The sequence below is a fragment of the Ambystoma mexicanum genome, chromosome 2q (assembly GCF_040938575.1).
Source record: "Ambystoma mexicanum isolate Mex_15411 chromosome 2q, UKY_AmexF1_1, whole genome shotgun sequence".
In the NCBI taxonomy this organism is placed as follows: domain Eukaryota; kingdom Metazoa; phylum Chordata; class Amphibia; order Caudata; family Ambystomatidae; genus Ambystoma; species Ambystoma mexicanum.
In genome coordinates, this window is record NC_090924.1 from 1,396,878,241 (window position 1) to 1,396,950,329 (window position 72,089).

Sequence of the window (72,089 nt, forward strand, 5' to 3'; positions counted from 1 at the left end):
GTTGGTTTATCCTTATTGTAGACCTTTTTCCAATTTTTAGAGATCACATTCTTGACTTTATACGAAATATCAGTAAAGTTGTTTACAAACACTGAGTTACTTTGTTTTTTATTCTCTCTTGATAGTTGTTCAAGAAGAGCCTCCCGATTATTGTTGTATGCTCGTTTGGCTGTCTGCTTCACTAATTTCCCTCGGTATCCTTGTGCCACAAGTTTGTTGTGCAGCACATTAGCACTGTCTACAAGATGTTCTTTAAGGCTACTATTTCATTTGAGCCTTAAAAACGGACCAAAAGGTTAGTTACATTTAATATGTTGTGCATGGTGACTGGAGAAATGTAAGAGGCCATTACAATCAGTACTTTTCCTGTAAGGTTTTACTTGTAGTTCGCCTGCTTGATGAAAAATGGTAATATTAAGAAAATTAATTTCACAATCCTGAATTTCTTGGATGAACCTTAGGAACCTATTTGGTTGGTTCAACTAACTCACACATTTTTCAGCTGAGACTTTATCACCTTCTCATACTATAAAAATATTGTCAATGTACCAAGACCATTGACGTAGCTGGTGTTTGTATGGGTTGGTATCAGCATAGATTGTCACATTCTCAAACATTTCAAAATAGAGGTTGGTCACATTGGGGCCATTGCGGCCCCCATTGTGGTACCTTCAATCTCTTGGAAAAAAAAACCTTCAAACTGAAAAAAGTTCATAGTGAGGGCATATCTGGTACACCAAAGTATAAAGCTGTTGTTAACAGGGTGATTGTCGGAATGTCCCAAAAGGACTTCTTCAATGATTTCTAGCGAGGCATTTTGCGGAATAACAGTATATAAAGACTGAATATCCAGGCAAATCAGGAGATGGACTCTGGGGATGAACGCGACACCTTTGATCTTATTAATGGCATCCATAGTGTCCTTAAGATAACTTTTCATTAAACGTACAAAAGGTCTAAGGTAAACATCAGCAAATTTGGATACTGGCTCCAGGATTGAGTTGACCCCAGAGACTATGGGGCGTCCTGGAGGCTTAGACAAGTTTTTATGAATCTTAGGCAGAATATAAAAAACAGGTACTCTTCCGTTTGATCTTTTAAAATATTCTGCCTCTTGTTTTCCAATCATGTTGTTTTCCAGAGCCAAATCCAACTTTTCCCGAACAGTGTTAACCATTTCCTCCGGCAGATCTCTAAGAAGAACCTTATAACTGTTTTTGTCTAATAGCAGCCTCTTGCATTTTTCTATATAGTCAGATCTATTGAGCAATACAATGGTTCTGCCCTTGTCAGCCTGATGCACTGTAATCTGGTTATCTTTTACTAGATTATGCGTCAATGGTTTGTGTTCCTTGCTAAAATTCAAATTTGTTCCTTTGTATCCCTTTTCCAATTTGGAGATCGCTTCCATGACATTTTCTCAAAAACAATGGATTCATGTGAAAAACTGGATACCAGGGCACAAAAAGTGAAAAGATTGTGTAAACCACTATGATTGGTGCTATCAGGAACATCCTGATCTTCAAAAAAGTCTTTAAGATGAAGTTTTCACTTGAACTGCTGAAACTCCATCCTAAACTCAAAAGGGTCATGATGTTTAGTGAAGACATATTTGAGACCTCTATTTAGAGTATACTCTTCCACAGTACTCAAAATATGGTTGGATAAATTCACTACCATTGTTTCTGCAATTTGTTTTGAGTTCTTATTGGAGCGTAATTCCAATCGTTCCTCTGTTGGCCTTGATCTAAAAAAGGTGGTCTACCTTGTCTCTTACGGTTTTGTCCCCGATGACTCCTACCTCTTGGAGCACCGCGATTGTTATCATCATTAGCATTTACACTGTTGTTGCCATCATCGCTTGAACTATAAGATGTGTCATGGAAACAAACTCTTCTCTGGCTATTGCCAGGGTTAAAGTTGTTCCCAAATTTAGAGTTCTCTGTGGTATAAGGAAAAAATCTTTTCATGACTGAAATTTTGTAGATCCCCTTTCAATATTTTTATCCTCTCTAAGGTATTGTCTTTTTTGAAGTCTATCATTTTTTTTCAAAAGTGAGTTCAATTTATTTTTGAAAACATCTAAAGACAATTAATTCTTAAGACTGTCTTGAATTTTGTTTAGGTCGATTTCAATTTGTTTGGACATTTCCTGTGCAGCATCAATGATTAGTATTAACCAATCTCGCCCTCACTTATTTGCGATGTAGCTCCACTTTATTATAAAATCCTTATTAACAAGGAAGAGCAGTGGTTCATTTTTGACCACCAAACCCTGAGGGAGGGCCTGGTTCTTTAGGTACTCCATCATAATAATACCATGCAGCTCTATTCTGAGGCTTGTTTTTTTAACTGTGATAACTCATCCCATTGATCGCTATTTTTGAAGATTTCATTGTCCACTGATGGCCCTAGGGACATTACTAAATCTACCAGTTTTTGAACATAGTCCTCACTATAGGCAAGGCACTTATCTGAGCCTGACGCCATCCTTGATGCCACAAACCAAGCAAATCACATAAACAATTTAACATACACGTGGTTCCCACGCATAATTACCTCTCATGAACAATTCATCAACACCTCAGAGACCCTAAAACGCCTCTAATAATATCAAATAGAGAAATAGTGTATCTTTAGAATATCTGACCCCTCAAAAACAGGTCTATTGCGAAACCCTACTATTCTCTACTGATTAGGGCCACCAGGACAAAATCTTATAATATGTAAAGAGAACAGAACAAAATAAACATTTAGTAAAAAACCTGCATGCATAGTGTTTCCCTCTCAAGAAAAATTCATGTATACCTCATTAGTTAACCATAGACCACATATTTTATTGACAAAATACACATATAGGGTTAAAAAGGCTATACTTAAGACAAACCTAAAACCAGGTCATACACAGTGATTACAGAAAACATACAAATATCAGAATTCAATCAATTGTACATATGACATAACCTAATCCAACAAACAACACATATTAGACATAACAAATCAATACAAATTGATTTGTTGTGGTTTAAACACGACCCAACATGTTTCTGTCCAGTGACTCATATTATATGACTCATGATATATTCTTCCAATTCTGAACGTAAACGTTCATGTCAGTCCTGGTCAGGATAAATCTTTATGGAAATCTATAAAGAACATTCACACTTTAGTACCACAAACACTCAATGCAACACCTATCCAAAAACATTTAATTGGACTATGCAGAACCACAAACGTCAATATAGCATAAAACAGTGTCTTCAAAAAGTAAAACATCCCTATAGCAAGTCCCAATATTGACTTAGTTGCACATAAAAATATGTTACCCATTACCTTGTAATGCACACGTTTTCCAGTTCCAAAAATGGAATAAGTAATCGATGCCTTCAATTTGGATCGCGTAAGAATGGAAAAAACCCTTCACTGGGCACAAGGTAGGTATACTGTATGGGAAAAACCACAAGTGTACACACCACAGAACACATCAATTAAAATTCCAAACCAACAATGTATGAAAGCATCCAAGAAACATATTTGTGGCGTGAGAAGTACCTTCTGCTATGTAGCACCCATGAATGAGTAAAGTAGCATAAGGCACCAAAACATCACATCCGCCGTCCTCTTAGTTCAACACATGCAGATTCTACCGCTTTCTCTAGCTTTGCGCCAAAACAACCTATACACGAGGAATTAGGAGAAAGATGGTATAAATACCGCCTCCCACAACACAGGGTACCTAATACATTGCCCCTAAAGTGTGCACAATATCAGAAATCGGGTATCATGGCCCCCATTTGATGACTCCAAACGTTTTTTCAAGATTTAAACCAAAAGGCAAAAGGCAGTATATGGTCCATATATTTCCAAACGCCCAACATGTAGTATCAAGTCCCTTCTTTTAGGACATATACATTTACCAGCACCACGCTGCAGAAACGAAGTCTCACACTCTAGTCCGGACCAAAAACCAATCAGTAAACGGAGCCGTGATAACACTCCATTCAAACCAACAAACTCCAGGGCGTCCCCAGAAATCGAAAAATGACTCTAAAAAAGACCTGGAAGTGAAATGACGGCAGTACCCAATTGCGGCAGGTGTCTAAGCCAGGACACAAACAACAGACAAACTTGTTCAGAGAAGAAATACCATAGCATTCTGCGCTGGACTGCCCATGTGGGCGGGACAAAGGCTGATATGCAAATAGATATTTCCCATCTGTGAAAGGTACAGTGAGCAAAAAGCGTGTACTGCAAACTCTCATCTCAGAACAGGTTATCATGTCATGTTCTTTCTGGAGAGGAGCGCCTGCTACCTTTTTTGAAACAGACAAACTTGTGCCCATTGAAGGGCTTTTCCCATTCTTGCGCAATCCGAATTGAATGGTTTGATTACTTATTCCATTTTTGGATTTGGAAAACTTGTGCATTACAAGGTAATGGGTAACATATTTTTATGTGCTACTAAGTCGATATTGGGACTTGCTATAGGAGTGGTTTACTTTTTGAAGATACAGGGCCTCATTACGAGTATGGAGGTAGCCATGCCGCTCCTAGCGGCATGGCTATCCCCATACCGGGTACCGGGTCCGGGTTCCTGGAATGGGGAAATACCGGGCCATTCTGACCTTGGAGGGCCCGGTAATTCCCTTTTACCGGACCCGGTACATCCCCATTCCCATTTGAGCCACTATAGGGCTCAATGGGAATGGGGAGGATGCTAACAACGGGTCCGTTAATGACGGGCCCATTGTTAGCATCCTGGTTTTACCAGACGTCCTTAGCGGGACCTGCAAGCAGACCTCGTAATGAGGCGGTAGAGGGTTAGCGGTGCTGGCAGCTCTACCGGCGCCGTTAACCTCTACCGCCTGGGTCGTAATGAGGCCCACTCTTTTATGCTATATTGACATTTGTGGTTCTGCATAATCCAATTAAATGTTTTTGTATAGGTGTTGCATTGAGTGTTGGTGGCACTAAAGTGTGAATGTTCTTCATAGATTTCCACAAAGATTTATCCTGACCAGGACTGACATGAACGTTTATGGTCGGAATTGGAAGAATATATTACCCCTGATGAATGTCAGACATCAATGAGTCACTGGACAGAAACATGTTGGGTTGTGTTTAAAACACAACAAATCAATTTTTATTGATTTTTATGTCCAATATTTGTTGTTTGTTGGATTAGGTTATGTCATATGTACAATTGATTGAATTCGGACATTTGTATGTTTTACATAATCGCTGTGTATGACCTGGTTTTAAGTTTGTCTTAAGTAGAGACTTTTGTAAATTTATATGTGTATTTTTTCAATAAAATATGTACTCTATGGTTAACTAATTATATATGCATGACAATTTTCTTGAGGCGGCAACACTATGCATGCCGGTTTTTTACTAAATGTTTATATTGTTCTGTTCTCTTTATATATTATAAAATAGGTTACTTAGTATAACACGAGCAGGTAGAAATCATATTATAAGTCTAAGGAAAATTACAGAAGGCCTCAAGCAGAACAGAAGATAAGAGGAGGTGACTTGGGCTACATGGAGAGCAAAGCAGGCTGACAGCCATGGTCAGAGATAAACACGTAGTATTCCAAACTCTAGACAACAAGGGACCAGCTGCAGAAAAGTTGAATAAATACTCATAAATGCAGACCCAAGAGCTCGATTGTGTGGTCTATAAGCATGTGGTGCAGCCGAGACAGACAATGGGCATTCACCCGTGGTGGGAAAGCAAGCCGATCCCAGACGGCCAAATGAAACAAGTGTTGCAACGTAGGAGCACACTCTCATAAGAAAAGGTGGTACACTACCAGTTACAATTCAGATACATAGGGCCTCATTACGAGTCTGGTGGTAACCGTGCCGGAAATTCTGGCAGGTTACCGCCGGACTCGTATTACCATTCCGCCTCCGTGATTGCCGGATTACCGGGGCATTACAACCCCGGTGACCCGGTAATTCCGGAGGCGGAATTCTGTTAGTCCCCATTCCCATGGCGTCCCATAGGACTCCATGGGAATGGGGAAGTGGAAACACTGGCACCATGCTGTAATGGTGCCGGTGTTTCCATGTCCACCCGCAGGCGGGTGGTGTTAAACCTGCCAGGTCAGACCTGGCGGGAGTGACACTCCCGCCTGCAGGACTCTTAATCAGCCGGTCCGGAAAGAACGGTGGTGGCGGATTTACCACCACCGTTCTTTCCGGATCGGCAGGGTCGTAATGAGGCCCATAGACCTTTCACATCACCTTAAAGAGGTACACAGAGAGCTGAGAACGAACTTGAGTCCCAGACCTGGGGAGATCAGCTCTAGCCAATCATGACATAGAACATCAGGGGTGGATGGCGAAGGGCAAGAACCAATGATAAGCCCTCTACTCTGCAACAATGCAATAGATAGTAATAGATAGTTTCTTGGGGATGGGACAAGCAATCCACCTGACATGCAAGGATCAGTAGACTAACCTCCATGATATGATATGATATGATATGATATTGTATTTGTATCGCGCTCGTACACACGAGTTTCAGAGCACGACGAGGCAAGGGAGGGGAACAGGGCAGCACACAACAATGATCATACCAGGCCCAGTAACATTGAGAACGCGCAAGTGCATGGAAAAGGGAAAGGGGTAACTGCATGGAAGGGGAGAGTGGAGAGTGCAGAGCAGAGGAGAATAGATAAATAATAATACATAAAAATAAATAAATAGATAATAAAAACAATAAACAGTGGTAGTGCAGCCAGCAGTGGCAAGTGCTGTGTTTACGGCAGCAGACTGGGTAAGTCTGATAAGGGCATAAAAAGAAGAAAATGAGGTGTGTTGGGGCCTGTATGGGGACAGATACAGACCCCAGAGCAAGGGGTGGCCAGGAGGCAATGCAGGAGGGTGGCAGGGTGAGCAGGTACCTGGGCCCAGGGTACAGAGGGTGGCCAGGTGCACAGTGCCAAGAGAGAGCATATCAGCAGGGTTAGGGGGGTGGAGGAAGAAGCAAATAGGAAGGTCTAGAGGTGCTTCCAGAACCAGAGATGGTTCTCCTCAAGTTTTAGAGTTGCAGTGAGGCTTTTCCAGAGGGAGGCCCCAGCCAAAGACAGAGATCTACCCCCAGCTCGACTGACCCTGAGGGAGTTAGAGGTAGAGAAGCGAGGAGCTTGAGAGGGGAGGTATTTGCGGAGGGATAGCTGAAGGTATTTTGGACTCAGGCCCCAGAAAGCCTTTGTGGACATTGCAGAGGGTTTTGAATTTAATCCCTGCATCCACTGGGAACCAATGGAGAGATTTCAGAGCTGGAGAGATACGATCCCAGGGCTTGAGGCCAAGGACAAGTCTTGCAGTCCTGTTCTGGATTAGTTGCAGAGGGCAGAGAGTAGAGGCAGGTAGATTTAGAAAGAGGCTGGAACAATAGTCAAACCTGGTACTTCGATAATGGATACCTCTCTCAGTACCCAATCTGAACTAGGGATAGGTTTTTGGGAAGGGCCCAGGTGATGACGTAATATCACTACAAAAATTAGGAGCATGCATTGAAAATTTGAGATGTACGGGAGAATCTTGATTGTCTTGTATAATCTCTGTTGGTTTTTGCAATAAACCGCAGTTCTAATTTGCCGTTGGATGAGTCCTGTTTATTTTGGGGAAGGGTGTTGGGCCCTTGGGAGTTGGATGGGATATGAGGGAACCATCCCAACTGTTTGTGCTGAACGGGAGCTCAAGGTTTTCGTGGAGATGGTGGAGGGGGGAGAAGCATATTTTATATTCATTATTTTTATTTTTTATTTGTTATGTTTGGTTTATTTCAAACCTTTTATAACAATTCCATGCAATACAAGAGATAAAAGAAGATAATCACAAAATCACAGTATCATCCAATAATTCATCCATCAATTCCCCATCGAACTGGCAATACAAAAAGAAAATCATAAGATAAAAATAAATTAAGAATTCATGCTTTACAATTAGCACGTGACAGTACCCCCATTCAGATTCAAGGCATTGTCCACAAATTTAATTACCCCTATTTTGGCCAGTTGATTATCACCTATTAGAAATGTAGACCTCCATTCTTTTGTGGATAAGGAGTTACAACCGTCTGTTATATCCTCCATATGCTTCAACCTCAGGCCTGTCAAGGCTTACAGTCTACAATCAGGTGTTCAAGTGACTCAGCCTTTGACACCTCGTTACAAAAGCTGCAGTCAGAGGAAAGCTCTTTCAACATCTTTCTTTGTCCCAGGACCTCTCTAGTAGGTAATATATTTAACCTCAACCTCATGGAGAGGTCACGATATTTGGGACAAGATAATGTAGTCAAGTATCTCAGTAGCTCATTTAATGCTCTAGCCTCAAACTCCAAATTCATCACTTGCTTCTATGTTGATCTCTGGGTCAGTGTGTTGATCCAATCTTGGTAGCCAATTGTATCTTTAATTTTCTCAGGATTTTTCATCAGGGTCTCATTGGAGGTGTCTAAATCTCTCAACCAGGTGTTAGACGACTTAAACCAATCTACTAGGCAGGGCCCCCCTCACAACCAACCTCAGGTTTCAGGATATCAAAGGGTAAGGGAGATTCACTCTCTGTGCATTTTGCATACAGTGCCAGGGTCCTCCACTTGATCATTGAACGCATAGATTGGAGCCCCAATTCAAATCTGATCATACCATGGTGTAGAGAGTTAGTCTCAAAACCCTTTTCCAAAAGTAACCTTCAAGGTACGCCCAGATGATTGTTGGCAAGGTTTGTATAATTTCAGCCCCATAGATCAGAGTGGGGATCACCTTTTGCTTAAAGAAGGTCCCACTGGAATTACTGAGTATTTCACACATTTTTTATGGGCAATAGTCTCCTAGGTTATGAGCCGCTTCTATTTGAGTTTAGAATTCTCTATGATATGATATGATATGATATTTTATTTCTTTCGCGCTCGTACACAAAGTGTTTCAGAGCGCGGCAAGGGAGGGGGAGAACAAAACAACATTCTTACTAGGCCCAGTGACATTGAGAACGTGCAAGTGCATGGGAGAGGGGGAGGGAAAAAGTGCATGGAAGGGGGGAGAAGTGGAAAGTGCAGAGCTAAGGAGAAACAGATAAATAATAATACATAAATAAATAATAAAGGCAACAGGCAGTGGTAGTGCAGCCAGCAAGTGCTGGGTTTAAGGCAGCAGACAGGGTTGGACCGATAATTGCTTCTCACAAGAGCTATGGTTTACCAGAACCCCCAGATAAGGTGGAGAGTCTACCTGCTCCAGGATGTCCTTGCCCACGCACCACCTAAATCTCGCTGCTCTTTTCCCCTTTTTAGGTTCCAGCATCATTATTTTTGTTTTCTTGGTGTTAATCTTTAAACCATTCAGCTCCAGGTATCTGACCAAGTCAGGAAGGCGACGCTGGAGTCCAATCTGGGTCTGGTCTAAAATGTCAATGTCATCTGCGTAAACATCAATGGGATCGATTGATTATTTATTTTTGGGGAGAAAGTTCTGGTCGCTTCCTGCCCCTCCTCAATATCAGTTAAGAGCAGCCCAGATTCAGACCTCTAGAAGTAGTGATTCCCTCAGAGCATTTTATATGAATTATGATTATTAATGTATGTGTAAGCTGTTTGATGTGCAACTGAATGTATGTATGTGTGTGCGTGTGCTGGTGGGTGACCTAATTTTGGCGTGTGGGGTTGTGGGAAAAACAGCATTATTAACTGGGCATCTATCAAAGAATTATATGCATTATTATGTGGCTAGACTGGCATTTTGGGGCAACCAGTCTAGCCATTTCATGCTGTGACATGACACTTTTACTGGGCATCTATGATAAAGCAAGAATGGTGTGCTATTTCGGGCTTCACTGGCTTTCTGGTGCAGCCTGTTTTGAAATATTTTCTTAATGTGGCATAACATTTTTTATGGCAAAGCCAACACGAGTATGTTGCTGCGTGGGTGTACTGGAATATATTGGCAGAACCAGTGTCATTACTGGGATTATGTGCAAAGCAAACATGTGTATGTTCTTATGTGGGAATTATAGCATATGTGTATATTTATTTTGTATTTTATTGCAATTTATAAAGCAATTTCGCCAAAGCTCTGTACATACCTGAGTACCAAAAAACGGTACTAACAAGATCTGAATTGATGAAGCTGGGTATAGAAACGGTGGCAGAGAAGAAAGTATTAAGTGGAGCAGAGAGAAGTCAGAAGATGAGCTTTTAAAGGAGACGGAAGATATGAAGAGTCAGAGAGGCACGAATATCAGGAGGACGGGCATCCCAACGTTTGGCAGCCCGCAGAGAGAATGAGGGAAAGTCAGAAGGAGCACAAGGAGGGTTAGAGGTAGTGGGAAGATGAAGAAACTGAGAACCAGAGGGCGAGTAAAGTGAGAGAAGGGAAGCAAGGCAGGATGGGGCATTACCGTGGTAGCACTTCAAGACCATACAGAGCAAGTGGAAAAGACAGAATCATAAGGAAGGAGAGATCGAGAAAGAAGAGGGGTAGCAGATAAGCGAGGGGAAAGCGAGAACAGGAGACAAACACTGAGCAAACTCTGTGTAGGATTCAGAATGGTGCAAATGCATAGAAAATATACATGCAGGATAGAACTGTCACCTGTGCCACCCACGTCATCTGACCCAAACTGTGCAATTCACGCATGAGTAAAATCCACCGGCTTCACAAGAAGAAGGACACTTAACTTTCTCTAAATCTTTCTTTACTGGCCTTAAGGGGCAGAAAGGTTCCCAGACTGTAATGTATACTTAGATATCCCTCTCTGAATCAGATGCATTTAACTCATGTGTAAAGTACGCATCTTCCGTAGGTGGAAGTGCTTCTGGGAGCACCCTTTTCCTTTGTGGATTGGCCCACACTTGAATCACGCAATTTGATTGGTTGCTTCAGGCAGTGCCCCCAAGTATTTCTTCTGTATGAGATGATTATTTTTTGGATATAAAGGGAGAACGATGCATGGTTGCCTCTCAGTAGATTGCTATCATCTGTTTTGTTATATTGTCAGTTTTCAGCCAGGAAAAGTCTGCATTTTTACTGTTGCTTCTAGTTGGCCGGTTTTCAGATCATATGTCAATGCTTTGTTTGAGATAGTTTGTGGCACTTCAGTATCACCCATAACGCCAAAACTATTTCCTTATTTATTTATTTATTTATTTGATTTAATATACATTTAACCACAGGGTTTTGTATATACATAAAAACATTACATCACACCTATTTTCATGGGATTACAGATGAGAGGTAGGTGGGATGTGATAAGAGATAGCATGTGAATGCTGTTCGGATTATCACCCACCCATTGACCGTGCATGGCCATGTTCATCCCTTTGGCCATTCTCGCCTACTAACGGCCCCTCCCTGCACACCGTCCTGCTATCACTTTGCTCCAGCTCTATCATACAGTCACATCAAGCTGCAGGCTTTTATTGATATGTCCAAGCAGTCTTTTGAATTGTAATGATTTACACATGAGCTCCTAGTGCTATATACATGTCTTACCCACGTGTGCCTTCAGCCACTTAATTTGCAAGTAATATGTGTGCCCTCGTATCTATTCCTTGCATTGCATTCTTCATAAAATCAAGCGTTTTTTTTAAGAGGAACTGAGAGAAGCAATGAAGCAAGCTAAAAAGAGTGAAAGGGCAAGGGTGAGGAACACGAGAAATAGGCGAGAGCAGGGGTGTACTGGCCTATAGGAGACTCTGGAGAATTCGTAGTAAACCTCCGCACCCAGGGTCTCTTTTGGGCGTGTTGAAAATGAGTAATCTGAGGCCACTTCCAACATTATTTCCAGGGCCTCTTTTGTTTCCCAGTCCGCCTCTGGGTGAGAGGCAGAAGCTGTGAAAGATGATGAGAGAGAGAGAGAGACAGAGAGACAGAGAGAGAGAGAGAGAGAGAGAGAGAGAGAGAGAGAGAGAGTAGATGTAAGGGAAGGAGGAGAGAGAGAGCGATGAGGGTGAAGAAGTGGGAAAGAGAAAGTGATGTGTGATAGAGAGAGGCGCTGATTTAGTAAAGGGAGAGAAAGGACCACAGTTTTTATTTGTTGGACTTTCTTTTTTTAGTGTGTTTTGGTTTCAAGTAAACCTTTACACATATACACAGAAGTAAAATGCATCGAAATATAAAACACACCAGATGTTCACGCCAGCAATTCCGGCATACATTCCCGAAAGTTAATACACAAACATTCCTAAAATCAATCTAACATAGATTTCTCCCTCATAAAAGCAATCTCTTTCATATTATTACTACCATGTTCACACCAATTGATCCAATATTGCATTAAGAAAATTGTACAGTGCAATTATTAATGACAGGTTTTCGCCCCCCACATCAATCTTAACCAGAATAAATTAATCGCATAGTCAGATCCAAATTCAATAGAAGCTTTAATCAATCGTAGTATTGATAGGTTAAAGAACGGGCAGGTGGTGGCCCAGTGCCTTAGTGTTTCTTGTGTATTGTAAGTTGTACAAAATCTGCATTTAGAAGTGCCTAGTGCCTTGTTGGGTTTCCATTATTTAATTCTTTCACCCGTATGTATTTGGTTTAATCTAAAACACGTGTATAGAGCCTGCACCTTATTACATGGGTATCTTTTCAGATAAAGTGGAAGTGAGTCCCTTTAATGGGGAAAGCTAGCATACTCAACATATGTGGAATAGGTGCTGATCGTATCAATTGTAATCGACCAATCATAGTTAAAAAGTTTCCACTTTGCACTCCCTGGTCGGTGCACAAGCTCTTCTTGCCGTCAGAAGATCAACCATATTTGCTTTGAAAGATTTGACCGATTCCAGAGTATACTCTTTCATAATTATATTCATATCCCAATAAATAGAATTTACCATTGGTGAGATAATCTTAGCATAGTACCTCAGTTGTCTCCATAGAAAACGAGTTCCGAGAGATACCAGGCATAGTTCATGACAAATGATTGCGTTAGGAATACTCAATGGAAGCCCAAGCACCTCTTTCCAGAGTGTCCCCTGTATGGTATCTAACAGAGAACCCAAATCCATCAGACATATGTCTAGGCCATACAGAAGAAGAGACTCAATCTTCAAAGTATAGAATTTGATAATAGGTAGAATTGAGAATGTATAGACACGATTAAAAAGGTATTTAATTTGCAATGTTAACAGGCATAGTTTTCCCTCTAGTGTCTTCTTTCAGATATGCCTTGACGCTGTGTTTGAAAGATTCTATCCCAAATATATTATGGAAGGTACTCGTTCTAGTCGTTCATTGCTCAATGTCCAACTCATGATCTTTGGCCTAGGCAAGTTAGTAAAAATAACTGTTTGATTTGGATCCATTTGGGTGTAGGTTATTTGCCCTTGCATATTGGTCAAGCCGTTCTATCAAAAAATATGACCGTCTGCAAATGCCAACCAGTGTATTGCAGTGTATTCCCACATGGCCCACCTGGCTGCAAATGTAGTAGACACATAATAGTTCCACATCATTAACATACAGATAGAATAAGATTGGGGCTAGAATTCAGCCCTGTTTTAATCCTATTTTTGTTGTTATTTTTCTAGACAATGCACGCTCACTAGTTAGACGTATCTGTACTGAGGTATTTCTATGCAATAGTGCCACCAGCTGTACCAATTTCAACTGTACATTCAACTTGAGCAGTTTTGTCCACAGGATAGATCTAACCACACAATCAAATGCTCTTGTCATGTCCAATGAAGCCATGCATAAGTTATCCTTATTTTTGCATTTGGTACCATTTAGTATGTGGGCAAGGAGAGTCGCATTAAGAGTGGTACCCATACCTCATCTGAACCCAACCAGGAATTTGGAGAAGGCACTTGTGCGTTTCAAACATTGATTTCGGTCTCTTAATAGCAACAGCTCAAATACCTTACTCGTCGCAAGGTCAATGCTATTGGTCTAGAGTTATTAGGATCATGTGCATTTAAAGATTGGTATCATTATAGGTTTAGTCCAAGTACAGGGAATTACATGCTTCCCAAACATATATTTATTTATTTTATTTATTTATTTGTTTATATAGCGCAAAAGCCCGCAGGCATCGGAGCGCATTCCAAAGAGACAAGACATAAAGGTATAGAGACGGGACAAAGTGTGCGCAGCGTGGTCATTTCACAGTGCTAGGCTTGTCGTAATTCAAAGATTTATTTGAATAACAGTGTTTTCAATTTCTTTCTGAATTGAGTATAATTGGTTTCAAGTTTCAGTGATGTGGGTAGTTCATTCCATTTTTGTAATCAAAAAAAGGTTTTAATACCCAAGCCCAAAATTACAGATCTTTTTTTTAGCACAACAGGAGGAATTGCATCTGGATCAGCAGCCCAAGAAGGTTTTAATTTCTTGATGGCCCACACTATATCCTCATCCTCCCATGGACAGAATCCCTCACTTATGGGTCCTAAGGTAGGATCAGTCAAATCAATAAAATGAGCCTTAATGGCATACTTATTGGTTTAGAAGTCCACCCAATCCAACTCCTTCAGGACACGTCTCTTTCCAACCTTCTGGTTGGCCACATCCCAGAATTTCCTTTCATTACCTTTTACAGATAGCAGTCAGCATAAACTGATTATGCCTCAAAGGGACCTCAGCTTTAAGGGACTTGACCAAATTCCTATGTTTCAGCAGATCCTTTTCCTTGCAGCCTTATAATCTACCTTAGGTAAGCCCCTCTTCTTCAGTGTGGCTACTTGTTCTGCTTAAACCTCTTGGATTCAATTATTCTGTTATCATAGACATGCATGGGGTTAGATTTGCTGAATGGTTTTGCGAATTGGTCTTCCCTTCAGACAATTCATTACTATATGATATAGTTTAACTGAGCCATCCTCCAGTGCTGCTCTCTGATGTATTTGCATGCCAGCGCTCTCCAGCCTTACCTGGGCGACCTATGCTCACTATCATTGTTCCATTTAGTAGTCTTACCTCCCTCATCCAGTTCAATACACGAGAGGGCAGGTTTCATCTCCAGTTCCAAAAAAGGGAGATCCAATGCACATCCCATCAAACAGTGACCACCACAGCCCACCTCCTGAACCTAAAGGGGTACACATATACTCCCCAAGTTTCCAGACATATACAGGAAGTCAATCCTGGTGTAAAGATTTCCCCTATGCCATGTGTATTGGGAGTCCTTAGATCTATCACCGTCCAATCTGGTCAAATTCCAAGGGTGTAGGAACAGATCCCAGAACATCCCTCTTTTTATCCCCATCTGTCTCGAATGGGGAACTGCATTTTTTAGATTCCTTTTTCCCCCTCTGCACAATTTGAGTTAAAATCCCCTCCAATGAACACATAATTCTAATTACCCCCAACAGCCCATTCTTTCAAGAGACAGGCCATATTCGGTTGAATGCCCTTTAGGGAAACTTTGGCCGGATTCCAATATCTATTCACTCGAAGGACAGCTAGAGATGAAGGGCACATTGTTAATTTTGCCGACATAAGGCCTTCCAAAATATGAACCACCCCACACTTCAGGTTAAGGCTGCAGTCAACGGCAATCGATAGGCCACCACTTGGGCAACCTGAGATCACCCTAGAAGCAGGACTCGTGTAAGTACTATAGGCTTCCAGCTCAAAGCGTGTGGTGGCCATGTTCTCCTGGATCAGGTACACAGTTGGATTGGTCTTCGCCCCCACATTCCTATGATATAGTTTCAGATTTTTCAAACCACACACATTCCAAGAAACAAAGTTCACTTTGGCTCTGCTACGGATGCACCATACCCTGCCTAATAGCATTAAAGGTTTCCAGGGCCGTCTTCCAAGACCAGTCCTGTCCTGTGTTTGCGAAGCTAGAGAGTAGAGCATTTATTGGGTCGGGATTCGGGGTGTCCTTGTTGGTGGTGGGGTGTAATACGTCTTCTATCATGGGATTTGAGGACTGGTAAGCCAAAAAATGGTCACCTTCCGCCCGGGACATGATTGCCCCTAGGGCCACAGTAAACGAAAAGGAGTGATTGGCGAGACACAAAGGGGCGAGGGTGGGCGAATAAAGAGAACAGACAGAGTGACAAAGTCAGAAACTGAGGGGAGAAGAGAGTCATTCAAGAAAGTCAGGGTGCAACGCAACGGAGACACAGCATGAGAAGGGGAGCAAAGGAGGGGTACACAAGTAGCTTCAGCCTTTTATCCTATGTCAGAAAAAGGTGCCAGAAAAGGGTGTGTCCATTTTTACGTGGGCTGAGCTTAATGTCCATTTTATACTCCGAGCAAAGGTGGCAACCGGAGCCTGGAATTAGCCTCGTGCCACTGAAACTAGGATTTCTGCAGAGGAAGAACAGACTGTCCCCACAGCTTCTAAAATGCTCGGCGTAGCTAGATATTAGATCTACGCGCTCTCTCTGCCGGCCTGGGGCGACCTCTGGGAGACCCGAAAACTAGATCAGGGTCCGTAAAGATTAATAGTGGTATTGGGCAGGCTCCTGTAGCAGCACACCAGCTGGAAGGGTAATGCAGTCCGAGGTCCTGGGGTGCCAGTCTGGAATATAAATCATGTTATAAATTACTGGAGCTTCGGTTTCCACGGGGGTGAGGGGGGCAAGGCGGGCTCTATGGCTCCAGATGTTGGTAGTGTTCTGCTCTTGTGCTGGAGACATCAAACCCTCCTATAAAGCAGACAGGATTGCAGATGTGTTCATCTGGCATTCCTAGTTTGTGTTTCAGAAATGTGTGCACGGTTTAGTAGGTACAACGTTCATTCATTGACTGTTTTTTTTTTCCCGCTGGGTGTTTTGCCGAATTTCTTTTTCTTGAAAAAAAACATTGAAAAATATAGGCGGTTGTGCAGGGACACACTTCCGCTACCAAAATGCCAGGGGTAGTGGAAGTGACATCACACAACCCTTGACCTCTGATGACATCACAGGAAAGGGAGTAGAACCTGCAACCTGCAGATCACACACATATTGCAGCAGCCAGCGCTCTACCCACTGAGCTATCATACCTGTTATAGCTATCAGAAAACCGGCCACTCCAGAAAAAGAAGAAAGAAACAAAACTTTGTTTTAGGGGTAGCAAGGGAGACCACAGGGTTAGCAAGGGAGACCTCAGGGGTCGCAGTTGCCACCCCTGGGAACCCCTAAATGACGTCAATGGGGTTGTGGGTAAGGATATATAAAGGGGTGGGAGGCAGGGAATAGTGTATAATTAATAGGGGTTAGAGGTGTGGGGGAAACCCTCCAAAACATTTCGATGGGTTTTTTCGAGAGAGAAAATCTGCAAAACACCCATCGAAAAAAAACACTTTCGATGATTGAACATAGGCGTCGGCCTAGCTATTCTGTAGGAGAGCGTGAATTTCATGTGCACACCACAGTTCCGCATCTTTATTTTCATTAGAGCAATCTGGGAACTTGACATATATATTTTTTTATGTATAGTGCGTGTGATACAGACATGGAAGTTCTAGCTCCGACGACGGCCATGCTATCAATGAAGTTAAATTTCACAGGCATATATTCTGCGCAGATGGAGGAGCTGGGCAATCCTTATAAATACAGAGAAGTAGCTTGTGAGGAATTACAGCAACCAATGTAGGTTCTACTTGTGACTTGGTGGCAAGATTCATCTAGTTTTGTTCTCTAGCAATATCAATGAGTGACTTCTAGAAGAGACTTGAATTTGGTTCCTGAGGTGCATACTGGATTAAGATGTAATTGATGACACCATACCCGGCTATCATTCAACATTTTAGCACAAGTAGATCTTTTCGAGAGGCTTGCCATGAGCTTCACATATTCCCTCGGCCAACTCAAGGAATGCCTCATACCCACCTAAGCACTTCTACGGGTGCTCCTGGGGGGTTCAAGTAAAGAACCAGAGCCTTGCGGATCTCTGTAACCTCTACAGGGGAGTTTGGCAAGGGGAGATCCTCATAGGTGTTGATTCTCTCAATTACGCATTACGTTGACTCTTCGTTACATGTCATAGCTATATGTGAGAATATGGATTTATGTCTTGCGTTGTCTATATTGGCAATGCATGCCTCACTACTACTGTTTTTTGTCTAGAAACTTAAGATGGCTCTATGCCTCATCCTCTTGATGACAGAGACGAGTTCCAATACATAGAAATAGGCTTTCTCAGTTTATTGCCTGCATCTTCCCGTGGTACCCCGCTGGCAGACTCGAGAGACCAGACAATCGGGATGATTCTGCTGACACCGACCCATCATGAGCATGTGCCATCTTCCCGGAGAGAACCTGCGCCAACCCACGCCAGGTGCAGCCCTGTGGGGAAATACATTTGAGGCCATGTTGGCCATGTTGTTGTTGGCCATGTTGGCCTTGGGAATGGCTTTCAAGAGCCGGATTGTGGTTTGGCAGAGGATCTTGCCAGGTGTGAGAGGAATTTGCCTTCTTTCTTGACCACCATGCAGATTATGGAACGGAAAACAAGAATAGGCCTCAGGTGGTCTAGCAAGGCGCGATTCTATGATCAGTTCCAGCTCTAAATTCTCTCTTCCCGCATCTATAAGGCACCTGCTCAGCGCAAACCAACCTGGTGGAGAGCCACCAGCGGATCCAGCTCACAAAGCCTTGAACCAAGGCAGTCACATAATTTTCCAACCATTTCCAACAATTTGAGATGGGGCAGGCTGTGTGTCGTGTTGCTATAGGCTGGACCTAATGACTCAATAATGATTTAAGAGCAAGTTGGACTGACCTTGTACTGTTCGAGGAGTTCACTAGTCGATGGACCAAAAGAGCTACAGCTACATGTGCTTGTCCAAAGGGCTAGGACAGGTAAGGTCATCAATGTAGGGGGAGCACAAGCTGTTTTGTAAAAGAATGATACTGGGCCTCATTATGAGTTGGCCGCTGCGGGTAAAATATGGTGGTAATACCATTAATGCCACATTACAGCACCGCCCAAATATGAGTTTGCCGGAAAGTTGGAGGATTCACCTCCAGCTATCAGCTGGAGGTAAATCAGCCACTTTTCCACCACATTTTGGCAGAATCACAGCCAGCGGAATTACTGCTGCAGTAATTCCACCAATATCCCCCATGGAGTCCCATGGACTCCAATTAAATGGGACTACACTGCCACCACCACTTGTAATCCAGCGATAATATCGCTGGACCAAGTGGTAATATCAGTATTACAGGTTGGTGGTATCTCGGTGGATTTACTGCTGAGATACCACCATACCCATAATGAGCCCCACTGTCCACTGATGATAGGAAAGGGCATTCAGGGGGCACTTCAAATATGGTGGACAGCTTATATTATTAATTTAAATGTTATTTTATGTATTTATATTTTCAGAGAAGAACAATGCACCTTTGATCACAAAAGAACGTTCATTAGATCCGATACCAGATTTCACAGGAAGTAGCGTGCTTCTTACAATGGGGTGAGTTACGGGACGTTCTGACCAGGTTGTGGAGGGTAGTATATGGAACAGTCACTGGGGACAATACATCAGTGGACTTACATAGATTAAGGAAAATCAACATTAGGCATTTTTAAATGCAGGTAGGTGGTACGCAAATCTATGTTAGGGGTGTGACCATGAGGGAAAAATGCTAGCTCAAATCCAGATGGTTAAGAAGATAATGAGATAGGCTTTCAATCTGGCATTGAACAAATTGGTGTGCACTGTTTCTCGGATGGTTGGTGTGAGACTCAATGAGGGTGAGGGAGAATTCCTTTTTTTGCACCAATAAGAGAGGATATGAGAAGGTTCAGGTCAAAGATGTAGAGTTGCAGGCCCTCATGCAAGTGGGTACGCCTCCATTTGCATAGCAGCCGATTCATGTCTGTGCAGAGACAGGGCATGCATGGGGTGACCCCTGGTGGAGGATGCTCAGGCTCAGGGGTGAAAGTTAGCTGTGGGAAGTGAGCGAAGAATGAGTCATATAGTAGGGATTGGAAGCTGGAGAAGGCAGTGATAGTGGAACAGGCATCGGATGTGAAAGAGAAGAGTGAGAACTGTGAGGCAGAGAGAAAGGCAGGAATGACAGAAGGTTTAATTTCATTTTAGTAAGAGGTAAGGGATTTGGTAAAGAGAGGTCAAAGGGTGAAAAGGAGATGGTGGTGGAAACAGTGGAGTGATCCGATAGAGAAGATCTGACAGTAGTATTAATGTCTGAGACAGGAGGAGATGAATACGAGATCAAAAATGTTGCCACTGGTGTGGGCAGGTTGATTTTGGATAGAGTGGAGAGAGTTGTCACTAAAAAAGACTTGTAAGCAGTGGTTGGAGAAGGGAAGGTTAAAATCACCTAGGAGAATGTGTAGATTTTTAGTGGAAAGAGAACCATGGAGTTGTACTAGCTCATCAAAGAATGGTCCAGTGGGACCTGAAAGGCGATAGATGGAGATTGTGTGAACCGAGTGAGAAAGAGCAGTAGTTGAGATGGGGAATTCAAAAGAAGTACGAGAGAAAGTGCCATTAGAGATATGTGTGGTGATGAGGCTGGAAAAAAGTAGGTGTCAAACACCTCCACCTCTGCCAGTCAGACAAAGAGAGTGAATGAAGGATCATTTGGAGTCATGTCATGTAGGGCTGCCAGGATGGCAGTGTCAGATGGAAAATCCAGGTTTCAGTGATAGCAAGAAGGTCTAGGGGAGGAGAGCTCGAGTGAAAGTAGTCAGTGATAAAAGACGTTTTGTTGCACACAAACTGAGTATTCCAGACAGAGAGGTCAGTTGATGTGGTAAGGAAGAGTATAGAAGACTGGACATGTTGATTGGTGTTAGGCAGGGTGTGGGTTGCTCATCAGCTTTGTTTATTAGAAGTAGGATGTGCAAGATATGATATATGATATGATAAGTCATTTATAACGCAACTGTACACAAGTCTTTCTTGGCGCGATAAGACAAGGGAGAGAGGACAAGACAAACAATCTTACTAGGCCTTGTGTCATTCAGATCGTGCAAGTGTGAGAATGAGAAGTGCAAGGAGAAAGAGAGGGGGGAAGTGCAAGGATGAGGGGAGGGGAAAACAGGGCAGCAATGCTCTGAGTAAGTGCAGCCAGGGCAGCGCAGCTCTGGGTAATCCAAGGAGAGATGGAGTAGTAGGAGTTTTGAGACACAATTCTTATGATAGGGATAGGAAAGGAGGAAGTTGTAGAGGGATTGTAGAAAACATAGGGAGTGGTGAGTATGAGGAGCAGCAGGAATGTACCCATTATAGGTGAGTAGCACGGTTTGGAGAACCAGCTCGGTAATCAGCAAGCTAGGGGTATTCAAAGGTGCAGCAGGTGGAAGGCAAAACCAAAGGCTCATATGAAAAGAGGCAAAGAGGCTGGTTGTCACATTTTACTGTTCTGCACTTAACTGTGATGGCCCGTGATGGATGCCCTTGAGCAGTTTAGGTAAGGTGGCACATGCTCTCATCACCTGATTGCCTAGTCAATCAGTGGTTGGTCTCTCTTATGTCGTCTCTGGTGCTGCTGCAATGAGGTGATTTCTTCATGTTTGGTGTTCCGAGACAAGTCTCTTGTGGCTTTTAGCCGGGGGTTGGGCCGAATTAAGATGGCTGCAGGAAGTGAAGTCATGGACAGGAAGCAATGTCGCTGACAGGAAGTGGAGCCACTGACAAAAAGTGAAGGCAGAAGTGACACCACATACTCTTGTCACCTGATTGTCTAGTCATTCAATGGTTGGTCTCCCTGATTTTGTCCCTGGGGTGGCTCGGAAGTTGAACTGGCTCCATCTTCAGCCCAGACATTGAAATAGCAGACAGCCATAAAGTGGGTGGTAGAGACAGCTACATCTGAAATGGGAACAACAATCTGCTGTGCCATCAACAGACTGAGCTACCTCTGTCTTATAACCCAGGATTCACCAACTAGCCAGATGATGTCCCTCCATCAGAACAATAACACAACTCTGCAGCCAAAGCTAAGACAGCTGTGTGGGAAGGATGTGAATTCTTCGTAAACAACTCCCAAGGTGGAGACTCTGGACTCTTCCATTTTACCACCAAACACCTGACCATATTCATTAAGGTCCTCTGCTAGTTTATTTTCTTCCTAGCTTTCCTGCATTGATTACCCAAACTGCAAATTTGGTGAGTCACAAAGTGGGATGTCAACCACCATGCTGCCCTACATGATTCAGCCCACAACATGGATAGGGCACAAGCACCCACACCCTTTATGGCTCATCTTTGATCTGTTAGTTATTTCATGCATAGTAGCCCTGTCTATCATATAGACAATACTGTGACAAGGAAGAGTGAGGAAATAATGGGAGTACATGGCTCCAGAAGTCCTGACAGGAAGAAGCGCAGGGCAATGAAGAGCCCTACGCAGAACCAAGACAAACATATGAGCAATCTGAGATTCGAAAAAAGACTTCCAATCAAAACCACAAGTCAATCCTTCCCCAGAGGAACATCGAACTGGGCAGAAAAGCTGTGCAGAGATGACGTACGTCAGACCCAGATGCCTGGAAAAGTTAATCAGCATTTGAGAGGGTCGAGCGGAGTCAAGGCTCACCTGAAGGCTGGGAAACCCAATGTCTGATGTCAGGAAGGAAGCCATCCGAGTGGTCCGGTCAGACCTGACTTGCAGTGAGAAACCAGCATGGCAGAGCTGCCGAAAGCTGAGAGCAGACCACGAGAGCCCACAGGATGCCAGATAATTTTGCCAGTGTTGCAGAAGGCCGAACCCTCCCGGACCAAGTGAGAAGGTATGCAGAGGGGGACCTTGAAAGCACTGGGATACCCTAGAGGCTGTGGTCGGGAGGAAGTGCAGAACAATCTTCCTCCTTCCAGTGGGACCAAACAGTGTAACGAAACATACTGGGTGAGAGAGCGCCCCAAAGAAACCAGAAGAGAAATAAGGGTCTGGAACCAGTATGTTGAGAGCATTGGATAATTATATATGCAAGACAATGTCAGGCAGAATAGTGAAACTGGCCTGAGTAAGAAAGGTAAGATACGTTATAAATCTGAAAAATGGGTCAGGGACCCACATAACAGGAAGAGAAGACCAAGGGGGAGAGAGATATCCTTTGGCAAAGGTCAGAAGAAGTCGAGAAGAAACGGAAACATCCTTTAGACACAGTCAAGAGAAGACAAGGGGCAGAGGGGCAGTGATAAATATCCGTTGACACAAGTTGAGAAAAGAACAGAGGAGGCAAGATATATCCTCTGGGAAAAAGCCAGACATCATTGTGACTACTGTATAGAGTTGCTAAAGAAGGCCTGGGGAAGGGATACACCCTTCTCTCCCCCCATCTGTGTGGAATTATGCAAAAATCCTAGTGGCGGCCAGGGGAAGAAGACTATTCCCCCATCATTCATGCACTGCCTAAAACCATCCAGAAGGAAGGAGCCACCCTTCTGGAGTCAGGGTGGAACCTGTTATCTAGTTTTTCCTTTGAAGTGTAAGGGATGGAAATAGGTTTGGGACACAGGTCAGTTGACTATTTGCTTTTGACTGACATTTTGACATCATCCTTGGTTTTGCTGGAGACAGGGAAACCCTCTCCCATTTATAGGGACAGGTAGGGTTCTTCCTTATTTTCTGTTAAATAAATGTGTATGCCAAGAAGCATGCCACGACTGTGTTCTAGTGGGATCTCGCCCCGTTGATAAAAACCAAGGGGACTTTAAGTTCACTAGATTAGTGACTGAGCCTTTATCCCAACCATCGCCATTCTCGTATCTATAGGATTTGACATTGCCAGTAGCCAGGATATAATGGTAGATCCTCGACAGAGAGAACTGATAGGTATTGCCCCTCCATGAACATATATGAAATTAGTTTCTAAATCAGGTTTAGCCTGGAGACTAGACATAATGGTTGGAGTGGTAGATTCTGATTATAGAGGCGATGTGAAGGTATGAATTCATAATAATGGCCAGCACCCATATCATATCAAGGCAGGTGAGTAGATTGCCCAAGGGGTCCTAGAAAGAACTCTCTTTCCCAGACTCTTCACAGTGGAGGGGGAATACCCACACCGAAAGAGGAAAAAAGAATTTGGAGAGGCCGACTAAGACCCGGAACATGAAATATAGGGAGATCATCCTGGATCTAACTTTTGCACAAAGAAATAATCCCATCTTGCCTGAATCATTCCTAAAAGTGATCCCTGAAGAAGAAGGTGGAAGAAAAGAAGGCCCATTCTTTTTCATCAAGCAAGGGACACTGCATAGAAGGGATAACAACTTGGAGGGAGGTCCTCAGTCCTAATTGCTGTTCCCAGAAGTCAAAGTAGACTGGTATTAGAGGTTGCCCACTCTCCTCTTACCTTCAACCTTCTCAGAACTACCAAGACACAAAGCCATCTGGTGAATAGGCTCTACTGGCCAGGGGTGTATGCTGACGTGAACATTTTTATTGAGTCTTGTTCCATCTGTCAGAAAACCATCCCACATTGTCCTTTTACAGCACCTTTACAACCCTTACCTACCATAGACATACCTTTCTCTAGAATAGGTATGGATATTATAGGACCACTCGAATCATCTAGACTGGGGAGCAAATGTATCCTTCCTATCCTTGATTACTCCAGCTGGTACCCTGCAGCTTTCCCTATGCGCAACAACACATCCCAACCAAAATTAAAAATCCTTATTCCTTTCCTAGCCCAGGTAGGTTCCCACAAGGAGGTGCTGACAGATCGAGGCTCAACCTTTATGAGCAGGAGCCTGGGAGAGTTAAAGCATATTCTTCAAATACAGACCCTTCGGACATCCGTATATCCTCCTCAGTTGGATGGCTTAGTATAATGCTTTATTAAGATGCTCTTAAAAGCATCTTAAGAAAACCTGAGGAGGCAGATGGAAAAAAATGGGACGTGATGATCCCATTGGCCTATTTGCCATCGGAAAATCCCCACAGGCCTCCCTAGGATTCACCCAATTTGAACTCCTTTAAAGAAGAGAGCCGCTGGATGTACTTGATATTTTAAGAGAAACATGGGAGGAGAGAGAGGAGGCTATAGTATCATTGTCCCAAACAGCGCAAAGGACCAAAGAGCATATGACTATAGTGAGGGAGATTGTCCATTCCCATTTGTCCAAAGTGCAAGAACAACAAAAGACTCACTATGACAAAAAGGGCCTCATTACGACCCAGGCGCTTAGTGGTTAACGGTGCCGTAAAAGGCTGTGGCGCCGTTAACCACTTAGCGCCTTTCTACGAGGTCCCGGGAGGATAGACGAGTGGCAACGTGCTCGCCTTGAAAGCAAGACGACATGGAGCAACACAGGTTCGATCCCCGGGTCCGCGCTTAGAAACTTCTGGGTATTAAGCGCGTTAGAAACTATCATATCATATCATATCCCTTTGCGGGACCCGACATGAACGGCTGGTCTGGACCAGCTGTTAAAGTAGGGACCCGCAAAGGGACCTTGCAGGCAATTACGGTACAGCAATTTGCGGTACCGTAATTGCCGCCTTCCCCATTCCCATTGAGCCCTATGGGGCAAAAATGGGAATGGAGAAGGCCCATGGTGAAATGGGGAAATACCGCCCCTCCAACCTTGGAATGGGGTGGTATTTCCCCATTTCACCATGGCGGACTCGTTACAACACCGGCACCAACCATGGTGCTAATAGCGCCATGGTTTAGCGCCAGTGTTGTAATGAGGGCCAAAGAGTGGTAGCACCTTCTTTTTCTGTCGACAGAAGGTTCTTGTGTTGCTTCAAACGTCATATAATAAAATGCTGTCTCATTGGCATGGGGTATACAAAGTTGTATAAGTCATAATTATAAACTCGTTCATCCCAGATGTGTACCCAGGGGTTGCTCTTAGCTTTACCAGCACCGTGATCTTAAATCGTTTGTATGCAAATACTTACCTGCTATCGCCCCCGCACCTGTAGCACCTCCTCTTACTGACTGCCTTTGCTTATGCCTGCTGCAGCTAACGTAGCCCCGTGCCACACTGGACCAGGCTTTCCCGGCATGCCCTAGGTCACTACTACACTGTTCCCCGTCAGGATTGTTGTGTTCCTGTCTGTAATATGTGCCTAAAATGTCGGCTAGTGGTTGACACTTAATCTGCCTACATGTAGAATGTAACTCAAGTTACCAGGTTCCCACAGAATCTATGAATGACCTACCTTTTAACTGCCTCAATACAATGTTGCCTGTTAACCAATATCTGTAAAGCCTCCCGTACCATAAGGTGAGACTTGTCCAGTTCATGCACCACTACAAATGTTGCTTTTCATGCCTATGCATGCACGTGACCTAGCTCCTGTACCATGAGTTAAGGCTTTACCAGAATGCGCTCCTTCCCTTATGTTGCTTTTCCTGCCTATGTGTGCACATAACTAATCCCCTTATACTATGAGGTGAGGCTTTACCAGATTGAGCTCCTTCCCTTATGTTGCTTTTCCTGCCTATGTGTGCACCTAACTAATCCCCTCATACCATGAGCTGAGGCTTTACCAGAATGCGCTCCTTCACTTATGTTGCTGTTCATGTCTATGTGTGCACCTGACGTAGCCCTGTACCATGAGTTAAGGCTTTACCAGACTGCGCTCCTTCCCTTATGTTGCTTTTCCTGCCTATGTGTGCACCTAACTAATCCCCTCATACCATGAGGTGAGGCTTTAACACAATGCGCTCCTTCACTTATGTTGCTGGTCATGTCTATGTGTGCACCTGACGTAGCCCCCGTACCATGAGTTGAGGCTTTACCAGAATGTGCTCCTTTTGTTATGTTGCTGTTCATGCCTATGTATGAATCTGACTAAGCTCCTCTTACCATGAGGTGGGGCTATACCAGAATGCAAACTTTCACTTATGTTGCTTTTCTTTCAAGAACCACCTGCATGTTGCAACTCCTATGTGTGGTCTTGCACTTGGTAGAATGTTCACTTTGCAGTTACTGTAACTAGCTCCTAGATGCCTGTGGGGTTCATGCACTGCTATAAATGTTAAATAAATAAAAATGAAATAAATGCAACTACCGTATTGCCAAACCTAACTGTAGAAATAAGACCCAGATATATCACATTCATTTGTTGAAGGATGGGCGGGAAGACCCTGTACAACAAACCTCTGTTGTAATGGCTAGTCTTCTATCCCAAAACCCGAGAATTAAGAACTCACTCGATCAGACCTCGCCTCTTCAACAAAAAGACATTGAAGAACTAATAAATAATTTCCCTGATGTCTTTAGTGAAGAACCAGGAAGAGTGCAAAAAGTCCTCCATTACATCCGCACTACTTCTGGAAAGGTCATTAAGTAAAAACCCTACAGGATTCCGTAGATCCAGATTGAAATAGTCATTCAGGAGGTGGAAAAGGTGCTGTCTTCAGATCTCATTGAACCCTGTCAGAGTCTGTGGTCATCACCAATAAGCCTAGTGGCTATACGAGATCAATCGTGGAGATTCTGCATTGACTTTAGAAAGCTCAAAGCAATATCTAATTTTCAACAACTATCCCATGCCCTGGATAGATGAGTTGATAGAACCACTGGAAAATGCAATATATCTCTCCACGATTGTTCTTACCAAGGTCTATTGACAGGTGCCATTAAAACCAGCGGACAGAGAAACGCAGCCTTTTCCACCCCTAGAGGTGTATTTAATTTCAAAGTCCTCCCTTTTGGACTCACAGAGCCCCAACAACTTTCCAGAGGATCATGGCCCAAATCCTTCATCCCTTCTAAGCGTCTTGTGGTGCCTACTTGGACGATATTGTTATCCATAATAAAACTTGGGGAGAATATATTGTCCACCAATATAAGTTACTTTAGGCGTTGAAGCAAGCAGGTCTCATGCAAACCTCAAAAAGTGGCATCTTGCACAGTCCGTAGTATGTTATCTAGGGTTTTTTGTAGGAAACAGCTTAGTGCAACCACAAGAAAAAAGTGTAGTCGGTCCAGTAAACTCCAATGACGAAAACAATGCAAGAGTTAAGAGCCTTTCTAGGTTTGGTGTGGTACTACAGAAGGTTTATTCCCAACTATTCCACCATCACCTCCGTTCTAACAGATAAACTAAAGAATACCGAACCCCAGAAACTAAAATGGTAAAAACGAAGATCAGGCCTACTTTTACACCATAAAAGCCATTTTATAAAGCAAACCTGTGCGAAAAGTCCCTCATTTCGAGAGAGAAAGAGAATTACTTGATCTTCAACCCTTCTACTTTTCTGTTGAACACAAAAAGAGAAAGGATCAAGGAAATGTTGATTTCCTGTCCCAATTTCCCTTAAAAGATGAGGAGGACAGCAACATTAGGGGAAGGGTCTGTGACAAATCCCTTGATGTCGACACTTCTCCCCCAGAGGGGGACCCTTCACATGGGGCCAGGGAGGTAAACCTGCTACCCAATATTGCCCCTGTGGGTGGTAATCAGCGGAAAGATCCCATGGGAGGGGACTCCCCTTTTTGGGACAAGGGAATACTATCAAGGGAGAATGCAGTATATCAACCAACATGCTGCCCTACATGATTCACCCCACAACGCAGATAGGGCCCACCCTATATTTCTCGTCTTTCTTCTGTTAGTTACTTCATGCATAGTAGCCCTGTCTATCAGATGGATAATACTGTGACAAGGAAGAGGGGAGCGAAGCCGCACAGAGAGGACACACTGCAGACCCAAACGCCTGGAGAAGGAAATCGGCATCCGAGAAGTCCAAGCGCATCCAAGGCTCACCTGAAGGCTGGAAAGCCTGATGTCCGGTGGCAGGAAGGAAGTCATCCAAGTTGTCCAGGTGAGAACCGTTGTGTGGGGAGAAACCAGCGTGGCTCAGTTGCCAAAAGCCGAGAGCAGACAGCAAGAGCCCAGGGGAAGCCAGAGAAGCTTGCCAGTGTTGCAGAGGACCGGAACCCTCGCAGACCAAGTTAGATGGTATGTGGAGGGTGGACAGGAAAGGCAGAGGAAAACCATAGATGCTGTGGTCAGGAAGAAGTGCAGAGACATCTTCCTCGTCTCAGTGGGAACAAACAGAGAAACAAAACATAGTAGACGAGAGAGCACCTCCAAAAAAACAGAAAAGAGACACATCATAAACCTGAGTAAGGGGTCTAAGTCTCACATACCCGGTAGAGAAGACCAAGGGGGCGAGAGATATCCTTTGACAAAAGTTGAGAGAAGACCAGAGGAGGAAAGATATATCCTCTGGTAAAAAATCCAGATATCATTTCGACTACTGTAAATAGTTGCCTAAGAAGGCCTGGGGTTAGGAGACCTCCCCCCATCTGTGTTGAGCTATACAGAAAAGCCTAGTGACTGCTAGGTTATGTGACACACTGTCTCCCATGTTGTTGAGTTTCTCCTGGCAGCCTTCTCAGGCATCTGCAGCTAGAGACTGAGGTCAACTACCTGTTTGGGCTGTAAAGGGCCTAGGGCCAGAGCTCTTGCTCATGTGAGGAATTTGCTGTACTCATTCTTCGACCCAGTGACTCCCCGTTCACTGCAGAGATGTTGCTCCTCAAAGGACCAAGGTGCATCCCTGTTTTGCACTTGCTAACTGTCTTTTGTTACTTATAGCCCCATTCCAGCCCAACTCTGAACTTACAGCTACTCCTTGCCACCCAACCTTCCCTCTTCTCTTTCCACTCACCCACATAGCACCTCGCTCTTGGGGTGCATACATCTTTCACTGACTTCACTTGCCTAGTTTTCTACCCTCCTTCATTCACCTTAACCTGGATGTATTCCTCCTTTTATTTCGTCTCCTCCAGCCCTTCTCGCATAGCCATGGATGCAACTCAGACTAACTTCTATCTCACTCTCCTCTCATCTCCTTCCTTCTCCCCGCTGCATCTGCACCTCTCAATCTAGGCACTCACCTTCTCCCGGGATCTCCAACTTTGTCTAATCCCTCACCTAATGTACATCAGCTGCTCCTCTCCACATCTACCATCACTCTTTCACTTGGCCTTTGAAATGAACAATACCTCTGCAACAAAGCTTCCTTTATCATTGACCACTCTGACTTATATCACCCTCAACTTGTACTTCCTTCTATCACAGAAACCTGGATGTCCCCTCATGACTCTGCTGCACTGGCAGCTCTCTATGCTGGTGCTGCTACCTTCTCCCACACTCTCCGACCTGTTGGGAAGAGGCCTTCATTCAAGTCTTCCCTCCTACTCCCCTGACTGTTTTAGCTCTCTAAGGACCTCCAGGGTCTCACAACTGCTTCACAAACCTGAACCTTCACCTTGAGACATTTCCTGTGGATATTCCACTGTCATGCTGTGGACTTTAACACAAGCCTTCTAAGCCATGTGCCTGGAACTGACCTCCCTCCTATCTGACCAGCCTCCCACTCTGTTAGGAACTCTCTTGACTTACTCTCTACTTCTCTCTCCTCCTCAGTCATCTCCATTAACATCTCAGCATCTCGACCCTTACCTCCCCTCTCCCTTCTTCAGTGACTAAGAGGAAACTAATTTATGCCTCTCTTAAGCTTTAACTTAATGCTGTGAAGCCTTTTCTCCTGTCGCTTTCCCCAATTCATGGCTCTTCCACTGACAGTGCATGTTCTCAGCATTAACTATGAATTTATGACTCCCTTTCACCAACACTATACTGCATGCACATTTCCACTTTCCCGTCTCCACCCTCACCCTTGAGTTACCTCTGAAATCCACACCCTCAAAACAAACATACGTCCTGAAATGCAGCGCTAGCACGAATAACAGACCACCCCCCTACTTCTAGCTTACAAAATCTCCCTTGATGCCCTCACCTCTGTAGTGGACTTTTCCGAATCGCACAATTTCCCTAACCTAGTCCCTTCCCTTCATCATCATCCCCACAAAATGTAATCTATCCTGCAAACTCTGATCATACCTTCCATGCCAATAACTATTCCTCCTCCCTTTATGCTAATGACTTTGATCACTACTTTTCATGTAAAACCTCTCAATTTCATGAAACTCTCACAGCACTCCTCATTATACCTCCTCCAACCTCCTGCTCACTACTTCTCCACAACCCCTTTTACTATCAACTGCTTCTCTCCTGCCTCTTCTACCGAATTATCACCCATCCTTCACAACACCATCCCATCCTGCATTCCTATTGGCCCGTTGGCTCCTCAAATGGTGCAAAACTTAAAGGGTCATTTGCAATTCATTGCTGATGGGTACCGTAAATAAAATCATTCCGAAGGCCGAGGGCAATGCTAAATAATAAAATGGGGCTTATTCCTGTTTAGTCTTTAGTTGTCCTCTCCATCCTGTGAAGAAATAAATAATGCCTGCAAATTATGCTTTGCGTAAAAGGAAACACACCAACAAGACTGAGAAAGTCAAGATGTCAGAGATCTTATCTCTGCTCCAAGACTCTCATCCCCCTTGTCACGGTTTCACCATTGGGAGGAAACAGAATTGGAGATGTAAATTCATTATGCCTCACTCTAGGTGTCCATTCAATGCTCCCTCCATTAATGAATGAGACTTATATGTCTCAATCACATTACCGTATCTCTCTGAGCTCTTCAAGGTCTCTCTCTGCTGGCCCTTCTCCACCTACTTCAAATCTGTTGTACCAATTATGAAGAAACCCTTTGGTGACGCAAGCACACCAGTGAACTATCGCCCAGTTTCCCTCCTTCACCAATATTCACAAGTACTTAAGCGGGTGGTCTTTGACCGGAGCACTAAGTACTTTGAGGATAGTGCCTTAGTGATTCACTTTAAGCTGGCTTCCATAGCTCATCATGCCACCTTTTTACCTGATGTGCACCACTCCACAATGTATGCCATACTTATCCTTTTGGACCTCTCTGTCGCTTTCGATACTGTCAACTACACTACTCTCCTCCACACTCTCCAGGTCCTTGGGTTTCACAAATCTACACTCACCAAAATTGCCTCCTACCTGGACGTTTGTTACTTTAAAATCTCCTGGAACTCGCAATACTCTGAACCCAACCAGCTCTGTGCCATCTTGCCTCAAGGATCAATCCTTGGATCTCTGTTCTTCACTCTCTATACCTCTCCCCAAAAAATACTTATACAAAAGTTCGATATTGAGTTATTGAACTGAAGTTTGTCTTTTACAATAAAATAATATTAAAAAAAAAAAATACGTATACTGTTGTGACAAATCAAATTCTGGTGTACCAGTGTTCCAGTGCTGAATATTGGTTTCTAAACCACCAATCAGCCCCACACCTCTAATACGCCAGAATGGATCCGAACAGATTTCAATAAACAAGCATACAATTAAAAAGATAAACCTCCTTGTCCCATTTTGGTAACGTTGATAGAACGGCAGGCTTATCTCCTCTAAGGGGTGTGGATCTCAGAGTTAGTGGTTAGTTGCAACACAGAGAAAATACAAGTATTACCCAATGTTAAAAGGAGTGTCCAGTCATCGTTGTATACACATATCTACTTTTTTATTATCATAACAGACAGTCTAACAACACTACGAAATACAACCCACCTTGTCCAGGAATGCAGAGGATCGACAGTTCTAAGAAGGAAGAGGGATGAACGCTGGGTACTGAATGGAGGGTGGTTGATATGGCTAATAACCACAATAGTTGGTAAAGGTTTCTTGGCTTCAGCAAAAGGGGGAACGGGTCTTAAAATGTCTCTAGGGGCATTCTGCGAAGGACCAGTGGGACAGAACCATGATGTACGTTTTGCTGTAGGTGTTCTTGGTGATCAACATGATTGAGTCAGCTTCAGGGCACTTTGCAGGCTTCTGTTGCAGAGTTTGAGATAAGAGTTAATGGCGGGTCTCAGGCAGCAAGACAGTTCAGTGAGCGAAGCTAGACTATTAGCTTCAGGTTGGTCTTCATAGTAACTCAGGGTCAAGAATCGTTGTCTCACTGCTGATCTGCGGATCTGTAGCACTAGTCAAGACATCTTGGATGTCTTTAAGAGACTGCGGCTTGACAATTATCAGCGTTACAATAGTTTGCAGATCAAGGAACTTGAATGGCTCCAAAATGTCCTTTTAGGTGGATGGCAGTAGATGCTTGTGGATGCACTTCTCCCAGCTTCTTCACTGGGCTCGTGTCATCCTTTAAGGCGGACGGCCCAAAGGTAAGGAGTGTTTTTCATGTAGCTGCCTTGTCCATGGTTTCGTGTTCAGAGACCTTCTGGCACTCCTTATCCAGGATCTTGCGTCCCTCTTTGGATATTTATGGCCTTCCTTCACTGACGGAAGATGTAAGGCGGACTATACCTTCAGCCAGAATCTAAGGATGAGTTTTCTTTCTTACTCGTTGTGAAGTCTTCAGATGATCTGCCTAAAGAGGGGATCAGCCTTCTTATAAACCAATTGGACCACAGTGATTGGTTTAGGCTAGGCCTTCCTTAGTGAACCAATTCTGGTGTCACTACTAACATTTTGCAGTATGTGTGCGGTCATATCCAGAGTGCTTTGTAACAGGAAAGATGTAGGGGTGAAAACAGGGACATGGAAGGTACCAGATGAAATATTGTAGAAATTGTTTCTCAACAAAAAAACACCCAGACATGACAGTCACTGCCATCAATACAGAGAAGCAGTAGCTGGCTTCAGGTTGACACAGTTACATATGAAAGGTTGTTGAGTTTCCTGTCTCCTTTGTTATTCTCTGTAGCTAGGCCCCATGTGGACCTGTTAGAAGTGTCCCCTGTTGGTATGATAATCGTTGCCACCAACTACAGGGCCTAACAAAAGAGCAGGGCGTTTCCATGGAGTCTTAGTTAGTTAATCAGGCTGACCATGGCAGGGGGAAGTTGGGTCTCCCCCTTTCTGGGATGACATAGCTCCTGAGGAGGGAAAAGGAATTCCCAAAATGTGTAGAGCATATGGTTCATGGATTGATGATTTAAGGATCTAGATCGTTGTCCTGGTGAAAATATAATTGTTTCAATATATTTGTGTTTACAAAAAAACCTTTACATAAAAAATTGTGGTTGTTGTTATATAAACACTATTGAGTGAAATGATGTTTTTGAGGACAAAACTTGCAACTATAATTGATTATCTAGATGGTCTTAGATGTTTCTTGGATCACAACAGAACTTGTTGTGCAGGGACAGGAGTGTTCCACAAATCTGTGGACACCTGTTTGTTTGTCTAATTAGAAATCCTAAAATAAGCAGGGATAACATCCCAGAGTGCATTTACCTTTCCTGACAAAATACAGGGCAATTCTTTGGTCTTCATTAATGGGAGACCCACTACACACTCCCGGCTAATAAGTCTCTGTTTCCCTCCACACCTGCCCCCCTCCGTTCTACTCCCAAACTAACATGAACCTTCTGGACAAGATATTTAGGCATAGATAAATACATTGACTTACAGGTGAGGCCCGTCCCTTTGAGGCAGGCATGTAAAGGGGCACTGGCACAATAGGATTCTGCTTCCTAGTTCCAGACACCCCTCTAGCAGCACGGCCCACAGGGACAAGGAGTGATGAATGTGGCAATTCCAACCAAGACTAAATTCTCAAAATTGAGCCTCACAACCGCACAAGACTGGTGTCAAATTATGAGCCTCAATTAGCAATTTAATTGCTTGGGGGAGGAAGTGAAGAACTATATTTCAATTGCCATAGTTTTAACATGAAAATATACGCTGGAGTGGGGGTAATAGAAACGCCCAAATAATTTGTGAAAATTGCCAAGAAGGGACCAACACCATCATCTGGTAATTTAGAGATTTAGGACTGAGGGGGTAATTTGCAGTTCTTGTTGGCAAACTACAAAAATGAAGTGTTGACTTCACTAAACTAATCAAAGAGGCCCACCCAGGCTATTATCATCATCAGGCAGCTCTTTAGCTATTGTGTTTCCTATACAAAATAAACCACCGGTAAAGTAGTGTATTGTACCAACGGGGATCAGGCCCTCAGACAGGCCCGCTTCTTTGCACCTAGAGTGTGTTATATCAGGATGCCATGTTACGCTTTGTCGACGACCTTTTGATACTAGATTGCACTCCCAAAGGCCCGCAGAATCAATTTCTTTATAGGGATTTTCAGAACAACATTCTTTAGTCATTTCTACAAAAAAACAAAAAAACAAGCTGATGTGGACATACCACTTTGAAAATGTTAATTGCGGTATTAAATAAATATTGGCAAGTCTGAACATTTTGTTCTCACAAGTATTGTGGATACACCTTAAAGCCATTAATAGACATTAACAAAACACAATTTCCCCCTGTCACACTTTATGTGGCAGCCATGTGAGACACAAAAACACTCAATTCAGTCTGTTCACTTAATTATTTGTTTAATAAAAATGTATTTTCTATGTCCCAAAATTTGCCAGCAGCATTGTGTTGAATTCAGACTTACGACTGTATGTTTTTACATTATTAAACATATAGTTTATATCGTAACCTTAAAAAGGTCCAAACTAGCACGTTGATGTATTTGCTTATGACTGCTTGCTCACCGTATATGCCATCAGTATTCCACTCTGGGGCAATTACAATCTATCCACAACTTTTGAACTAAGATAAAATCTTGTGTGGTCTGTGATAGATCAGATGAGGACGTTAAGAGGACCATAACATTTTGTTTTTGATGAGGTAGCTTTTGAGCAGTTTGTCATAGCTCTGGCCACACAATCACAATCTTATGAATATGTAGCCTATCACCCCTCATTGTATGAGTAATCGCAACAAGGGTACACTTTTTCTGATCTACCAATTAGAAGAACTTATCAACATGGGGCCAGGGAGGTAAACCTGCTACCCAATATTTCCCCTGTGGGTGGTAATCAGCGGAAAGATCCCATGGGAGGGGGCTCCCCTTTTTGGGACAAGGGAATACTATCAAGGGCGAATGCAGTATATCAACCAACATGCTGCCCTACATGATTCACCCCACAACGCAGATAGGGCCCACCCTATATTTCTCGTCTTTCTTCTGTTAGTTACTTCATGCATAGTAGCCCTGTCTATCAGATGGATAATACTGTGACAAGGAAGAGGGGAGCGAAGCCGCACAGAGAGGACACACTGCAGACCCAAACGCCTGGAGAAGGAAATCGGCATCCGAGAAGTCCAAGCGCATCCAAGGCTCACCTGAAGGCTGGAAAGCCTGATGTCCGGTGGCAGGAAGGAAGTCATCCAAGTTGTCCAGGTGAGAACCGTTGTGTGGGGAGAAACCAGCGTGGCTCAGTTGTGAAAAGCCGAGAGCAGACAGCAAGAGCCCAGGGGAAGCCAGAGAAGCTTGCCAGTGTTGCAGAGGACCGGAACCCTCGCAGACCAAGTTAGATGGTATGTGGAGGGTGGACAGGAAAGGCAGAGGAAAACCATAGATGCTGTGGTCAGGAAGAAGTGCAGAGACATCTTCCTCGTCTCAGTGGGAACAAACAGAGAAACAAAACATAGTGGACGAGAGAGCACCTCCAAAAAAACAGAAAAGAGACACATCATAAACCTGAGTAAGGGGTCTAAGTCTCACATACCCGGTAGAGAAGACCAAGGGGGCGAGAGATATCCTTTAACAAAAGTTGAGAGAAGACCAGAGGAGGAAAGATATATCCTCTGGTAAAAAATCCAGACATCATTTCGACTACTGTAAATAGTTGCCTAAGAAGGCCTGGGGTTAGGAGACCTCCCCCCATCTGTGTTGAGCTATACAGGAAAGCCTAGTGACTGCTAGGTTATGTGACACACTGTCTCCCATGTTGTTGAGTTTCTCCTGGCAGCCTTCTCAGGCATCTGCAGCTAGAGACTGAGGTCAACTACCTTTTTGGGCTGTAAAGGGCCTAGGGCCAGAGCTCTTGCTCATGTGAGGAATTTGCTGTACTCATTCTTCGACCCAGTGACTCCCTGTTCACTGCAGAGATGTTGCTCCTCAAAGGACCAAGGTGCATCCCTGTTCTGCACTTGCTAACTGTCTTTTGTTACCTATAGCCCCATTCCAGCCCAACTCTGAACTTACAGTTACTCCTTGCCACCCAACCTTCCCTCTTCTCTTTCCACTCACCCACGTAGCACCTCGCTCTTGGGGTGCATACATCTTTCACTGTCTTCACTTGCCTATTTTTCTACCCTGCTTCATTCACCTTAACCTGGATGTATTCCTCCTTTTATTTCGTCTTCTCCAGCCCTTCTCGCATAGCCATGGATGCAACTCAGACTAACTTCTATCTCACTCTCCTCTCATCTTCTTCCTTCTCCCCGCTGCATCTGCACCTCTCAATCTAGGCACTCACCTTCTCCCGGGATCTCCAACTTTGTCTAATCCCTCACCTAATGTACATTAGCTGCTCCTCTCCACATCTACCATCACTCTTTCACTAGGCCTTTGAAATGAACAATACCTCTGCAACAAAGCTTCCTTTATCATTGACCACTCTGACTTATATCACCCTCAACTTGTACTTCCTTCTATCACAGAAACCGGGATGTCCCCTCATGACTCTGCTGCACTGGCAGCTCTCTATGCTGGTGCTGCTACCTTCTCCCACACTCTCCGACCTGTTGGGAAGAGGCCTTCATTCAAGTCTTCCCTCCTACTCCCCTGACTGTTTTAGATCTCTAAGGACCTCCAGGGTCTCACAACTGCTTCACAAACCTGAACCTTCACCTTGAGACATTTCCTGTGGATATTCCACTGTCATGCTGTGGACTTTAACACAAGCCTTCTAAGCCATGTGCCTGGAACTGACCTCCCTCCTATCTGACCAGCCTCCCACTCTGTTAGGAACTCTCTTGACTTACTCTCTACTTCTCTCTCCTCCTCAGTCATCTCCATTAACATCTCAGCATCTCGACCCTTACCTCCCCTCTCCCTTCTTCAGTGACTAAGAGGAAACTAATTTATGCCTCTCTTAAGCTTTAACTTAATGCTGTGAAGCCTTTTCTCCTGTCGCTTTCCCCAATTCATGGCTCTTCCACTGACAGTGCATGTTCTCAGCATTAACTATGAATTTATGACTCCCTTTCACCAACACTATACTGCATGCACGTTTCCACTTTCCCGTCTCCACCCTCAACCTTGAGTAACCTCTGAACAAACATACGTCCTGAAATGCAGCGCTAGCACAAATAACAGACCACCACCCTACTTCTAGCTTACAAAATCTCCCTTGATGCCCTCACCTCTGTAGTGGACTTTTCCGAATCCCACAATTTCCCTAACCTAGTCCCTTCCCTTCGTCATCATCCCCACAAAATGTAATCTACCCTGCAAACTCTGATCATACCTTCCATGCCAATAACTATTCCTCCTCCCTTTATGCTAATGACTTTGATCACTACTTTTCATGTAAAACCTCTCAATTTCATGAAACTCTCACAGCACTCCTCATTCTACCTCCTCCAACCTCCTGCTCACTGCTTCTCCACAACTCCTTTTACTATCAACTGCTTCTCTCCTGCCTCTTCTACCGAATTATCACCCATCCTTAACAACACCATCCCATCCTGCATTCCTATTGGCCCGTTGGCTCCTCAAATGGTGCAAAACTTAAAGGGTCATTTGCAATTCATTGCTGTTGGGTACCGTAAATAAAATCATTCCGAATGCCGAGGGCAATGCTAAATAATAAAATGGGGCTTATTCCTGTTTAGTCTTTAGTTGTCCTCTCTATCCTGTGAAGAAATAAATAATGCCTGCAAATTATGCTTTGCGTAAAAGGAAACACGCCAACAAGACTGAGAATGTCAAGAAGTCAGAGATCTTATCTCTGCTCCAAGACTCTCATCCCCCTTGTCACGGTTTCACCATTGGGAGGAAACAGAATTGGAGATGTAAATTCATTATGCCTCACTCTAGGTGTCCATTCAATGCTCCCTCCATTAATGAATGAGACTTATATATCTCAATCACATTACCGTATCTCTCTGAGCTCTCCAAGGTCTCTCTCTGCTGGCCCTTCTCCACCTACTTCAAATCTGTTGTACCAATTATGAAGAAACCCTTTGGTGACGCAAGCACACCAGTGAACTATCGCCCAGTTTCCCTCCTTCACCAATATTCACAAGTACTTAAGCGGGTGGTCTTTGACCGGAGCACTAAGTACTTTGAGGATAGTGCCTTAGTGATTCACTTTAAGCTGGCTTCCATAGCTCATCATGCCACCTTTTTACCTGATGTGCCCACCACTCCACAATGTATGCCATACTTATCCTTTTGGACCTCTCTGTCGCTTTCGATACTGTCAACTACACTACTCTCCTCCACACTCTCCAGGTCCTTGGGTTTCACAAATCTACACTCACCAAAATTGCCTCCTACCTGGACGTTTGTTACTTTAAAATCTCCTGGAACTCGCAATACTCTGAACCCAACCAGCTCTGTGCCATCTTGCCTCAAGGATCAATCCTTGGATCTCTGTTCTTCACTCTCTATACCTCTCCCCAAAAAATACTTATACAAAAGTTCGATATTGAGTTATTGAACTGAAGTTTGTCTTTTACAATAAAATGATATTAAAAAAAAAAAAAATACTTATACTGTTGTGACAAATCAAATTCTGGTGTACCAGTGTTCCAGTGCTGAATATTGGTTTCTAAACCACCAATCAGCCCCACACCTCTAATACGCCAGAATGGATCCGAACAGATTTCAATAAACAAGCATACAATTAAAAAGATAAACCTCCTTGTCCCATTTTGGTAACGTTGAGGGGTGTGGATCTCAGAGTTAGTTGTTAGTTGCAACACAGAGAAAATACAATTATTACCCAATGTTAAAAGGAGTGTCCAGTCATGGTTGTATACACATATCTACTTTTTTATTATCATAACAGACAGTCTAACAACACTACGAAATACAACCCACCTTGTCCAGGAATGCAGAGGATCGACAGTTCTAAGAAGGAAGAGGGATGAACGCTGGGTACTGAATGGAGGGTGGTTGATATGGCTAATAACCACAATAGTTGATAAAGGTTTCTTGGCTTCAGCAAAAGGGGGAAAGGGTCTTAAAATGTCTCTAGGGGCTTTCTGCGAAGGACCAGTGGGACAGAACCATGATGTACGTTTTGCTGTAGGTGTTCTTGGTGATCAACAGGATTGAGTCAGCTTCAGGGCACTTTGCAGGCTTCTTTTGCAGAGTTTGAGATAGGAGTTAATGGCGGGTCTCAGGCAGCAAGACAGTTCAGTGAGTGAAGCTAGACTATTAGCTTCAGGTTGGTCTTCATAGTAACTCAGGGTCAAGAATCGTTGTCTCACTGCTGATCTGCGGATCTGTAGCACTAGTCGAGACATCTTGGATGTCTTTAAGAGACTGCGGCTTGACAACTATCAGCGTTACAATAGTTTGCAGATCAAGGAACTTGAATGGCTCCAAAATGTCCTTTTAGGTGGATGGCAGTAGATGCTTGTGGATGCACTTCTCCCAGCTTCTTCGCTGGGCTCGTGTCATCCTTTAAGGCGGACGGCCCAAAGGTAAGGAGTGTTTTTCATGTAGCTGCCTTGTCCATGGTTTCGTGTTCAGAGACCTTCTGGCACTCCTTATCCAGGAAGTTGCTGAAGAGCCTAGCAGAGAATGCGGCTACAGGGTCTTCTGAGTTCTTTCCTCCTTCTGTTCCCTGGGAGAAGTTAATGAGAGAGATCTTGCGTCCCTCTTTGGATATTTATGGCCTTCCTTCACTGACGGAAGATGTAAGGCAGACTATACCTTCAGCCAGAATCTAAGGATGAGTTTTCTTTCTTACTTCTTGTGAAGTCTTCAGATGATCTGCCTAAAGAGGGGATCAGCCTTCTTTTAAACCAATTGGACCACAGTGATTGGTTTAGGCTAGGCCTTCCTTAGTGAACCAATTATGGGGTCACTACTAACAATTTGCAGTATGTGTGCGGTCATATCCAGAGTGCTTTGTAACAGGAAAGGTGTAGATGTGAAAACAGGGACATGGAAGGTACCAGATGAAATATGGTAGAAATTGTTTCTCAACAAAAAAACACCCAGACATGACAGTCACTGCCATCAATACAGAGAAGCAGTAGCTGGCTTCAGGTTGACAGTTACATATGAAAGGTTGTTGAGTTTCCTGTCTCCTTTGTTATTCTCTGTAGCTAGGCCCCATGTGGACCTGTTAGAAGTGTCCCCTGTTGGTATGATAATCGTTGCCACCAGCTACAGGGCCTAACAAAAGAGCAGGGCGTTTCCATGGAGTCTTAGTTAGTTAATAACTGACCATGGCAGGGGGAAGTTGGGTCTCCCCCTTTCTGGGATGACATAGCTCCTGAGGAGGGAAAAGGAATTCCCAAAATGTGTAGAGCATATGGTTCATGGATTGATGATTTAAGGATCTAGATCGTTGTCCTGGTGAAAATATAATTGTTTCAATATATTTGTGTTTACAAAAAAACCTTTACATAAAAAATTGTGATTGTTGTTATATAAACACTATTGAGTGAAATGATGTTTTTTAGGACAAAACTTGCAACTATAATTGATTATCTAGATGGTCTTAGATGTTTCTTGGATCACAACAGAACTTGGTGTTCAGAGACAGGAGTGTTCCACAAATCTGTGGACACCTGTTTGTTTGTCTAATTAGAAATCCTAAGATAAGCAGGGATAACATCCCAGAGTGCATTTACCTTTCCTGACAAAATACAGGGCAATTCTTTGGTCTTCATTAATGGGAGACCCACTACACACTCCCGGCTAATAAGTCTCTGTTTCCCTCCACACCTGCCCCCCTCCGTTCTACTCCCAAACTAACATGAACCTTCTGGACAAGATATTTAGGCATAGATAAATACATTGACTTACAGGTGAGGCCCGTCCCTTTGAGGCAGGCATGTAAAGGGGCACTGGCACAATAGGACTCTGCTTCCTAGTTCCAGACACCCCTCTAGCAGCACGGCCCACAGGGACAAGGAGTGATGAATGTGGCACTTCCAACCAAGACTAAATTCTCAAAATTGAGCCTCACAACCGCACAAGACTGGTGTCAAATTATGAGCCTCAATTAGCAATTTAATTGCTTGGGGGAGGAAGTGAAGAACTATATTCAATTGCCATAGTTTTAACATGAAAATATACGCAGGAGTGGGGGTAATAGAAACGCCCAAATAATTTGTGAAAATTGCCAAGAAGGGACCAGCACCATCATCTGGTAATTTAGAGATTTAGGACTGAGGGGGTAATTTGCAGTTTTTGTTGGCAAACTACAAAAATGAAGTGTTGACTTCACTAAACTAATCAAAGAGGCCCACCCAGGCTATTATCATCATCAGGCAGCTCTTTAGCTATTGTGTTTCCTATACAAAATAAACCACCGGTAAAGTAGTGTATTGTACCAAAGGGGATCAGGCCCTCAGACAGGCCCGCTTCTTTGCACCAAGAGTGTGTTATATCAGGATGCTATGTTACGCTTTGTCGACGACCTTTTGATACTAGATTGCACTCCCAAAGGCCCACAGAATCAATTTCTTTATAGGGATTTTCAGAACAACATTCTTTAGTCATTTCTACAAAAAAACAAAAAAACAAGCTGATGTGGACATACCACTTTGAAAATGTTAATTGCGGTATTAAATAAATATTGGCAAGTCTGAACATTTTGTTCTCACAAGTATTGTGGATACACCTTAAAGCCATTAATAGACATTAACAAAACACAATTTCCCTCTGTCACACTTTATGTGGCAGCCATGTGAGGCACAAAAACACTCAATTCAGTCTGTTCACTTAATTATTTGTTTAATAAAAATGGATTTTCTATGTCCCAAAATTTGCCAGCAGCATTGTGTTGAATTCAGACAAAAGAACTTTATTATTTGCACACAGTGCACAGAAGTCCCAAACCCGCCATGGGATCTCCCATCGCCGCCATATACTCATTTAAAACATGGGTAACAGAATTGGATCCCAGTTGCAAGATAAAAGGCAAGTGCAATGGCGATCACTTGATCTCTTCCTCCACCTTAAACTTCTGAGACAGCCGGGCAAGCAAGGAGGCAATCGAGTCAACTCCCTACCTCGGGTACTCAGGTGATCTTTTGGGCTGGTTGATGGTTGACTGTGTTAAACGCCACTGAGAGAGAGACGCAAAAGCACCAACAGGCAGGCGGCTGCGCCAACCAGCAAACTCCATGCGTCGTCTCCTGCTTGACAATAGCCAAGGAAGAGATTATAACTTGACACACACTCGTTTACTTGAGCAACCATCACCCCTCTGCATGGAGTTCTCAAAGGAGGTGAGATTATTCAGGGGTAAAAGTTTCAAAAGATGTATTTTCCAGTAACAGAGCGACCAGCCTCACCCACAGAAAGACATTGTGCCTTTAACCATCCTATTTCAACCTTATGGATTGCTTTTATTTTTTTGGTTTTGCATTTCAATTTTGTATTATTAGTATTGCTGGCCAAATATTGTCATTTTAACATTTAGTTATTTATTAACATCACTTTTTTAGTTTTTGCTATTTTTTCCAGTAACCGTTGTTTTTCATCTTTTTTTATCTGATGGAGGAGTCCTCACTGCCCAAGACTTTGCCCCTACAGCAATTCTGTCACTGCCCTGCTTTTCTCCCGACTTTCCTCCCTTTATCCATCGTCTCCTCCTATACCCTCTTTCCTGGTTCCCCTGCAATCTCTGCCCCTTTCTCCACTAGCACTTCTGCCGTTTCCCTTCTTGTCTTGGCACTCCAGCAGCACTAAACCCCCAGTTCCTGTCCAGGTTCTCCTTAAACCCCTGCCTGCCCTCCCAGTTCCTGCTCGCCCCCACCACCTCAGGATCTCCGGAGGATAGCTCAGGGGCAACGTGCTCGCCTTGGAAGCAAGACGCCATGGAGTACCACAGGTTTGATCCCCGGGTCCGCGCTTAGAAACTTCTGGGTCTTAAGTGCGTTATAAATATCATATCATATCATATCATATCATACCTCTTCCCACCTTAACCTTATTCGCCTTCTGGTGTCAGTTGAACTTCATCAGAAGAGGCTCCAGGAAGCCCGCGTGACTATGAGGAGGACTCACCTTGGGAACAGGTCATCATTTACCAGTTACGTTAACGTGGAGGATCTGTTTGCAGGGTTCGAGGATGACCTTGGGATCAAGGTCATGCAATGACGTAAGAGGAATGGAGGAGCTGAAAAAAGAGGGAATGGGAGGGGGAGGAGCAAGCCACAAAATGTTGGGGGGGAAGGGGGCTGGATGAAAGCTTTGAAAGATGCTCGTTAATGGGACCATTAACCCAATTGGCTGTCGACTCCCGTCTCCCAACCCCCATTCTTCTGAGCCCAGGAGGCTGAATAGTGAGTTTCCCTTCCTCTGGCCCATTAGAGTCTTCTTCCACCCCAATTCATTCTTAGTTTCACAAAGAGATGCTAATCACTGAAGGCGTGGCCATCTAAAAGCTGAGATAAGCCTTTGGTATGTTGAGATCGCTTGTCGGTCCCTTGTTCTCTTCCCCTGTATACTTGTTGGCATCTTAAAGTTTGTTTAAATGTAAATACTCTGCTCTCCCAAGTGGGTGATTTGACAGGCTCTTGCTGTAGCACCCCTTTCTTTGTGCAAGCCCCGGGCTGAGCATCATTGCAGAGTTTTGCTTTCTGCCTGCAACCTACTCAAAGTAGTTAGGAGCTGGTTCTGCCCCATGGGGAAAATGTCAAAAAAGGAATTAGGGGGCAAGGGGATGTCAACCATGAAAGGCCAACCGTGATAGAGATGAAAGATCACAGGAACGGAGGACAAAGGGTTCCCCCAACTGACCTGACGCAGCGGGCACGGCCCGAGTGTATGGGAGGGGCATCACTGTGAATGGCAAAATATGTGATATGATATGATAGGTTATTTATAACATGCTTAAAACCCATTGGTTTCTAAGCACAGACACAGGGATCGAAACTGTGTTGCTTAGTGTCGTCTTGCTTCCAAGGCGAGTGCATTGCCCCTGAGCTATCCTCCAGAGACAATGTGGAAAAAGTAAGTTGAAGAAGACCGGCAAGCGGACAGGGACGCCAGAAGAGGTGGTGGAACCAGCAGCATTGAGCAGGAACAGCGGGAGAGGAGCGCAGTGATGGTTGCATCAACACAACCAGAAGACCTGCAGAATCTTGTGGAAAGATAGCCCACATCACTTTACTATGTATTAGGAATTATTCAGTTGGCAGGGAACTAAATGTTTACCTTCGATTTTTACCTGTGAAAGGAAAAGAAAGGTGGGGTGGTAAAAAGAGGCAGGAGGAAGTGGGGAATGATGGTTGAGTTAGGATCAAGGATAACAGAACTCCAATAATAATAATGTCATGCATGTGCGGCTGCAAAGGAAAGTGGCACAATCGCAAACTATTTTATTGAACAACTGGTGGTAAAGCCAGTGTATCAGGGCCAAAGTGTGTGAGGAAAGACATTTTCAGAGTGTCAATATATTGTGTGGTATATTTTATTGTAATTGACTGTAATTCATGTTCATAGTAAAATAATATATATTGTTTAGGTTTTCATCAACATATTATGCCCACTATATATCCTAAGGCAGACGATACAGTAGTTTTCAATCGCACTTAGGACCACCAAATATTCCTAAGGCAACAGATCTCTCTAGCTGATAACAGGTGAAGCGGGCAGTCTCTATGGTGCAACTGGAAGTCTTATTGTTGTACGCATAATGCAGCAGCTCCCTCTAGCGGTGGTAACCAGTGAAGCAGGTGTCTGACGGCTTCGGACAAACATACATCTGGCCTTTTATTATATAGTATGATGTTAACACATTGCACTGACATGCTTGGGGATCTACATATGTAGTGAAACAATGGAAGACTCTAGTGGAGAGGGGGTGTCCTTGACTGATGGCATTGTACTGGTATTAAATGTAACAACGGCTGCTGGCTGTCCTTAGTTTTGTTCTCATAATGATTGTGTGCCAGTAGTTTGGGTGTGTCTTGTTTCTTTGCCCAAGTGAGTGAGTGTGTGTGGAGACATATTGAAGTCCCATGTCTGTGTTTGATGGGTGGGTAGACAGTGATTCTGCTCCAAACGAGAAGACTTTAAGTCCTGTGTGATAATGAGGAGTGAGGTTATCTGAGACGGAGGTGGTTACAACCATCTTTGTCCTTTGGCTGTCCAAGGCTCTAGGCCTGCACTTGAGGTTGTTATTGGTTTCTCGTGTCTGTCATGGAGGACATGTGGATGACATGTAGATGAGCCTGGCCTGAGTGAATCCTGCCAGAGATAACTCATGTCTCCCCTGTTGTGCTTAATGGGGTGAGTCTTTACATCATGAGTCCTTAGTGAGGGGTTGTGGATTAGGACAACAAGACATATCCACATCGAACATGCTATTTCTGATCTGACGAATTTGGAGTGATTTTCTGAAGTGACTTTCTGAAGGCTGTGTTGTCTTCCCAGTTGCAGAGTGCCCCAGATCTGGTTTTCCGCTGGTTGATTGCCAGGGATATCAAGCCAGGCCCTCCTAGGCATATCTGGTTAAAGCACGCGAATGAGGCCAGAGCCACATTGCTAGCTCAAAGCTTTTGGTGTGTGTCCGACTCATTTCTTTTAATGAGTAGTGGGCCGCCTCCATGAAAGGCACAGGGAATGGTGCATCTAGTCTCGCCCTGCACTCTGTTTTGAACTGGTAGCTGATGGAATAGATGGAAAGCTGCAGTGGTGTGTTCTATCTTTCCAATCCTAGAAGGAGCCTTTCTAGTAACCTTTTCAATCTTGAGAACGGCCAGCAGAGAGGGAAGCATATGTAGAGGTTGGCGTAGTCCCGTCTATCAGACATTAGGGCAATGACTGCACTAGTTCTCTGTAGGAAGTATGAACGTGAAATATGGTTACACACTGAGCTCAAGCTTCATTTCCTCCTGGCCTCTGAGCAAAGCCTCTCAGGAACCGGCCCTGCCAGCCCGCCATCCTTTAGAGGGTTTAAAGTTAGACCACTAGGGTGGACCTAATGGAGTAGACCCCTAAACCCTAACTGGTGCCACCCACTGTAGAGGGGTGCCAGGAAATGTCCCTAGTGGGTGATCCCACCCTTAGGCCGCCTCTCACAGGCTGCCACTTCTCGTACCTGCTGCACACCAGGTTACACTTGTTTCTATCTTCAAACCTTACATACCCAACTATTTATTTATTTATTTATTTATTTATTTATTTATTTATTTATTCATTTGTAAATCGCCCAAACCCTGAGGCACCAGGGTGCTGAATACACAATCCCCTTAACTAATTCATAACATAATTATTACCATATACATTATTACCTATATTTATACATACCTATAACTATAACTGCCATATAAACCCCAACAGGCCCAGCCACTAACATAAACATACATACAAAGACATTTCAAACAATGTTTATGCTGGATGGAAGGTTGCCCCCAGCTGTAAAATGGGTTGAACCCCCAGTCTTTGGTCTTTTTGTTGGTAGTGTCACTCCACCACATGGGGCACCATTACACCAACCTCGAGCTCACCGATTTGAATATGTGGGTTTTAAAGGTGCACGTCCGCCACACGGGGCCTACTCTCTTTCGTCCATGCTCTACGGCATCTAGAAACCTCTGTATGGCGGCCGCGCGGCCTTGAGGTTCTTCAGGCAGCCCAGTCCACCAAGTGGGACCACTTCAAGCACCGCAGTGATCCCCAGGACATTCTTGATGTTTCTTCAGCAGCCCCATTCCCTGGTAGGCCAGCCGCCACCGCTGACCCCGCACGAGTAAAGATTAATCAGGTGGCATTGCTGTTGTCATGGGGACAACACAATCATTCACTGCCATGCCTTTGTCAACTCTGTGGTCCTACAACCCTGAACACTGTCTTCACTTCACTGGCATGGCACAGGGGCCAGGCTGCACACTGCCTTAGGCTCCGGCCGGAGTACTGGAGCCCCCCACTTCACCCGGGTCACCAGGAGGCAGGCATCCCAGGACTTCTCTTTGCATAGGCCGTGAGGACAGCCAAAGGATTTCCATCACCGGCACACATAAGGTGGCGGGGAAGAGTACCGCTGCCTTCTCTTACTCTTCACCTCCCAGGATGCATATTAGCCATGGGAGGAATTTTTCTTAATGGCCCGCCCCTCCTGGCCCCAGGACGGACGCCACGGGGCACGGCCATGACAGATGGTTGTGTGGCCTGACCCATGCAGACTCGATTAGGTGGTACTTTCTCCCCCCGACCGCCCCACACACAGGGTTCAGGGAACTTACTGCGTGGGCCTGTCCAGTTAGCCCCCTGGGTGGGCTGACAGTCCTCACGGTCCCCTGGGTGCCCGGTGTGCTCCGGGCACACAGCCTGGGCCATGGTAGACACTGGGGCGACCCACAACCATTAATCCAGTTGTCAAAAAGTGCTCAGACCCTGGGTCCTGCTTGAAGACATGGCCTCCCAAAAACTTGAGATGTTCTGTATCCTTCCTTTTTTCCTTCACCAACTAGTCTTCTTTTCTAACAGGTTTTCCTGGAATGGTCACTCTCCCCTGCCCACCCCACTCCTGCGCATGGAAGCTCTTTTTTTATTCCGTTTTTTACATTTCTTTACATTCCATTCGGCCCCATGGTGGACTTGATGGTTCAGTTCAGGTAAGTCTTTTGTTAAATAAAAGCACAGAAACTACATAACACATTAAATAAACTATTTCCCCTAAAAACTGGTGCCTAAGGGGGCTACAAGAGGGGGCACAGGGTTTCACAGGGGGGCCCCGTCCCCCCAGACCCTCCCCTAGCGAAGTCACTGGTCCACGTGTGTGCAGTCGAGGGCCCCAACCATATTTGGAAAGCCTTCAATCACGTAGAAGTGGGACTTGATGCAGTTTGGGACTGTTGGGTCTGGGGGGAAAGGCAATGTGTGTGCCGGCAAATCCATCTCATTGTGGTAGACAACACATGAGCTTGTGGAAGACTCATAGCTGGGTGATGCCATGCACCAGGGCCACAGTGTGCTGACAATGGTCTGTGGCACAGGAATAGTGCACTGTGAAGAGCTTAAATGAGAGGGGGTTGTTGTAACTCACCCCCTGTCAGGCTCTATGTAGTGCTTGATTTCTGGTTGGTTGAAGATGGTGGCCAAGCCCAAGCGGTAACTGGCCAGTACCTGGTGGTGTATGAAGTCTTGGTGGAACCACTTAGGCCTGTCCACTATACCCTTGCTGTGTAGGGCCGTCAAGCTCTCCTACCCATCCTCCTGTTCTTTCACTTCTGCTGGGGTGGGAGCTGGGATGTAGGAAGATGGCCTACCTGGATGCAGGAAAGGGGGCATGCTGATGGGTGACCGGCAGATAGGACTTTGGTTCAGGCTGATGGGCTGCCTAGCGTAACGGCAAACAAGTTGCAATATTCCAGTGGTAGGTTTATAGGCGTAATTCAAAATTGTAAATGTATGACTTTGAATCATGACGTAACATCCGTCAAGTTTTACAGCTTTGCAAGGTTGGTGTTTACACCTTTGTTTAGTGGTGTAAAATCAGAGGGTAGCAGCCTAAGGGACAAATATGCAAAAGTGCATAAAATCATGGTGTCAGTTGGTAATGATGTGCTTTTCGGTCACTGTTTTACTTCTGGGATTTGGTAAAGGACCCCCAGACAGTGTGTGGTGACTCTGGGCAGATGAGATGCAGGTGTAGGTCTTTGGTTCTAGGCCCGAGCAGCCTCCAAAGATGGCATCTGCCATGGAGGCAGCAGGATGGTGTGTGGACATGCGAAAGCAAACATGTGGTCATACATGGAATAAATAGGTCACCACTCCAATTGGAACACAATAATCCAGACATATACAGTACTGTGCATTTGCACCATACCATAATTCGGACTAATTTTGGTACGGTGCAAATGCGCAGTATTGTACATCGACCAAGGGGACCAGGGATTGCGGGGGTGTCCCCTGTTCCCCTTATTTGGTGTAATGGAAGCTGGGGGGCTGGGTGGGTGTCTCCCGCTTTCATTAGATGGAAAGCAGGGGACAAGAAAATTACAAAAAAAGTTTTTTAAAATGAAGGACCCCGCGGGGCAGCTCCGACACATAAGTGGGTGGGAATTGACATTGCAGGCATAGAGTGTGGTCCGCGGCACACACAGAAGGGTGCCACCAAAAGGGAAAGAGCTATGAAAAGGGTACGCGGGTACGGGGAAAAGGGCATAGGTGGGCGTGTATCGTCAACGAAATAGCACGCATCATTTTCTTCACAGCTGGGTTTAGGCGCTTGATCAAAAAGAATTTCGATTACTGCAATTCCTGTTCCTCAGGTAGTACATATGTGTAAAGCAATAGGAAAATAAGATCCGGATGTCCTTGGTCCTTTTTTGCTCTAACTCTTAATCAAAAGAATTATATGGTGCAGTTACTTCAAGTTTTCTCAAAGTATTGATGTCCTCAATTCTGAATGTATTTGTTAGAATGTGAAATGCTACTGTTGGTGTTCCTAGGCTTGATCCATTTGAAAAGTTTGTATGTAGAAAATATTAATTCTTGTCCACTTTGAGTATATCGTGAGATAGGATGTCGCAATCTTTGAACGAGGTTTCCTCTAATATAGAGTAAGGTCGAGATTCTGATCCGTAAATAGGGCTCACTGCACACGTGATTCGCATCTCATTAAACGGCTCATCATGAGGAATTACTTAAAAAAAAGAAATATAATACTAGCTGTAGATACTCATTACGAATTTGGCGATATGCAGATGGTAAATCTGCCAGAATATCACTCAATAAAAATACTGTTCCGTGACTTGGTCCTGTGGGTTTAGTATCATAGTTCTCCATTGGGGTGTTTTGGCGGAATTACCACTGATGGAATTACTGAGTGGTATTTCTGCTGATTTCTTTAGGTAGAGTGGAGGAGCTAACTGCTCATCCACTTCACCTATAAAAAATCAGCAGAATTACCACTTAGTGATTCCGCCGGTGGTAATTCCTCCACAAACTTGTAGTTTGGTGGTGCGGGAAAAATGCAGGTAACGGAATTACCTCCAGTTTTTTTCACGCACCACCAAACTCATAATGAGGCACTTAGTGTTAATTCTTCGGTAACAGATGTTTAAATCATTCCGATAACTAACCTTACTTGTCATTTCATGGTTTTCCAAATAATTTAGGGTCTTGATTTAATGTGTTTTGCTTGCCTTCTCTTTGTTGCATTTTTTACGTATAGTAGTAGCATATCAAATACTAACAAATAAATACGGATTTGAGGACATCAATACTGAACAAACAAATTTTTCTTGAAATCTTTTTGGCGCAGCCTTTCTCCAAATCCTTTTCTTTATATATGTGTAAAGCAACGATGTAGATGATCTGTGCAATGGTACTGTTCTGTATTGTCCCAATTACAAGCCCCCCCCCGCCTTTCCTTGCTGCATTCTTCATTCCATCCCACCCAGAACCCTCACCCATACTCTTCAATGTTCAGCATCCCATGTCCAAAAACTCCTTCAACAATAAATGGGCTCTGTAAAGTGCCGGTGAAGCTCCCTGAAGCCATGTCTGCGCTACATTGTAATGATGGCCTGGAAAACCCCAGTTTAAACGGAAACAGACAGGCCGGGAAATTCCCACACACAATGACAGAAATAGTCAAGGTAAATGGCAAAGGCCTGTTTTATTAATAACCCATATAAAACAGGGACAGCAATAAACAGCAAGCTTCCTAGAGCTCTCATCCCTCTCAAGCATGATAACAGTTTAAAAACAGAAAATATGTCACTATTCATGTCATCTTGGTTACAAAAACCTGCACGGATCTGGGATTGGTTAGGGGAATTGTCTACATATAGAAATCATATGGGTTAGTTCTGCGATTGGCTATCTTTTATTTGATGGCTTCTCCTGGGACCGCCTCTAAAGTGATAAAGGTAAAAAGACATCATCATAAAAGTGAATAATTGGCTGCTGCACCAGTTACACACTGCACCATTTCGAGAGTTGTGATTGGCTGATACCAGTCTTAGCAACCTTGAATATTTTGTCAGGTCAGAGCAAATCTAGTGGTAGGGGGAGGGACATTAAGGAGTTGTGTCTTCCAAGTAAACAAGTAACTTCTCTGCTTTCCTAGGCCACATACCAGAGTATCTAGCTTTGAACCTGGCCTTGTTTGGTGTTTCTTGGTTTGGGAAACTGTGGGGAGTTGAGGCAGGTGCCTATCTGTCTGGAACTTGCATAATGGATGCTGTCTCCCAATCATAGGTCACGTATGAGGAGACCACGTTTAGAATTATTCTGCATGCCTTTTTTTTTAGGATTTTAGCTCATTTTAATACAGTGTCTTTACCCGCTCTGCCCACTGCAGACTTTATTCAAGCTATTCGTCTTTCAGTATTAGCCTCTAATTAATAGGCACTTAGTATTGGAAGACTTTTTATTATTTTACCTAATGTAAGAGAAATATGCCTAACGCTTGGGAATGATTATCTTCTGTTCTCTTTGGAGCTATCCAAACCTCCCTTTTGCAGTAACCTTGGAAGGGACCGTGCAGCTATTGTTTGTCCTGCACAGATCTGTATTTTCAGCTAATTCAGCAAGCCAAATCTCTCTGCAGCGTTGAGGCTTCTTTGATACTTCCCATTCACTCTAACATGGCTGCGCTGTCAAAGGCCACTAGTTACTGTTGCATTTCTGCGTCTAGCAAGCTTGATATATACTTTGTTAACCTTGCTTTTCAGCGCATACATTGATTATGTCATGTTACTAGTGTCTTATGGTGCAGGTAATATGTATCATGTTTAAATGTACGTTTGACCTAATGTCTGTGTATCTTCATGGTGATTGCATATCTGCTTCATGTCTAGTACGTCTACGTCTGTCAGTTTGGCAGTGATGTCACTTGCGCTCGTCATCTTTGGTTACAGCGTGTTCATTTCTTCTTGAGCTTGCAGCTTCATCCCTTCTTCCATTGATCCAGGATATGGTCTCTAGGTTTTCCTTAGTGAATAGTGTCTGTCGTACTTGCAGATTAGAGGCAGGGGAGGGTCTGACGCCATGCATGACGCATTCATTTGCCTCTCGACAGCATCAAATATCTAAAATGACACTAGTGAAATGTGTCATGTGACAGCCGTCCTCAGAAGTGGCCTGTTTTGATCTCAAGTTTAGGAAAGCACTGTGGAAAGTGTTCCGACCTAACAAATTTCAAATTGCAGAATGGACAACTCGCATAAAACCAGTCAAGCGCACTGTTGGATGCAGACGCATCAGCTGCAATAATTACCTGGCTAGCTAATGAAATTATGCAGGCGATATAGCTCTGTGAGTTAAATGCTCATTCCAGCCCTCTCTGCCACACCTGCAGTCATAGCTTACATCCTAGCACTGAACTGGGAAACAAATACCCCTATATCTGTAGTGCTTTGAAGCGGGAGGGATCCAGTGGTGTAACACAAAATGGGGGGGGCAGCATGTGGGGCCCGCAGGGGCTGTGGGTTCCCCTGTTACGCCAGCGGAGGGATCTATCATGAACTACTGTATACAAACACTAGCTGTACCCAGCGTGTCATAGGCCAATGTAACTCATTCGCTCTCTGTCTCACTCTATGTCCCTGTCTTTCTCTGTGGATGAGAGGCACAGTGTCAGGTGTGTATTTGCTAAAGACGTCCAACCCGTTGCTGACAGTAGTGCAACCAGGGAAAACTATAGACATCTTGAAGGGGGCCTGGTGGCGGTGCTGCGCTTTATAATGTGGTGGTGGTACTGTGCATTATAATGTGGTGGCGGAGCTGCGCTTTATAATGGTTAAAAGTAGAATGAGAGCAACAGTCACAGATTCACCCCCAGATGTGGGAAATGGCCCGGTATTTGGAGGCATACCTTGCTATTTTGTCTGTCCTTCAGGAATGCCACCACCAGATTAAAGGCTCATTGTCTGTATGGGAGAAGTCTATGGGTGGCACTTGGTCCATGCATAGTGAGCTGGGGTTGTGACAGACCTTGCCAAGGACCAGAGAACCAGGGATCAAGGTCTATAATTGCATTTGTTATGATCTATTTTTTGTTAACTATCAGTGTTTGTACATACTGTAACAATTGAGTGACACTACCAACTAATCACTGATTAGTATCCAAAATTAAACATTTCATTGGTGCTCACAGAAAAAGCCAATCATTTGTTTTAATCTGAGCACAACCAGTTCAAAGACAAATTGACATTTCGAGAGATAAAATGATGAGCATGTGTAGGCAGAAGAGCATTTTAAAAAAGGAAACTTTTTTTTTTCTTCTGGTAACATTAAACTGGATTTTTTGTTAATTTTACAATCTTTATTTCTGTTATATTTTGTAGCCATAATAAAAATGTTTACACGTCTGTTATTGGCAATGCACATTATGAAAATGTTAAATAAGCATATCAATTATTTTCTTACAGAAGGTTATCATCATTTGAAGGTGGGCAGTCTGGTATACTCTTATTGTGCACTTTTAAAATTCCCCAACGGAAAAAGGAAAGGGGATAAATAGTACTAATGAGGATTCATTGTCACTTTGTATAAAATGAAAGAGTGTATTGGGATCCGAAGACTGGCCACAGCTTTTTCTATTTGACAGATATGCCTGGGATAACAGGCTACACGATTGAATCACTAAGTATATCATTCACAGTGGGTTTGGTCCGCATTTCACTTTCCTCAACACTCACTTTAAAGTGTTTGTGACCCTGACCCATGCATATTTATTTAGTCAGTTTCACATGAGGATTACATGGCTATGGCATCTGCCACTGCACTGGGGTGTGAAGGCCTTCAGGAGATAATATTTCTTCTTCCATATGAGGGGAGCCTTGCAGAATAGTACAATAGGACTGGCTGGGTCTGCATGCCCTGTCTCATTAACCATACCATACATATCATGTATGATATAGGATGACTTAGCCTTGTGTGTGGCTATTATTTGGCATGCTCACATGACATGTCATTTTTAGCTACCACATCTGGATATACCATTTTCCCTTGCTCCAGTTTTGAAATTTTGGATACATTTAACTCCTTTTTTGTGCAGCTATCTTTCCTTGGCTCTATCTTTTGGCGCGTTCTTTGTCTCCTCTGCAGCACAGCGCAGGGGTGGAGGCGCAGCTATAAATAGACAGCCCTTGTATTGTGCCCGCTGCCGCGCTATCACACCGAGGCATGGATTTCGGTGGCATCCCAGCAGTTATTCCACATGAAAAATGGATGCTCCCTGTGGATGAAGGCTAAGCTGGAGTGTCTGCCTAGAGTGAGGGATGGCTCTAGCACTTCTTTTTGAGAGGCAAGGGTTTTATTTTTGTTTCAATAAGGAAATTGACCTTGAAAAAGCTATAGGATTTGTTGGGGGTGGGGGGACAAAGAGTTCAATTGCGAACCGGGTCTCAGTCCTTACCACAGGCAGACTGGCCTCTGGGCAAAGAAAAAGGTATGCCCCTAGGCCTGTGCCTCTGAAAGTGCGGCCTGTTTGGGGCATAGCCATACACCTCTTGCCATGCGACTGACTCAGCCCCAGCCCGACTGGACTTTCAGAAGCACTGACCACTTGGCAAGTCTCCTAATTTAGCACTACAAAGAGTCTGCAAGGTGACATGATGGCACCCAAGAAATCCAATACATTTCTGATTAAATAAATGTTCAGTTATTTGTACTCTAAACTCCATGTCTTGGGTGAACATCAGTGGACGATGGCCCCAGAGAAAGACATCTTGATTTTCTATTGAGTTCTACAACCCCCTGTTAACTTCAACCAGGGTGTGCCATCCATTTTGTGTTGCACAGACATGTTATAGGGATTTATATGGCAAACCCACGATATTTGCATGGGTTAGCAGTTCTGCTGTATTGATGCATGCATGCAGTTAGGTGTCCTGTGTTGAAATTGCAGAGGCATTTGAGTCCAGAGGGGCTGACACACCTGCGATGCCAGGACGCATTAGCCTGGACTGTGATATGGGTTGTCCAACTCCAGGCCTTGAGGGCTGGATGCATGCCAGGTTTTCAAGATATCGCTCATTAATATTCATGTGATAAATTTGCATACAATGGTTCTAAATGTATGCACATTATTCCTCATGAACATTAATGAGGGATATCCTGAAAACCCGTCAGGATTCCAGCCCTCGAGGCGATTGTAGAGGTGTATGGGTCTCTTGTTTGGTGTCTGCTGGGCGGGTTATTCATTCGTCTTGTCTGAGTGGCTTAGATGGTATACCTAGTGAGCGTCTCAGTGCAGAAGTTTGAAAAGTTACTCTGGGAAGGTTAGTGAAGGACTCTTTAGGGAACTTGGAGCATCCATCCAGTACAGTCATGGGAACGTCAAGGTAGTAGTGTCTTCGGCTAAGGTACTTTTGTGGAGATGGCAGAGGCGCTTTGAAGTGGCCTGGTACTTCTAGCAGTGGACAGCAACTGGACCTTTTGTTAGAGTGGGGTCGGGGCATGGGGAGGGATGGGAAACTGAGGAGTACCAAGTAAAAGGTGGGTGAGAATATTTTCCAAGGGAAGTTCAGAGTAGACATTCCAGGATGAGCATGGCATTCTGGGTGCGATGCATTGGATTCTGCCCTGCAGGAGTGCAAGATGAGTAGAGACTAGAGCGCCCACCCAACCATCATACTTCTGCAAACCAAGAGCCAACACAATCATAAAGGTAAAATAGGCACAGTGAAGAGATATACCTCCTTTGCCTTTTGTGGTAACATGGGCTGAGGGAAGGCAATACTCTCAAGAGTGGTGTGAATGTGATTAAGCAGCAACCCAAACAGCAAAGCATAACAGTACAAAACAAAGGAATAGCCAATTCAGGTTCCATACAAATATATGTATACTTTAATCAAATACACCATATGCAATTGTAACGACATAGAATCACTACAAAAAACCCACACGTGAGAAAAGACAACACAGGATCAGCAAAGATAGTGAAATGTAGTACTCTGAGTAATGAATCTGGGGTGAAAGGCAATGAAAAGCCAAAATCTTCTTTAAAAGGATATGTTTTTTGGAGGGAAGGGATCAACGTGAACTAACCACTCTCTATGGCCCAAGAAATGGACCAAGCAGACAGTTAGCAGTCAATATAACCTTTTTGCGGATCTTGCCAGTTCCACAGTGTGGAACCAGGCATCAAGCTGTTGCGGGAGCAGTTCGCGTCAGATTTGGGTGCAGTGAGTCATGTTGATCCTAGCAAGGAGCTGGCGTGAAGCAGTGATGAATTAGGTGGCCCAGGAAGGTTTCAAAGCAGCATTCGAGCAATGCAGGTTGAAGCATTCACTATGATCGGTTCGGGGTCGAACTGGTTTGAGTCGTGTTTTAACCTCTAGGTAGGGTCGGCGAATGATATTCCTGTGGTTTGAATCAAGGTCAGAGACGGTTTGAAGCGGTGATCCTGATGCTTCGGTGTGTGCTCCAATGAAGTGGCAGTTCAACATCAAGGCAGGCCGAGTTATTCATGTAACTGTTGGTTTGAGTCGGTGAGCGACACTTCAGTGGTTTGAGTCGGGGTCCGGCGATAAGCAGTTGATGCGAGTCGAGCAGGTGATGTGCTCTGAGAGGCATGATGCAGCATCGAGCTAGTTAGAGATGAAAGCATGCTGGTTGCAAGAGTTCAGTTGAGTGCCAACGGCAGCACCGGCTGCGGTTCGCGATGCAGTATACCCATTTCAAAAGCATTTATATAGGTTTGATGCAATGAAAAAAGGGATCCATGCTGTTTTGGCTATCAGGGTTTTGTGAATCCAAATCCAGGGACCCAAGGAGAAGATTGGCCCTGGTTCTCGGGATACCAAAAAAGGGGGCACGCAACTGCAGGGGTCCTTCAACACAGTAAGATCCTGGGTACCATTATGGCAGCAATTCACCTCCACTGGTCCCTGGGGACAGTTAGGGGAGGGAGCTTCCCTCTGACTTTGACACTCACTCCTCGCCTCATTGGGGTGGACTTTGGAAAGATCAACTCTTCCAACAGAGGTCCACTCAATTCTTCCTCAGAGTCTCAATTAAGGAGTGGGATACTCCTTCTCTTAAAATTAAAAGTCCACAGGTGAGTGGACTAAAGCTAGCCTGCTTTAGGGGTACAATTCCTGTTCTTGGAACACCTGGACTTTGCCCTCTGACAACACACCCAAAATGCTTTGTACAGGCAGCGGATGGGAAAGGAAGGTCAGATAGAGGCAGGGAGGAACAAGATGGTAGAATCTTCAATGAGCTCTAAAGAGCTCCCCCATTTACACTAGCCCAGTCTTCTCTTCTGAATAAAATTAGAAGCCTTTAGATATGCAGCACCCTGTTCTGAGGCTACTATTGTTGTGAATGGCTGTGCCCTCCAATTCCTGTTGCTAGAACATCTTCCTGTGGTGTGGCTGTCTCTCTGGGATGGGTGATACCGGCCCTCACAAAGAAACAGAGGGAAGCAATCCACACACCTACAGTCCTGGAACCAGTAGCAAGGAAAGCCTTTCTGGGGAGAATACACATGATCCTTTCACTGATGAGCTTGGCTCACAGGGCTGACACATGTGTGATATCAAACTGCTGTGGCTGTAGTAATAATGTGAAATACCATAACTCAGTTATAGCTTATATTAAAAGTTGTATCTGACACCAGGACAGTAAACTCATAATTATAGGGTTTTGGTACAGGGGTGGATGGCTTAAAGGCAGCCCCTGTACTTCAGTTACTTGGTTGTTACTGCAGCTGTGAAATAGGCACTTGTATCCTCTGAACCTGCTCTGTGCCACTCGTAGAGCAGGCACTGCAGTTCAGGATACTGAGGCAGCAGGGCACAGGTCCACACTATGCTTTCGGCATTTAGCTTATGAAAATGCAATCTGATCAGCAGATAGAATTACTAGCATCATTATAATCATTAATAAAAATCCTCAAACAAGAAAGGGCTTCAACATCCTGGCCAGATGGCAATTCCTCACAGTGGGGTATTAATAAACAACTCAGCATGCTTCGAGGTCAAGCATAGATATCTAGGAGCTTGTCATATGGATTAGATTGGACATTGGATGGAAAAACACAATAGGGCACTAAATGCATGGTACGATCCCAGAGGGGCACACCGGGGAGCAAAACTCAAAGTGGCAAAATTACATTGAGACACATGGGATACAAATAACAGTGGGGCACAAGGGGACACTTCTCAGCAAGAAGAACGTTATGATATGGTATGGTATTGGTAACGTGCCTGTAAACAAGTGTTTCTAGGCCCGACAGTGGGTTGCCTGGGATCAGTGTTGTATAAGGTAGAGGTGGAACAGCAATCAGGTTAGAAAGGGGTGCAAACAATTACGCTGCATGTAGTAAGGTAAAACATGCCATAGCAAGGCATGTTAAGGGCATTAGAAGGCTTGCCAGGACACCTTATGTGCCAGCAGAGCATAATAATGCCTAGGAAGGAAAAACAGCCTGGTCTCCTTCCCACACCCCTACCACTGGCCTACACAGACATCTGCCCTTTCCCTTACGCTTTTTCTACAAGGTATGTGCACCATTCCCTCATCTAAATGGGGTGTAGCAGCTGCAGGCCGGTGAAGGGAAACACGCTGACATTGAAAGGAATGAGGTTGTAGGGTGGGCGCAGATAGGATGGAAATCGCAGAACTTTGCAAACTCATATGTACAGTGTCTTCGGCACACTAGTTTGGCAACAGGCTCGAGGACAGAGGGTTCCATGGCAACAGGCTCCAGGACAGAGGGTTTCATGTCAACAGGCTCCAAGTCAGAGAGTTCCATGGAAAATGAAACCAAGACTTGCTATGCCAGAGACAAGGAATGCAAAGATTGCCAGCATCTGGTGTCCGATTATGGGTGACACTATGGGGTCGGGGGGATCTTCATAGTGTCCCTCGGAACATGGTGCATCGTTCCACGGCCTAGGGTTCCAAGTTTCCCATTGCAGCTAATGTAAAGTTCTAGTGGAACACACTCTCTGTTCATTTTTGCTCTGTGTGATGTGGCTACCTGGTACCGTGTTGTAGTGTTCTGGTTGGTGTGGTGAGCAGGTAAGCAGGAGACTCGTAGGCACAGGTATGTGTAAATAAGAGAGTTGCTTTATTGTTGCAGGGTAAAGAATAGAAAGGGAGATAGGGAGCTACACTGAACACATCCTTTCTAGCTGATCTCCCATCCTGTTAACCCCAACTGACAACTCTGGAACCTTCAGCACACCTGAAGGTTCCAGCTGAGTAAACATTCTATAGCTTGCAATGATGTACTACAGCAAGCCGCATGCAACATGTGTGACGTCAGTGAGAGAAGAGAGTCATTTTCTATATTTTTTGTGTGAAACGCAGGCAAAATACTGACTTGCTAAAGTGCAATACGTAAATGTGTCCCCCCAGATGAGAACTTTATTAATGAAAGTGCCCTCACTGCATTAAAATGCCCCCAAACTCTTCATGAAACGATGGTCTCACTATATCATTGAACAATTCAGGTACTTTCATGTCATGGGCTCAAATATCGACCACAAATGCCCCCTAACAATGTCCTGTTTACCGCAGACAATCAATATTAAATGTACCACCAAAGCCAAAATATTAGCCACAAATGCTCATCAAAAAGCCCCCCACCATAGAAATTGAATAGTCACTGCCATTCCTACTCGTTCTTTACCCTGATACCCCAATCCATCTCTTTCTCTGACTCTAGCTCAGTGTTCTTCAAACCTTTTAGGCCAGAGCCTCCTCCCGAGCAAAATGTGGGCAGGCCATGCCCCCCCAAAATGCCAAATGGGCAGTACAAATGGCTATGAACTATTACGCACCGTCACTGGAACCTACTCCCAGTATAGTCCCTGGGCTTCCCTACCTGCTCCCATCACAGACTCTGGACTCCCTCATCCCACTCCTAGCCCAGTCCCTGTGCTCTCCCCACCCCACCACAGACCCTGGGCTCTCCAAACCCTGCTCCCACCACTATCCCATGGCCCCCGCCCATCCTGCTTCCACCACAGTGCCTGGGCTTCCTCACCCTGCTCCCAGCACAGTCCCAGGGCCAGTGGTGGCTGGTTATTTTTTTAAGTGGAGGGGAATAAATAGTTCCACCAGATATGCCATAACTACCGAGCAGAGCGAGAGAGCCCGAACCAATGAGGGAGGTTTTGGGGGGTTTTCTCCCGTCAATTTATTTTAAACAATGGGTTAAAATGTTGCATTTTAGAGCATACTTAAAAAAAAAAATGGGTAAAAAGCCAAACAGTTTGCAATTGGCGCTGGGGGCCGAGGGGGCAGGCATGATATTTTTTACTGGCATCTATGATAGATGTCGAGTAAAATGATACCAATCGTGTCCCCTGGGCCCCACAGTTCCTAACACAATCAAAGTGATTATGTGTGTATGCAAGATGCTGGGGGGGCAAAGGGGCAAATCATGGTATTTTTGACTGGATATCTATAGATTTTTAAAATGCCTTTTTTGATAAACCCTCTTTCCCCCCTCTACTCCCCACTCACCAAATCAGCTCAACAGACCAAAACAAACACACACACTTCACACAGCAATCACTCTATCATTCACACGGGCACCCATCACCATACACTCACTCATTACAAAAGCATACACGCATCCATACACATATTGAAATAAAAAATAAATTAACATGAACGTACCTTCTGCAGGGGCCTGCACATGGGCGCAGGAGCTCCCCCTGGCCCATACAGACATGCAGTGCCCCAGCCAGCATTTCCAATAAGCTATGCAAGGCTGGTGATGCAAAACGCCCCCGCCCTTGCATTGCTCAGTGAGCATGTGCAGCTGGGGAACTGAACTGAACTGTCAAAGGGAAACGTTGTTTCCCTTTGACAGTTCAGCAGCCCAGGAGCACTCCCTCAGCTGGAAAAAGCAGCTGAGGGAGTGCTCAGTGTTTCACTGGGCTGGCTCCTCGGCTTCCCCATAATGGGTTAGGGGGACACTGGGTAGACACCACCTCGCTCATTATGGATGAGCCAGCAGGCTCATACTGACCTAGAGGGCAATAGGGCAATGCCTGTACCAAAAATGCAAAATGCTACTGTGGGCCAGTCAAAATAGACCAATTTTCTGGCCAATGTGGGCCAGTTTGATGAGTTACTTCACTATGCAGCTAGTAGTTTTGACCATTGTTGTTGAATAAATATTCTTTAAATATATCAATTTCTTAAATTTTAACAAAAACTCTTTGGGTACTATTCAAACAGTCTGTGACTAAAGGAATGAATTTTCCATTTGCAACTGCGAGCCACTTTTTCATAGGGCCTGAGACCGTTTTAGGCTCCAGTCCGACCATGTGAGCCGCCCCTGCCCATTTCCTCCAATCTAAACCACCCGACAGTTTGAAGACCTCTGCTCTAGCTCCCCTGCCTCTCAGTTGGCCTCAGTACCCCAGACTACTTCTCCACATGCCGAATTTTCTCCCTCCCTCTTTGTCTCCCTAATGACTTGCTCTCCCCTCAGTCTTTCTGTCCTCATCATCTCGACCTGTAGCACCCAAGTAGCCTCCATCTTGCACCGTTTCTCTCCCTCTCTGGACCCTCGCTTTCTCGGATCTCCTTCTCAGCCTATTTCTCCTGATCAATACTTATCCCCATGCTTGTAACCATTCGAAAGGATGCTGGCAGAGATCAATGCAGCAATGGACCACATTCCTAGAGACCTGCCTTTTGGAGGCACTCCATTTCTATCAGGGATGCAAACAGGTGTTTACAACTGGCATTTTGGAGCTTGTATTAGCTTACCAAATGTCCTCCTGATCAGAATGCAACTAAACTGAACCACGTTTGAGATTTCCTTGAGTATTGCTGAAGTGTAATTTTTTAAAGACGGATTGCATGTGTAAATGTGTTTCTTTTATTGATACATGAATATACTATAACTAGCCATTTATAATGCGCTAAATACCCAGAAGTGGGGAGTCAGGGATCGAACCTGGGTCGACGTCCTCTTGCTTCGAAGGCGAGTGTGTTTCCCCTGAGCTATCCGCCCTCCCTGAACAGGCGCTAGGTTTGCTATTTTGAAACCATAACACAATAATAACAATACAATAAAACATCTGGAATGCTTGGCTACACTTTACAGTAAAGCCGACAGCATTACTGTGAGGCACACATTGTATAGAAGAAATGTAAAGTCGAATGCATGGACCACTCTGAAAGTACGGACTAATGTACAAATGTAGGACACATTTAGCTTCTCACTTTACAATGCAAATGTGGGTGATTTTGTTTTACAGACAACACGGGGGCTCATTTCATATAATAAGCTGCATTGCTTGCATTTTCTGAATAAATGTAAAATAAACTCGGAAACACGTGAGATCTGTTTTTACCATTTGCTGGTCCCAAACATGTCATTTTAAACACTCTCCAAGCGGAGAGTAATTGTGAAGAGTAAATCCAAGCGAAATCACCCCTACTCTTCCCTTTTACTCTCGCTTTGTAAGAACTAAAAGGCGGCCTTGAAATAACGCTCGCAGGCCGTGTCTTCTAATGGACTCCAATGGCGTCCACCTGCTGTTTAGCAGGTGTAAGTGCCAGGCGGATTTAATGGATAGTCACAGGTTTCACGGCTGCATGAATCTCACCAGGCAAATAACGTGGTGCTCTTTCAAGACGCAGGAGGAAAGCAAAGTGCAGATGCAAACTGTGCTTTGCTGCCTCTCCTATGACTGGGAAAGACCCTCACATGAGACTGAGAGTAACATCAAAGTGTAAAGGTGCTTTTAAGCTTTTATTTTGCTCTCCGCTCCCTCGAAAATGGTGTCATAATATTCATTATTTTGAGTACCGTTGATAAAGAGACTTCAGCCAGTACTCAATAGATATTCATCCATAAAAACATATGTATTATTCACTGTCAGATACTGGACCTGCAGAAATCTAACTAAGAATTTAGAAAACTATGAAATACTTAGTTAGTAAGCAATAGAGGGCAGTGTTGTGACTAACGAATAATATGCTAGGTGCAAAGAAACCCTGGACATTATAAAGATGAATACATTAATAAAACCACATATATAAAGTACTTAAAGAAAAATGCCGCTGATGTGCGTGCCCAAGATGGAGGAGCGGGCAAATGTTCTTTGTTAAGCCGCACCGACCTCCGGCCTGGCCTGCACATACAGCGGCGAAGCAGCAGCCTGAGAAAGTCTATAGGGTCGCGAGGTAGGTACGTGAGATGGCGGGGCACTTCTGAGGAACGGAAAGACCGCTGCCGAGGCCTTGGCAATGGGGGAATCTCCTCTGTGTGGCAAAGATGGTGCTGACCGCTGGTGAGTGCCGCGCCTGAGGCAACGAGACGGTGACGGCCTTGTGTCTTGGTTAAGGTCGACCCCTTGTACACCCGCTCCTCCTTAGACACATCTGGAGGCAGAAAGGTGTGCGGTGTCGGCTGCTTGGCATGTCCATCGGAGATGAGGAGTCAGTGCACATCCAGAGCAGTCAGGGCTGGTGCCCACAATGAGGTACGCTCTGAGAGACCCACAGCAGGTGCTGGGGGTCCGTGGTGGAGCGAGGGCACAGGTACTGAAGGGGGCTTCCTCCCACCCTCTCCAGAAATATCACTGTGTGGATGCAGGGAGGCCCGAGGGAGCAGAACCAACTTGTGGAAACCAGAGGCCCGGCTCCACAAGAAACACTGTGGCCAGCAGTGTGTAGTATCGTTCAGCAGGCGTCGGGATGCCCTTCTAGAATGGGAACATGGAAGTTGGAAGGGAGCGAGGTTGGCGGTTGGCGAGAGATGAAGAGGGAGCTGCTGGCATTACGTAAATAAAGTAAACCCAGTTGCTACCATCTTGCAGTGTCCCGATCCTTCTGGTCGCGACGAGAATCTGACGACCGCACATGTGACCATGGTGTAAGGAAGCTAGTCTGCTGCTGCGTGGGCGTCGCACCAGGTGAGAGCCCTCCATGACAGCCTGCCATAAACTCCTTGTCACTTTGCGGTGCTCCGACCGCAACATAAGCTAATAGGAAAGAGAGAGAAGCTGCGTCCTCCCCTGCTGTATTGGGTTAGAGGGAAGGATGCAACGGTGTGCGACATCAGTGTGCGACGTGTGGCCATATTAGTGAGTCAGGCACACAAACATTAAAGCAATCCTGTTCTGCCTCATCTCAATTTTTAAAAAAAAGAAAAGAAAAAGGGATTCTCATTTTGTCTCTTTCACTGAAATTTGAGGATCTACCGGATCTCACAACGTCAGAATGTGGGGATATGAATGAGTATGAAAAATGCATATTGAAAATGAACAAGCACTGCGAAAAGAAGTTAAGTACAATATTAGAATGATACAAGTTTGGAAAGAGGGTCCAAGAGGATGGTGAGAGTGTTGAACAGTATATTGTGGCTCTCAGGAAGCTGGCTAGAAATTGAAAGTTTGACCAACAACTAGAAGAGAGACTGAGAGATCAATTAATGTTAGAATGCAGAAGTGGTAAGGTCTGAGAAAGACTGTGGGCTGTGGATGATCCCCCTTTAGATATGGTTCTACGGATTGACAAGGAAGTGGAGCACACCGAGACATGTGTTAAGACATTAGAGGACAGGATGAAGGAAGTCACAGTTAAGCCTGGATTGGCCATTAACATTTAACAAGCTGCTCCAGAAAATGTGATGGCCAATGTGAGCAATTCAAATGCCAAAACAAGAAGAAGAAGTGATGTGAGAGAACCCTTCTTCTCCGGACACACAAGGGAAAACAGAATTTCGAGACAACCCATGAGAAGTCGAGGTTAGTATCGAGGTTACAGCACCGAAGATCACTGAAGTCTAGGCCAAAGCAGTCAGCAAGGAAGGGAGCATGTCAGAACATGTTTTAGGTGTGACAGTCCATCACATTGGGCCAACAGCCCTGATTGCCCCGCCTTATGAATTATTTGCAGGAATTGCAATGGGAGAGGCATCTCAGCTCAATGCTGTAGGAATAGAGGAAATAATATGAATTGGATTGGTAACGAGAATAGCAATGAAGGAGAGGAGTGTGTCTCAGCAGTTAGCGGTGTAGATGGAGACGTGGATAGTCCAAGAACCGTGATAATGGTGAATGGTAAACCGATCAGGATGATGGTAGACTCTGGGGCTATGTTTACCCTGATGTCGTCGGTGGTATGGAAGAAAATTGGACCGGAGTGGTTACATGAAGTGGACATTAAGCCCAGAGCCTATGGGGGTGCCCACATTGACTTCATTGGTTAGTTCAAAGCTACATTAATTTTTAAAGACAGAAGTACAGAGGGACGTGTTTATGTCTCAAAGAAAGGTGCATCACCATTACTGAGTTGGACACATCAGAGTCTACTCAAGGTACGATTGGATGCAAGTGCAGCGATATCAGTATTCGTTGTTGATCCAGCTGAACTAGAGAAAGGAAAAGTGAAGATGGAAATATTCAAAGATGCAATTGGGTGTGTTAAAGAACTTCACTCATCGCATTATAATGAAGCAAAGATGCAAACCAGTGGCACAAAAATTGAGGAACGTGCCGATATCAATGAGGTGAAGAAGTAAAGGTGAAATTGGCCAAGCTGGAAGATCAAGGAATAATAGAGAGAATTGATGCATCAGAGTGGGCGTCACCACTCGTGGTTGTAAGGAAAAGCTCAGGAAAAGTACGAGTGTGCATTGATTTGAGGGAGCTGAATAAAAGTATTGTCCCAGCGAGACACCCGTTGCCCAACATCCAGGAGTTAATTTCAAGTATGGGGTCGGCCAAAGTGTTTTCTACATTAGATCTAACTGCTGCTTGCCACCAGATAAAGCTACATAAAGAATCAAGACCTCTGACAGCCTTTATCACACAGGAGAGTTTATTTAAATATCAGAGCATGCCATTTGGGTTAATGTCTGCTGCCTCAGTTTTTCAGAAAATTATGTACTGTATGTTCCATGATGATGAAGGGGTCTTTTTTTTTCAGGATGACATTCTGATATATGCGATACCGAAGAAGAGCATAACAGAAGATTAGAGAAGTTGTTCAACAAGTTGTACAATGCAGGCATGATGCTTAGTAAAGAAAAGTAAAAAATTAACAGAAAGGAGATTGAATATTTAGGTCATGTGATATCCAGGGATGGCCTCACACCGAAGAAAGAGTTGGCAGCTGCTATTGAGGAGATGGCCACACCTACATTCAAAGAGCAACTCAGAACCTTTTTGGGCATGGCTGAATATTACTCGAAGTTTGTGCGGGGCTTTTCAGATCACACAGTCATTCTTCAGGATATGATGAAGATGGGTAAGAAATTAATGTGGAGTCAAGGGTGTGAAGAGGAATTTAAGTACATCAAGAATGCTTTGAAAACAGCACCGGCATTGAAGTACTATGTATGGGGGAGACGCACAGTTATAACAACGGATGCAAGTAATGTTGAGTTGGGAGCTGTTTTGATGCAGATCCATGAGGGTAAAGAACAGATCATAGCATTTGATTCTCTCCTACTGAAAGGAGCATAGAAAGCATATGCAACGATAGAGAAGGAAGCACCGGCCATAATGTGGGCAACAAACAAGTTTAGAAGCTTTGTGTGGGGAATACAATTTGAAGTACACACAGATCACAAACCATTAGTGCAAGTGTTTGCTAACAAAGGCCTGGAGTTTGATTATGAAATAAAGTATATCCCAGGGGTGAAGAACTATGCAGCGGACTGTCTTTCGAGGATGACAAATCATGAAGAAATGGGTAGAGGTGAAGAGGAGCAGGAGGTGATCTGTGAACTATACAATTCTGTGATATCAAAACAAGAATGGTTGGAGGAGATGATCAAGGATGTCAATATGTCGTTGGTGATAGAATATCTGGATGAAGGTGATGTTCCAGTGAGCAAAATCCGGGAAGTAGGAGCAGAAGTATTTTGGATTGTGAGAGATGAGTTATCTGTCAAAGATGGTTACCTGATGAGAGGTGATAACATGATACCCCCGGACGGGATCAGAGGACAGATTATACAACTGGGACATGAAGTCCACCAAGGCATTGTGAAAACCAAGTGTCAAATAAGGAATACCTACTGGGAGCCAGGATGTGACTTACAGAAATGTCAGGAACTGTATCCTTTGCATTAATTGTGATAAAGGGTGTGTGAGTGAGAAATATTCCATGGTGCTAACAGAGATTCCGTTTAGACCATGGAAAAAGTTAGCCATTGACATCCTAGGTCCCGTGTGGAGTGGGGACTATCAGACATTTTGTGTTGTGATTATTGACATGTTGACTAGATGGGCAGAGGTGAAAATGATGTTGAGTGTCTCCACTAGAGCGATTGTTGAATCTTTGGAAGAGGTTTGTGGTGGCGAGGGCTATCCGGAGGAGGTTTGAACGGATAATGGATTCCAATTTAGATCCATGGAGATGGGGGAGTATCTCAGGGGAAGGTCCATTATCCATGAGACCAGTTTCATATACCATTCTCAAACCAATTGTATTGTTGAGAGGTACAATAGGGTGATAAAGGAAGTGATTAGATGGACATGGTCCAATGGAAGGGATTGGCAAGAGGTGGTGAAAATGACCATTGTGGCACATAGGTTCATCCTGCACAGCACTACTGGGGTATCGCCTTTTGAACACTGTAGGCGTAGGAAGGCCAACACCAAACTCTTTCCTGGATGGATGAATGGAGTGATGGGCATGGAAGTGAGACTGATGGTGTCAGAGAGAGTGTCAGGAAGAGGCAATTGAACAATAAAGTGGTGCAGGATGGCTGGTGGTTTAGGGTGGCTAAGGTCCCTCAGCTTGGAGGTTGGTTGAGGATCAAGCTGCCAGCAGTATTGAGGGATGACGGGGTTAGATTGTCCAAACCTATTGAAGTCACGGAGGTGTTCAAACATGCAGTAAAAAAGAAGGATGAGAGAGTATGGAATAATGATAGAGTGTTGGTTATGTCTGGCAGTGGCAGTGTGAGAGAGAGTGCAAGGGTAAGGGAAAAAGTGGGTTCCTTGCCAGGTGCACTAGATACCTCGAGGATGATGGTGGCATCTATATCAAGGTTTGGGAAGAGTTAACGGAGACTGGAGCACCTGATGGACTTTCCTGATTGAGGGTTGTCTTGAGAAGGAAGGAGGATTTGCAGTATCATGTAGTGGGCATCGGGATGACGTTACAGAATGGGAACGTGGATGTTAGAAGGGAGCAAGGTTGGCGGTTGGCAAGAGATGAAGAGGGAGCTGCTGGCATTACGCTTTGTTCATATCCCCTTTTAATTATATGTAACTTCCATACATACGTAAATAAAGTAAACCCAGTTCCTACCATCTTGCGGTGTCCCGATCCTTCACGGTGAAAGGAATTGAGCTCCCCAGCGCAATCCCTGCAAGAGCCTGTGGTCAGCTAGCGCAGGTGCACTGTAGGATCCGTATGGAGCCTTGGAGTGGGGCAACTGTGTGCATGATATGCTGACTCCTCCCCCTTCAAGGTGGCATGGTGGGAGCAACCACCGCATGATATGGTGGAGTCTGATCAGTCCAGGTGTGGAAGTGGATCTGGTTTGCTGGTAGTCAAACAGATACAACCAGTCTAAAAACACATACCACAACTCTCCCAGCTGAGAGGCACAATATATCCAGGGCCTCTATATAAAGCAGTCACACAGGGATCAAGGCTTTCTTAAAGACATCCCATAAGAAGTAATTACAGCATATGGAATGGAGGGGGGCCAAGATGGCAGGGAGGAGACTGGTCTCCTGGGTGAAATACCGTAGCTCATGCGTGGATTCCTCATACTTGATGCTATTAAAAGGGATATTAAGGACTCCTTACATACTGAAATTGCAGACCTGTGCAAAGAAATGCTTGACTCTTCCACAGAATTTCTCAGGGACACAGGGGTGCTGGTGGACAGGGTTGACCGCAATGAACACTCTCTGACTAACCTCGAGCCCGAGGTCAGGGAGGTCAGAGGAATGGTAGCCACTCTCCCGGAAGGTAATGAACTTCTGAAATCCAAGTGTGATGGTCTTGAAAATGTGCTTGCAGTCATAAGTTGAGGATAAGATTCTTGGCTGAGGGTGCAAAGGGTGACAATATTGAGGACAGCATTTAGAAACACATCTCCCAAATTATCTGCAAGCTCCTACAGGGGTCATAGACATAAATTGGGTGCACAGAGTCGGCCGGAGAAGACAGTGGCCAAATTGCCCCCCAAGGGAAATTGATGTGAAATTCCTTGCGATGCCAAGACAATAGATATAAATGGACGTATCCCTTCGGTTTCCTGTTCAAATAGAAGGATACAGTCTGCATGCTTTTCACGGTTAAGGAACATGCCCGCTTGCTGGCCTCCCTCTGGAAGAAGAGGGCACATCCCAGGGGGTGTCCTGGTCGATGGAGACCAGAGCTGCGAGCTCATGGCAGACTGTCCCGGCAAGTAGGAAGAAGACTGATGGATGATGCGCAAATGGATACAACTTCTTGTTGGGTGTTCTACATTACTCTACTGCAAGAATCCACATCAGTACAATGTCAGCAAGAATCATATGTTATTAGGACAAAATCCCATGTTAAAGACATTTGATTTAAAGACAGCTGTCAAAAATGGGTGCAATACCGGCGCTCGACACTGACAGGTGCTGGCGATTCCTAATCCTGACAGGAGAGCGGTCTTGCAGAAGCTAAACCTGCCAAAGCAGAGGAGTCTTATCAAAATGCCATATAGAGTGCCACACATTGATTTAATGTGGAAAAAGACTTGATTAAAGAGATGTTGCTTATTTTCAGTTTATAATGTTCCATAAGGAACTCTATTGCAATTGATCTGAACAGTAACCTGAGGTAGCTAAGACTTCAAAAGGCTTGCTGTCCCTGGGAAGCCTTCACACCTAGTTTTCTCAGCAACAAGGCAGGAAATTGCATGGTCATATTCATTAGATGGAGATTGGCACCCTGGTATGCTGGCAGGAACACAAGACAATAGACTCTTTCAATTGAATAGAATATGCTGGTTTTGGGTGTAACTGTCAACACTGCTCTAGGAAAAACAAGACATGTGACCTCTGGGTGTACTGAAGTGAAGGCAAATATATGTTTTATAAGAATACTGATAACTAAAAGTAACCTGCTGTACAATTTTGAGAGTCTTAATATGAAAAATGCATTCACAGTTCAAGACTAAGTTGGACGCCGTGGGATGTTCTGAGGCCAAGCCCCGTAATTATTAATATTGTGGATGCAGTGTTTATGCTAGAAACCTAAGAACTTCCAGTAATATGCTCAGAGAAGGTGTGTACCTCTGTGTAAGATTTGCTGCAAAACCAATATTTCGAAACCAACTATAATCACAAATAAGTTGTCATTTCCGAACCCAAGCTCTTAGAAAGATCAGGGTTAAACAGAGACCTGTCTTAATTAATATGTGATATGTACATGTATTCTCAACAACTTGTGTATCTGGGAAGCATGTTTGGTTATGAAAAATAGTTTTTCTAAGTAAATGCAAAAGGGAAGTGTTCTTTCCGCAAGCCATAAACATGACCCCTGATGACATAGGATGACTCACTACTGCATTCTCCAGCCAGGGCACAGATAATCCTCTAACCTATCAAATCCTTAGTGGGTTGGGCATAGAAAGTCAGCCTCCACACCCCTTTGGAAACACATAAAAAGAACCACTGAGACCCAGATAGACACACTCATTTTTCCACTACTCATCGATTCCTGCGCAGCACGCTGCCCGACCATATCCAGACAAAGACTCCAGACTCCTGAGGCTCCAGATTCCAGACAGACTCCAGAACCAAAACTCTAGAACCCAAACTCTAGAACTTTGGAGAAGCTGAGGCCTAATCCACAAGCTGAACTCCTTTCAGCAGGCCTCAGAATCCAGCAACCTAACCAAACTATTCAACAGCCTTGCCGTGCTGTTTAGCTTCTGGCTTGAACCTTGTGCCAGAACCAGATCCATACCCAGAAAGCAGAGCTGTATCCAGAACCCATCAGACCCAGACCAGACCGCTGTGCAGTGCCGATAGCAGACCAGAGGCCACGCTGTGAGCAGAACCAGTGCCAGAGACCGTCCGGTGGCGAGAGTGCAGTCCAAGGCCCATTCCAGTCCAAAACTAGGAGTGAGTATCCAGCCTAGAACTGTAGAGAACCAATCTCTTAGTTTAAAATAATCTTATTTCAACCATTTAAACCTGACCAGAACTGCATAGAAATCGTGTGTCCATTCTGTGATTTCAAATCTGTAAAAGCGCCATCTGTCATTCTGAAAATCTACCTCCACAAAAACATCCGTATCTTTTGAACCGCACGCCCTAGAAGCGAGATTTAACTGTCACTTTAAAGCTAAGATCCTCAGCTTTCCAACAACCCTAAACCGTCATTCTGGAATTGAACTGTATAGTGATTGTATTCTTGAAACCTGTGTGCTCT